Source organism: Dipodomys merriami, unplaced genomic scaffold, assembly GCF_024711535.1.
Source record: "Dipodomys merriami isolate MVZ:Mamm:240054 unplaced genomic scaffold, mDipMer1.0.p SCAF_21, whole genome shotgun sequence".
In the NCBI taxonomy this organism is placed as follows: Eukaryota; Metazoa; Chordata; class Mammalia; order Rodentia; family Heteromyidae; genus Dipodomys; species Dipodomys merriami.
In genome coordinates, this window is record NW_027203493.1 from 1,980,718 (window position 1) to 2,041,665 (window position 60,948).

General features: G+C 39.6%; 3 protein-coding genes across 4 annotated transcripts; all 3 read left to right on the forward strand.

The window, feature by feature from the left end:
- Positions 1-16,685: 16,685 nt before the first annotated feature.
- LOC138834108 (ubiquitin-conjugating enzyme E2 N-like) lies at positions 16,686-20,568 on the forward strand. Its single transcript, XM_070032876.1, is given in 4 exon segments — positions 16,686-16,822; positions 19,975-20,136; positions 20,294-20,446; positions 20,448-20,568. Coding segments are annotated over 4 exon segments (573 nt in total).
- Positions 20,569-21,926: 1,358 nt separating this feature from the next.
- Positions 21,927-37,096, forward strand: LOC138833530 (membrane-spanning 4-domains subfamily A member 4A-like). 2 transcript variants are annotated; one of them, XM_070031805.1, is made up of 7 exons: positions 21,927-22,123; positions 27,172-27,372; positions 28,811-28,939; positions 29,510-29,566; positions 31,465-31,611; positions 34,599-34,700; positions 36,736-37,096. In XM_070031805.1, exons 2-7 carry the CDS (start codon positions 27,229-27,231, stop codon positions 36,853-36,855), a joined length of 699 nt encoding a protein of 232 aa, XP_069887906.1. In that variant the 5' UTR covers positions 21,927-22,123; positions 27,172-27,228; the 3' UTR covers positions 36,856-37,096. The 2 variants fall into 2 exon arrangements, with proteins under 2 accessions (XP_069887906.1, XP_069887907.1); XM_070031806.1 differs by lacking the exon at positions 34,599-34,700.
- A 3,779-nt stretch (positions 37,097-40,875) lies between these two features.
- LOC138833532 (membrane-spanning 4-domains subfamily A member 4A-like) lies at positions 40,876-59,267 on the forward strand. Its single transcript, XM_070031807.1, has 7 exons — positions 40,876-40,955; positions 45,067-45,226; positions 46,683-46,820; positions 50,691-50,747; positions 52,180-52,326; positions 56,534-56,635; positions 58,712-59,267. Exons 1-7 carry the CDS (start codon positions 40,915-40,917, stop codon positions 58,826-58,828), a joined length of 762 nt encoding a protein of 253 aa, XP_069887908.1. The 5' UTR covers positions 40,876-40,914; the 3' UTR covers positions 58,829-59,267.
- The last annotated feature ends 1,681 nt before the right edge of the window (positions 59,268-60,948 follow it).

A 60,948-nucleotide genomic window follows, 5' to 3' on the forward strand; every position in this document is an offset into this window, starting at 1 on the left:
TTCTTCCACAGTCTCTATTCTCTGTCCAATGTGTTGTTTTTATAGCTCAGCAGTTAAGGAAAACTCTACCTCATGTAGGACTTCGGGGGAGATGGTGCAGGGCAAAGGCAGGGTCCCCACTGTACAGCACTGATCCCGACATAGACTGTGGGCTGACTTGTCCAGTCATGACTGGTACCATTCATATGTCAATCAAGCCACAAACTGAAGTGCTTACGAGAAAGTCTACTAATGGAATCCACTCTGTATATATTTACATGGTGGCAATAAGAAAAAAGCTTGTACGTAGCCTAGTTCTGGTGTTCACACCTGTAATCTTAGCTGAGACTGAGATCTGAGGTTTGCTATTCAAAGCCAGCCATGATAGAGAAGACTCTCAAACTTCCTCTGCTATTAACCCGAAGAAACGCTGAACAAGAGGTATGGGTCAAATGACAGAACACCATAATGAGTTAAAAAACCAAGGGAGTGCAAGGCTCTGCTAGCAGAGCGTCCACGTGCACACACACACACACACACACACACACACACACACACACACACACAGATTGGAGGAAATTGTCATCTTTCTCAGATGAGACAAAGTAAACCTGCAAAAAGAAAATAAACAGAAGCTCACATGCTGACAGTAAACCCCAGGAATACTGGATCCTAGTCTAGGCTGTTTTCTGCCCACATGGCCACCATCATCCACTATCAACGATGCACATTCACTTTATAGATTTGTCGAAGAAAAAGCTGGCCCTTTAAAGCTTACCCACTCCTTTCTCTCCATCTCCTTCCCCTGCCTTTTCCTCTAGTACTAGTTTGAACTCAAGGCCTTCCACTTGATTGGCTTGCTTGTTCTTCTGGTGCTCTAATGCTTGAGCAATACCTCCAGTCCTGCTTTTTGTTGGTTATTTTAGAGAGGAGCTCAGTAGACTTTTCTGCTGGGGTTGGCCTCAAACTATGATCTTTTTTCATATCTCAGCCTCTTGAGTAACTAGGATTACAGGCTTGAGCCACTTATGTCCAGCCTCAGACTATGATCTCCATGCATCCCCTGGGTGATTGTAATGCAAGAAGGGGATGTTGGTATAAAATGGAAGATATTCAAGCTTGCCATTGCTTCACAGGACTTTGGGGCCAATAAAATAGGAAGGAAGGTCTTCCTCAGTTTCTTCAGCTCACTTCCAAGAGCTATACTTTGTAATCTTCTTGTGATGTCACAATCTGGCAAAAGTTTCAGATTATCCCCTAACCCAAAAAAGAAAATGTCCCTTGTGTCTGTACAGCAATATTCTCTGCAAATTTGCTTTTATTATCATTTGAAAGTTGAAAGACAACAAGCATGCTTTCATATCTCTGGGCAATTTACTTGGCTTGGGTAATAAAAACAAGGATTTCTATGACATGAAGACAAAGGGCAGCTATGTAACTTGATAGCATTTCTTAAGAGAAGGTAGCATCAGCTTGTGGGTCTGCCTGACCTGTTCCATAAACCTCCAGAGATTTATCAAATGATCCCAGGACTCACTTGATGCAGTTCTTTAGTGTAGTTTCTTGGTTGTGAGGAAGCTTACAGTCTTACCATTGAGGCACTGAATATAGAAGATAAATCACTAGGGGAGACCAGTAGATAAAACCTGCACTTCCTAAATCAGTGCCTGAGGGGATCAAGTTAGTGAGTTCTTTGCTTCAAAGAGAATGCACTAGAGTGCACATTCAACTGGTGTAGAAAAAAAAATCATCTTTACACCACCTTTGGTTTTTATGGTGTAAGAGGAGAAATGAGATTTCTTTAACCCATCCTTACTATCACAGGTTTAACAAACCTGATGCAGTGGGAAGTTGATCTGAGAGAAGACAGGGACTATATGAGGCTGTCACTGTGTGGGAAGATTAGATACTGGGTGGGTTTTATTTGTGATTGTTGTGTAAGTGGTGGGAAACTCCTGTAAGTAGATACTGTGTGTGGACACTCCTATAAGAACTAAACTAAGTAAAAAAAAAAAAAAAACTCAACAACAAAACCCAAAGGTCCAAGAGAAGTTTAGGATAATAGACATGAACCCAAATAGCAAAGTTTCTTAGAACAATTTTAAAATGGGTAACTTTTTTTCTATTTTGCTTTAAATTTATTTTTTTTGCATTTTTAATTGTTACTATAAAGGTGATATACAGAGGGATTACAGTTACATAAGTCAGGTATTAAGTACATTTCTTTTTGGACAATGTCACCCCTTCCTTCACTCTCTCCCAGTTTTTCCCTCCCATCCCCACCCCCAAGTTGTATATTTAATTTTCAACATAGTGTCCAGTGAGTACCACTGCTGCATTCATTCACCCTAGTGAGTACCACTGCTGCATTCATTCACCCTTTGGCTCTCCATTTCTGTTTTCCCCCTTACCTTCCCAAAGACAGATAAATAAGCAAACAAGACAAAAGGAAAAGAAGACAAAAAACAGCAACAAAGGAAAAAAAACCCTCATTTACATTTCCTGGAGTTCATTTCAGTGCATATTATTTCATATGATCAGATGCACATAGGCATTGGGCCTTTAACTCTATAGTGGACTACACAAGAAGTATTTCACAGAGGGGCTAATTGCACATTGCGATATGATAACTTGGTCCAGTAGGTATGCGTGTGGAGTTCATCAGACATTATTAAGGTCTAGGAGGCTTTATTTATTTATTTTTATTGTGAAAATACCTTACAGAGGGGTTACAATTACATGGGCAAGGTAATGAGTACATTTATCATCAAGCATTGTTGCCTCCTCCTTTGTTTCTCCTCCCCTCCCCCGGAGCCAAAGTTGTAAAGTTTGTTTTTCTTTTTTTTTAGTCAAAGTGTTTATATTTATTCATAAATTAAATTAATTGCAGTCACTTCAATGAATGAGATTTTATTTAGGATAACCTTAAGAAAAGCATTCACCTGAGGCATAATATTTTTTACAACTTATGGTCAGAATGAAAGGCTTAAATTCTTTTTTTTATTGTGAAAATACTGTACAGAGGGGTTACAATTACATGGGCAAGATAATGAGTACATTTCTTATCAAGCATTGTAGCCTCCTCCTTTGTTTCCCCTTCCCATCCCTTAGGCTTAAATTCTTTATTAAAATGAACCGCACTGTCTTCTTGGATTATTGAATGTTCTGGTTTATTATGTTGTTTTATTTTGTTTTTTGTTGGTTACGGGCCTTGAACTCTGGGCCTGGGTGCTGTCCCTGAGCTCTTCAGCTCAAGGCTAGTGCTCTACCACTTGAGCCATAGGGCCACTTCTGGTTTTCTGAGTGGTTTATTGGAGATAAGAATCTCTCACACTTTCCTGCCGAAGCTGAAGCTGGCTTTGCACCACGATCCTCAGACCTCAGACCTCAGCCTCTTAAGTAGCTAGGATTACAGGTGTGAGCGTCTGGTGCCCAGCTATGTTGTTCATTTTTAAAATCAATATATACTTAAAATATTTAGTTCCAATTGTTAAATCTCAAGAATTAATATCATTCAATTAGTGAACATGACATTTTTGTGCTTTAATTCTTTTTTTTAATTGTGAAAATACTGTACAGAGGGGTTACAATTACATGGGCAAGGTTAAAGTTGGTTTTCGACACAATGTCGTGTACATCTCATTGTTGCAATGGGTCCACCTTCCCCTCCACAAATTATACCTACACCAAATACAGTGAGAACAGGGGTTATACTGTGGGGGAGGGACATATAAAGCAACAAAGAAATATCTTATAAATATGTTAGAAACAATAGCAAAAAAGAAAAACCATTTGAGTCCTTATCTTGGGGTTCATTTCTGCTTGTCTCAGACATATATTAGTTATTGCAAATAAGGGAAATAATGGGACCAATGTTTCTTTGGGCCTGGCTTACTTCACTTCATATAATTTTTTCCAAGTCTTTCATTTCCTAACAAATGGGACAATGTCATTCTTTCTGATGGAGGCATAGAATTCCATTGTGTATATATACCACATTTTCTTGATCTATTCATCTACTGAGGGGCATCTGGGTTGGTTCCATATCTTAGCCATGGTAAATAATGCTGCAATAAACATAGTTGTGCTGGTAGCTTTAGTATGGGCTTTTTGTGATCATTTGGGTAAATGCCCAGAAATGAGATTGCTGGGTCATAGGAGAGCTCTATGTGGAGTCTTTTGAGGAACCGCCATACTACTTTCCATAGAATGAGTTCGATAGTGAACTTTCTCTTTCAATTTCATTGAAGAGCTCTGCTCTTCAAAGCTCTATTTTGAAGGCCTTGTAGAATTCTGCTGTAAATCCATCTGGTCCTGGGCTTTTCTTAGATGGGAGGTCTCTTATTGCTGTTTCTATTTCAATGCTTGATATGGGCCTGTTAAGATGGTTTAACACATCTTGGTTTAGTTTCGGCATGTCGATATTTGCTAGGAAAAGGTCCATTTCCGCCAAGTTCTCAAACTTACTAGCATAAATGTTTGAGAAGTATTCCCTTATAATGTTCTGAATCTTGGTTGTTTCTGTGGTAATGTTTCTATTCTCATCTCTGAGTTTATTTATTTGGGTGTGTTCTCTTCTTTTTCTGATAAGATTTGCTAAGGGTCTGTCAATTTTGTTAATTTTTTCAAAGAACCAACTCTTCGTTTTGTTGATTCTTTCTATGTTTTTTTTTGGATTCTAATTCATTTAATTTTAATTATTTCTTTCCATCTACTGGATTGGGTCTAGGAGGCTTTAAGTAAGATGAAGACTTGTTTTGATAAAGTAGGAGAAATATAGTCATATGGTAACAAAAGTTGGTGACTTATTTGGCACAGATGGCAGGTAAGAAGGTGATGATGAAGTGCCAGATTGCCCGTGTGGACAGCAGAGGTAATTGTTGGGTTTCTCATGCAGAAATCTGGCCACTTAGAGTGTCCATTCTGCCTTTAGCACTTGCTGTTTTATCTTAGCAAAGACTTGTGAGGCTCTGAAATAGTCTCAACTATGTGTCTGCCCTTTAAACTGTATTAAATTTTGAAAGATGCATTTTGAAGAAAACTCTATCTTCAACTTGTTTTCCAATATTTGAAATGAAAAGTACGTCTTTTTTCACTAGCAAGCTACTAAATGATCAAATTATGAGTTTCATTAAATGATAAAGATCATAGTGATTGTGTACCTAAAACTATATTAGACAGTGTGGATTAGGTATAAGACCAAAACAAAGATCTCTGATTGTGTTCAATCACCTTGACATGATTCCTTCAATGGGAAAATGGCTATGATCTAGGCAATAGGCAGTAATATCACTGGAGCTCAAGTGTGAGAAGACTTGTGGTATGAATGGACAGTGTGTTTACCGTAATTCTAGCCACATTTCCTGCTTCCACATATTCATCATCTTAGTATCACATCGTAATCTTTCTCTCTCTCTCTCTCTGTCTTTCCTTCCAACCCATTAATGTGTTGTTTTCTTATACCCTTGTGTATTGTAACATCTGAAAGTCAGTCTAGATTTGTCATGTACTTGCATGACCAGTTTCACGGCCTCATCCTAAATTATGTTTCTTATTCCAGAACATTTCTGCTGCCATGATAGCCATGCAAAACCTGGGACAGACCACCTTGGAGGCTGGCTTTGGGGTACCGCAAGAGGGGCAGCCTGCAGCTCTGCACTCATACCTATGGAAAGGGCTGGCGGAGAAGTTCTTGTGGGGGAACCCAAAGTCCTAGGGGTAAGTCAGCTGTGGACCTGCGAGAAGGAGCAGTGCCGCAGTGAATGGCCCACTTCTCAGGCTGGGGCACACTTTCTCCTGTGAGGCTGACTAGGCATCAACACTCCGGGTCTCAGCAGTATTTGATTTTTCAGGTTTTGTCATTTGAAAAATGGTATAATTCTTTCGCATCATACTCTGTTCAGTTGTCTTAAAAGTGAAGTGACTGCATATTGATCTCTGTTATGGATCATCAGGATTAATTGTATTAACTTCGGTATGGACAAACAGCCAAAGGAAATGAATAAACCTGCCAGTCTCCCTGCATGGCCTGCCGAGTGATTGGTGGATCCATGTGGTCCCTATACATCCCATACCCTCTCTAAGCCTGCACCTCAGAATACAAGAAATATAGAATCCCTTGAGCATTTTACATCTGCAGTCTCAGGAGAGCTGCCTACAAGAAAGAGAAAGTTTGAAGAATGGCAGCTAAAGGCAAATTAAGAGACGTTGAATATACAGGTTTATTGTTTGCACAAACTCCAAACCACTGGTTGCTTTTTTCCACTACTCTAATGAGTGTGTGTGTGTGTGTGTGTGTTTACATATATGTTTGCATGTGTGTGCTTATATATGCATGTATGTGTGTTTATATATGACACATATTATAAGTTTTGGAAAATGTTATATATAATAATAAAGCAATATATAAAATACAATATATAGTATATAAAACAAAATAAATTACATATATAATATAATTTTTAGAAAATGAAATATAATATGTAAAACAAAATACAATGTATTATATATAAAATAAGATACAATATATAATATACATAATTTTTTTTGTCAGTCATGGGGCCTGAACTCTGGGCCTGGGCACTGTCCCTCAGCTCTTCAGCTCAAGGCTAACAAAAATCTACCACTTGAGCCACAGCACCACTTCCAGCTTTTTCTGCTTATGTGGTGCTGAGGAATTGAACCCAAGGCCTCATGCATGCGAGGCAATCACTCTACTGAGCCACCTTCCCAGCCCTATAATAATTTTTGGGAAAAATTACTTTCCATGAAGTAGGTCATATATGTTGACATGTGCTGGATATATATGTATATATACAATATATAAGTATTTTAATATTTTAATAAGTATATATTTCAATATATGAATAAGTATTTAAAATTAAATTTGCTTTTAGAGTACTTTTAAGTTCCCAGGAAAACAAAAGTGGACCATACAGACATATCACATAGACCCTCTGAATCCACACGTGAACAGCTTTTCCCTCTCTTTTCCCATCAGTGCTGCCTTTGCAACAATGGATGAACTTCTAATGACCCACTGTCTCACCTGAGGCTGTGTTTGTATTGCTGGAAAAATTGTCTTGAATGTCGGGGATTTCTAAAGGAAACAGGTGTATAGGATTTGTAATTTTGGTGGCTAGAACAACCAAGTTGTGGCATCCTGGTCTGTGGGGAAGTGGACAGGAATGGGGCCGTGTGCAGAGAAGGCCAGCCACACAGTATAGCCTGAATTGATAACAACTTGACCTTAGGAGGACTGAGCGGCTCCCTTGCAAGGATGATTCCCGGATGACTTAGCTATCATTCAGTAGGCCCAAACTCTTAGGGATTCTACCATCTCCATACTAACAGACAGGGATCATACTTTCAGCACACAAACCTTTGGGGTGGGGTGGGAGGCAAACCAGATTGAAACAATGGGCATGTTGTAAAATGCTTCCAAGTGTCTGTGTCATTGTGAACATTTCTAAACAGCAAAGTGACAGTTCCTGTTGCTCCACATACTTACCAGCATTTGTCAGTGTTCTGCACTTTGGCCATTCTAGTAGGCATTCAGGGGTATCCCAATGTTGTTTCATTGTGCACTTCCCTTACGATATGTGATGTGGAGCAATTGTCATATGCCTCTTTGTATGTTCTGGGATGAGTGTCTCTTTTTAACCAGGGGTTTGTGTGCTTATTGTTAATTTTAAGGGCTCATTGTATAGTTTTTACAACACATTGTAAATCGGTTGCAAGTCTCTTCTCCCAATTAGTGTCCTGTTTTCTCATGTCTTGACAGTATTTTTTGCCAGCGAGAAAGTTTTAATTTTAATAAATTCAGCTAGTTAATTTTCTCTTTCATGGCTCATACCTTTGATAGTGTATTTTAAAAAGTCGTATTTTTAGGAATTTTATCGGTTTGAGTTTTGTATTTAGATGCATGAATCGTTTTATATTGAATATTGTGAAAGCCAAAAAGCATGCATATAAATTTATCTTTTTACTTTTGTATGTCCTGTTTTATCCAATATTAGCCTTTCTTCACTGTATCACTTTCACTACTTTGTCAAAGGTCTAAAAACCACATTTATGTGTGCCTGTTTCTACGGTCTTTAGCCCTACATGTAAAGGCTCACAAATACATTGATTTGTGGACTCAGTGTATAGATTATGTAACTTGTAATATATCTTGAAGTTAGGTAGTATCAACCTTGTATTTCAAAGTCTGGATGTTTTTTACATTTTCTTATAAGCTTTAAAAACCAACTTTCTGACACCCACAAAACAATTTTTTGGGATTTTGATTGAAGCTATTGAGTGTATAGATGGATTTGGGAAGAACTGACAATATTTCTTCATTCCATATACTTCATGTTTCACCTGTAACAGAGCACATGAGATGTTTTATGCTGCTCAGGCCTGAAATTATAATCCTCCTTTACCTGGATGCCCATGGAGAATTTCCTACTGTAATTCTATTGAACTTGTTTTCTGTGCTGTTAGCTTAATCATTATCTTCTTCTCCTATGCCCATGATTTGTATGGTTGGTATTTTAACAGTGTTTCAGGGGTCTTGAATTTTCTGTTCATATTTTCTCTTTATTATCAGCTGAATGTTCTAGTGTGTCTACTTTGTAGTAAACTATTATACTGTTTTCAACTTGATTCACTTTTCTTTATTTGACTTATTGACTTTTTCATTTCCAAAATTTAAATTTGATTTTTTCCAGCATCACTGTCTCTTTATCGCATTTTCTCTTCCTTGTTTCTTTGCTGTCTTTGAATTCATTGAGATACTTACTTTCATTTCCTTGGATTTTGTTGATAATTTTTATAACCATTATTTTGAAATTTTATTCAGAATTTCATATATTTTAATGCCATTAGGATCTGTTATTGTGGAATTGTTATCTTGATAACAATTATGTTGCCTTTGTGTTTCATATTTCTTGTGTTTCTGCATCAGGAAATACACACTTAAGGGCTTTCTTATCAGCTTCACTAGAACTTCCAGTACAATATTGAAGGAGTGGCAAAGGAATACCGACCTGTCTTTTAAAAAAACTATTATAGTGGGAAAACTTTGAATTTCTCACTATTTGCTATGAAGGTAGACATATGGGGATTTTTGTACATTTTAATTGCATCAATAAACTTATTATTACTGGGGACTTTTTATGACTGGACATTTGAATATGTCCTGTTTTTCCTTCATCTATTGATATGATCACATGATTTCTTTCTTATCTGTTGATGTGGTAGATTGATTATTTAAAGTATCTATCTATGTATCTATGTATCTATGTATCATCTATCTGTCTGTCTGAGATAAAAACTTGTTTGTAATACCGTAGTTCTTTTCATATAAAGATTTTGGATTGAATTTACTAATATTTAGTTGAAAATTTTAGTATCTGGGTTCATGATAGATGTTTGTCAGTAGTTTTCTGTTTCTTAGCTTCAAAGAATCAGTTATGAAGCACTACCATTGTATGTTTTTTCTTCATGCATTAAAAAATATTGTTATTATAACAGTGATATACAGAGGGGTGACAGGTATATACGTCTGGTAAAGAGTACATTTCTTTTTGAACAGTGTCACCTCTTCCTTTACCCTCTCTAAGTTTTTCCCTCTCCTCCCCACCCACAAGTTGTGTAGTTCATTTTTAACATAGTGTCTAGTCAGTACCATGACTATATTTGTTAACCCTGTGTCCTCCCTCCATTTGTACCCCCCTTACCCTCCCAACGACACATAAATGGACAAACAAGACAAAAGGAAAAGAAAACAAAACAGCAACAAAGAAAATAACCTCTTATTTCCATTTCTTTGGGTTCATTTTGATAAACATTATTTTGTTTGATCAGATACAAACAGCTATTGTGCCTATAAGATCTTTTCCTAAGAATAGCCTCCTTTGGTCTTGCTGTGTGTGAATGACTACAGATGTGTATAATTTATCATCTCCCAGTATATTTTTTAAAACATCCAGTATGTCTACTTATAGATTTATCGGCACATTCTAGTTACCATAAATGAGGGCAGTCATGCAGCCTATGTTTCTCTGGGTCTGACATACTTCTCTTAATGTGATTGCCACCCCCCACCCCCCCTCAAGGCTTTCAATTTCCTTATGAATGGTACAATATGGAAAAGCTATAGGTAATTTTCACAGTGTTTTCTGCAGGCATTATTGACTTCTCAAAATTTCTGGGACGAGCCATTTTTGTTTTAGACTATTATTAGCTATTGATTTGTTTTACTTAATGTCACAAACCTGTTAAGATAGACTTTTATCTTGAAATAAAATGTTTGATTAAATAGAACTTGAGGAGATGAGTACAGGGTTGAGACAGATTAGAGAGGAGAGCGATGGAGAGGTGGCACTGCACAAGGCACATGATACTTAGAAATTGATCTGCTAAGTTGAAATACTTTTGTGCAATGTAAATGCCATAACATAATTTAGTAAAGAAAAAGTTTGGCTTTCGTGGATTTTTTTTTCTTTAGGGACTTTCCCATCTCATCTAGGTTTTCAAACTTGTAGGCACAGGTTTTCTCATAGCCCTTCATTTGACTTTTGATGTGCCTGGATTCTGTAGTGATATCCCCTGTTTAACTTTTGATATTACTCATTGGTATTTTCCCTTTTCTATTCTTAAACAGCTAGCCTTGCATTTAAAAATTTAATTTATACTAAAATTCATCTTTAGATTTTGTTGCTTATGTTTATTTTTCCCTGTTTTTACCTTTACTGATTTCTGCTCTAATTTTATCTTTTTCTTTTAAATTTAATTAATGTATCTTTTCCTACTTTATCAGATGAAAGTTGAAGTACTAGATTTTATATTTCCTCTTCCCTAATATATTTACTCAGTACTATGAATTTGCCTTTTGAACACTGCTTTCACTGCACCTCACAAATCTGAATAAGTTGCTTTCCTTTGAACCATTTTATGTCATGGGTATAATTGCACTCCAATTCTCCTACTTTTAGGGCACTGCATTCAAAAACTTCTTCCTCAGGCTCAAATCAATGTCATACTTGTCCATTTTTTCCCTTCACCTTATATCTACTTTTCTTTTAGTGAAAGAATTGCTTCCTAATTAGTAGGTAATTCTTGTCTGCTATTTATAACTATCCTGGGTATCAGAAAAGCATCTCTGGACAGGTTTTGGTATTCAGCTTCTTGCCTTGAATTGACTGTGTTTAAGACAAATATTCTGAGGGGTAATTTTGGTAAGTTAGTATATCTACTCTTCTTTGTGTGAGCAGAGCAAAAACTTCTGAAAGTTGAATTGAGTACCTCAAAAGATCTAGAATGAGATAACTTTGTGGTTAGACAGGAAATAGCTTAGACATTATTACTGTGGTCATTAACCTGTTTTTGCTTTCTTATCATTTCTAGGTTGTCCAGATAATGACTGCCCTTATGAACCTCAGCATGGGAATAATAATGATGAGTACCACATTACCATTCTACAGATTAGCTCCCATCTCAGTGTATTTGGGGTTCACAATTTGGGGGTCAGTGATGGTGAGTAGCAAACCTTCCCGTATAATTAGAGATACAATAACACTGTTAGTCTATTCTGGGTTTTGGATGGATTCCTACTCAAGTCTATTTTTGTAAATCTAATACTTTGAAAGAAGTATATTTAATCTTTATTTACTTTTCTCATATGGATTAGGGCATTAATAACAACCTTGAATTTTTCCTTCTATCACTAGTTTATTATTTCAGGATCCTTGACAGTTGCAGCAAGAATAAGAACTATAAGATCTCTGGTGAGTTGTATTTTTTAAATTTGGTATCAAAAGATTGAGTAAACAGAATGCGCTTCTTTTTTTTTAAAAAATTATTGTAAAGATGATATATAGTTATATAAGTAAGGTAATGAGTATATTGTTTTTTGAACAGTGTTACCCCTTCCCTCATTTTCTCCTACTTTCCCTCCGTTCAACTCCCTTCCCCTGTAAGTTGTAAAGTTCATTTCTAATGTATTGTCTAGTGAGTATCGCTGTTATATTGGTTCACTCTTTGTCCCACCATTTCTGTGATTTCCCTCCTCTTCCCCAAATCAGATAAACTTATATACAAGACAAAGGGTATAGAAATCAAAGACAGTGACAACAGGGTATAAACTAAAGGGGGAAAAAAGAAAGAAAAAAGAAATAATCGCAAACAGTACAATAAAAGAAAAAAAAACACTTCTTGCTTCCATTTCTTTGAGTTCATTTCAGTAAGCATCATTTTATATGGTCATATCCACATTGCTATTGAGCCTTTGTTTTTGAAAAAGCAAGAGAGACTTGGAGTTTTTTAAAAATTTTTTTAAAATAAGTTTTTTGTTGGCTCCTCCTCCTTTGTTTTTCCCCTACTACACTCCAGCCCCCCCTCCCACCCCTAAAGTCATTTTTCGACATATTGTCTTGTACATCTCATTGTTGCAATGGGTCCTTGGAGTTTAATCTAGAATTATCTGTTTTTAAAAATTTTAGCCAAACAGTTATCTAGTGATAGCATTTCTCACATAGGACTGAATGTTGCATGAAGGTTGTTGCTCAGAGAGCCTATGTATAGATGCAGAGAATTCTGGAGAAGAAACATTGAGGTGGGAACATTTAAACAAAGCTTGGGAAGTAGAAGCCCATGACAATGACACCTAGACCACCAGATTCAAATGTGTATTTAAATTATATCGAGAAAGGATTTTGAGTTTTCAGGAAATACACTCATACTCAGCTATTACTGTGGAAGAATCCTATTCCGTAATCAACCTCCTGCTTGTATATCAGTCACAAAGACAATAAAATGGAAGATAAAAGAGTAGATCAGAAGCATTTTTCTGGCAAAAGACAGTAGTTGATATTTCTCTCTCCAAAGATAGACTTGGGCCTTTTGAAACGGGCCTCCACCTGTTTCCCTGGCATATCTTCCATCTGTTACTATTAAAAATTCATATTGAACTTCCCAGATTTTCATGGTAATTTTTGTTTGGTTGGGGGGAGGGGGGCTTTGTTGTTTTTTAGGGCAAAATCTTGTTCTGTAGCCCAAACTGGCCTCAAGCTTTTGATCTTCCCTTCAGCTTCCTAAATGATGAGATTACAGGCACATGCCAGCACACATTAATATAACATTTAAAACTCATACTCTTACATAGAAGAGCATGTGCAAGAAGTGATACCCAGTGGAGCTATATTACAAAGAGCACTACATAGAAAGGGGAAGTGGAATGTAAAAGGAGAAAAAGAGTTCCAGAAAGAGGACCGAGGAATAGCAGGGTCAGGGAATCCAGCATTAAGGGTTCTAGGGAAGGGAAGTGGCTAGTGAAACTCACCAGCTGCCCAGACAAACAATAAAATGATCATGGTTGTTGAGAATGTTGAGTGCTTATTTATATTGATATTTACAACCTTTCATCTTTTACATATTTTCATTTCCCAGAAAATACTATACCCCCTCATAGGCCACAGAAGGGAGACAGACCTATCATACTCCAGGGGTTTCACATTACCCTCATACTTCACTCTAGAAGTACGAATTTCTCAGAAAGTGTAGAAAGCTGGGAATACTATTGCATTAAGCATTTTGGAGATGAGATAATTCTTTAGTGAACTTCAAAGATATCTATATCCATATCTATATTTATCTATAGCAATTATAAATATTATAGATTATATATCTATATCTATTATATAGATAGATAGATAGAAAGATAGATAGAAAGATAGATAGATAGATAGATAGATAGATAGATAGATAGATAGATAGATAGATAGATAGATAGATAGATAGATAGAGCCAGGTCTGGGACTTGAACTCAGGCCTTGACACTGTCCCTGAGCTTCTCTTGCTCAAGGCTAGCACCTGAATCACAGCTCCACTTCCAGCTTTTCTGTGATTAGAGGTAAGTGTCTCGTGGACTTTTCTGCCCAGGTTGGCTTCGAACCCAGATCCTCAGATCTTGGCTTCCTGAGTAGCTAGGATTACAGGCATAAGCTTCTGGTGCCTGGGTCCAGATTTAAATATTTAAGACTGAGCTCCATCTACTCTAGCTTATGTATAGAGCAGATAAACATTACTCCCACTGAATCTTCTGTGTGAAAGGAGAAGGGCAGTGGTCTATGTCTATGTTCCCATATCTTCTATCTTTCCTTGTCCATCACTGCCCCGAAACAGCTGTATGTCACACAAGGTTGTGGAAGAAGGCCCACAGTGGTATTTTAGTTTGGTGAAAATTTCTGCCATTATAGGACAGCATGGTTTTGCAGTAATCAGAAAATCATGCTTTGGACCTCTTTCTGTCATCAACAGTGCAAATAGGTTTGCAAGCACGGCTCTGCCTTCTATGTTACACCTTGGTTTCCCCACCTCACCGGGCTCTGCCTTGTGTGTAACACCTTGATTTCCCTACGTCACTGGACTCACATCCATGCATTAGATTGGTTCACTCCAAGTCTCAGCAACGGCCATGAGCATTGTAGGCCACAGATCCCTCACTGAATATGCGTTCTAGGTCTAGCCTGATCTAACAAATGCCCAAATGCCTCCCAAGATGATTCAGAGATTCAAAGACAAGAGAGAAGGCTGTGGAGGTTGTGACATTCTGTCTGAAGGGAAAGGGAGTTCTGAGGACCTTTGGTGAATCAGTGATATTCTGATTGATTTCACAGGTTGTGTTAGTCCTGCCATCAGATCTTCACACAGTGAAAGCAACATCTCCTGCACCATTTGAAGGAAATTTGCATGCCACCAGCAAATCAACAACAGATTTATCCTGAATTAGTTCAAGAATTATATTTGAGAGAGTAACAGAACCCAGTTCATATTCATGTATGTGTTTGCCAGGTGATCAACAGCACCTGGAATGTATTTTCTTCATCCTAAAATATTTTATGTAAGGGCATTAAGTTGTCAGAGTCAGAAAGGACAAAAGATATTACTGAAGTGAATTAATGATGTCTTTGTACAGAATTCATATTTCTGCTTTCTCGTTTAATGTTCTTGCCATGTGTCTGCCCTGCCTTTGAGGAGTTTTGTTCCTTGGTTTTTGTTTTTGGTGCTAGTCCTGAGGCTTGAACTCAGGGCCTAGACACTGTCCCAGAGATTGTTTTTCTCAAGGCTAGCACTCTACCATGTGAGCCACAGCGCCACTTCCAGCTTTTTCTTAGTAGTTTATTGGAGACAAGAGTCTCACTGACTTTCCTGCCCAGGCGGGCTTCAAACAGCAGTCCTCAGATCTCAGCCTCCTGAGTGGTTAAGATTACAGGTGTGAGCCATTAATGCCTATAAAGCTGTACTTCTTTCTTCTTCAGGAAGTGAAGACTCATGGCTCTTTCCTGTTTTCTTCCTGCTTCTTTCCATAGCTCATAAAAAGCACCATGGGCTAGCTAGTATAATTCTTATATGTGCACAAGCTATTGTGTGTGATTTGGATAAAATCTTCTCTTTCTCTTTTTTTCTGTCTCTCATTTGTTCTCTCTCCCCTTTCCTTCTCCAACTTCTGCTATTCTTTTCTGAGTAAGACTCTATTTAAATCTATATTCATTGCCATATGTGAGATTGTGCAGTCACATAAGAATATTCAATAATTTTTTGAATTACAGAACAAAAATGAATACAATTAGAAAGCACATTAATGTGCTGCCTACATCTCATTCAGATGCAGTGTCAGATAAAGGTAAGCATTGATGTCAGAATACAGCAATGTTATAAAGAATGTAGCCTTTCTGATCAATTGTATTTGCATTTTCTCACTTGGTCCCAAGTGACTAAGACTTGAGATAATTTTATGTGCTAAAGGACATTAAGTTTCTTGTTTTCTTTTTCCCTGCACCTTCTACTGTGTGGCTCATCTTTTCCTTGTCTACTACAAGGCAAGAAAGGCTGCCGTGTTATATCTGAGCACTAAGCCAAGAACTCCATGAGCTCCAGCACCACTTCTGGTTTTCATTTAGTCAATTGGAGATAAGTCTCTTAGGGACTTTTCTGCCTAGGCTGACTTTGAACTGCAGTCCTCAGATCGCAACATCCTGAGTAGCAAGAATTACAGGCATGAGCGTCCTGTGTCAGGCTTCCTCTCCCTTACTAGCATTGAGCAATAAACAGTTCCTCAATTCATCCCATACCCCCTCCTTATATCATCCCAATATTCAAGGATGGACGTGCGTGTCTTAAAATTGTCTTCATCACAATCGGTAAATATTTTCCTTTCCAGTATGCATTCAAATACAGTGTCAACAGGGCAACAACCCACAGCTGAAATAATTGAAATCTCCTTTGCTCTCCAATACCCAGGATGCTGTCTCTGAGGAGAATGGCCTGTCATCTGTCTCGGCATTGAGCCCCTGGCACCGTCTGCACTCGGTGGAGGGGTGAGGAGTGAGGGCTAGCAGAGGCCTTTCCTCCAGGACTCTGGAAGCCCTGGGATGCGTGGTGGGCCACACTTACTGTCTCACTGTCAGTCCTCATAGGAAACTCTGGTGTACCCTGAAAAAGTCTAAAATAGCTGAAGAATAGGGAAGGGAAGGTCAGAGCTCAAATGCTTTCCACAGGAAGAGAACTTGGAGAGTTCAGAGTAGCTTGGTGAGGGCGTGGCCTGTGGAACTCACAGGAACAGAGTGCAGTTACCTACGTCACAGTCCTAAAAGTTGGAGCATAGTGTAGAGGGCAGAGCTAGGGGCAAGTGAGAGCACCATGCCCATGGCTCTATCCGAATGAATGGCAGCTGTTCCTCTGTAGCACTTGAAGCACCGAGGGAGCCCCTGGAGAGACAGTCAGTGTGTCCAGTGCCAGGCGTCCTTCTGAAACTAGTAGAACACTGTAGACAAGTGATCCGTTGTGAAAGGAAGGGGTGTGTGTGGCCTGGCCACATTGTAACTGTCATTGTGACATTGGGTGAAGATTTTATTGGAAGGATTGTGAATACATCCTGGATCTGAGGTCAAGGGAAGGTGACGTGTAGCCTTGGGCCACGTTACCACTGTCATCTTGACCTCAGGAGATTATAAATAAGCGATCTGGAGTGTGTCTTGGATTTAGCATCCAGGAAGGGTGGCTAGGAACTGGACCACAGAACCACTGTCGTCCTGACATCAGGAGGGGATTGTGGAGGAAAGATTCTGAGTGTTTTCAGGATTGGAAGTCAATGGAGGATGTGGCCTGGGCCACTCTAGTCTGGATGTGCTTAGCCCCTGGCCAGCCAGACCCAATGGATGACATCTACACATGGTATTCTTAAAAGTTTGTCCCTTTCTCCTCCTGGGAAGAAGGGTGAAGCCGGCTCCATACTTGAGCATGGTGCTCTGGGGGGGAACGTCCTCTTTTGGAGCATGAAATTGGAGTTGCCCAAAGAGTTCACGGCACAAAACACATTCGTGTCATCAGGGATCCTCAGCTCTGGTGGAAGAGGGACAGAGAGCTAGTCAGCAGTACTGACGGGGACTGGGATACACACCAACCATTTGAGAAGCTCCTAAACACCAGATGTGAGCCAGGACGCTGCCACCCGAAGTCCAGCACCAGGAGTTCCAAGGGCCTGGGGCCCCTGCCTGGAAACTGAATCTATTGAAACCTATCTTGTCTTGCTCAGGAAAGAACTAGGCCTAGAGGGGGCACAAGGATTCCCCTCCTGCCCTTCCTGCTGCCTTGATGATCAGGACCTCCAGGCACAGCCTGCTTTCCAGAATGCACAGCACCTCCCCAGAACACTTCCTACTGAGAACAAGGAGGATTCCAAGGAGCACCATGGGGCAGGCCTGGACTCAGGCCCTCTGCACAGCATGCATTCCAGGGGCCTCCAACCCACTGAGCCCCAAGCACTCAGCAAAACTTGCCTTTCCTGTGGCCTCTTCTTTCTCTGCAGTTTTCTCTGGCCTCGAGGCTCCCTGCCAACTAAGTTTAGAGTGCACTCAACTCCTGCCCACACTCTGGTCTCTCATCCACATTCATTAGCCGCTATAGGCCTCTGCTTTCCTTTCCTAGAAGAAGGGAACCTATGCCACCTACGCAAGGAGAAGGGTGCAGGAAGCTACAAAGGCTTGATGGCAGGCAAGTGGCACTCAACGCTGACCATCTCAGCAAAGCACCTGATGGGGTCTTCATCTCAGTTCAAAGACAGCAGAGCAATGACACCATGCACTGTAGCCCTGTGGTCCCCAAACACAAGATCTCTCTCTGTCTCTGTCTCTCTGTCTTTGTTTCTCTGTCCTTCTGTCTATCTGTCATCCTCCTAAGGTGTTGGGTACTCTCTACTAATTATGAAGGGGACCATACTGGCAGAGAAGATTTGGAACTTCCCTGTGGTCTCTGAGATTTCTCTAGCTCTATCTGGTGCCACACTGGGACCACAACGGTGACTGTACAACTACACGTCCTGTGACTTCTCACAGAGCTCCATGTAATTATATTTTTCCACCAACTATCACTCTTTCAATTTATTGTTATTTCTCCTTTAATAAAGTTATATTTTAGAGGCATTTATCATTTTACTTATCACATAATATTTATTACTTCATACAGTTTACTTATTAATAGGTACTATTGCTTTTTTGTTTCAACTTTAAAATATCTTCTTTATGACTTCTTCCATTACACATATTTATTTTTATAGTATTGTTTAATGTTGAAATTTAATGTTTTCTGTACTATGAGGCAATTGCAGCAGTGGTGTTTATTGAGTAACCCGTGATCATTTCGTTAACCTTAAATAAAATACTTTCTATTTAATAGACCTTAAAAATGAGTGACAGTTCATGTCTGGCTTGGGGTGCTGTGGGGTGGACTGGTATCAGAGAGGATGGAGATGGCCAACATGCTTTATGTACTTGTATGAAAACGTGGTGACAGTGATTGCAATCGGTGTTAATAAAATCTGAATAAAAATCATCCTTATCTATTCCTCTACTTATCACAATATCTTAATAAAATTTGTGCTTCTCTCTCGAATGAGTATCTCTCTAATATTTAACTTTTGATATGGAATTTATTTCCATTAGTTCCACTGGTCATAGCCAGTTTCCATTAAAGACCCCTTATTTCTTTACCCCAGGTTTATGTAGAAGTGTGGAGAAAATTCTATCCCCTAAATTAGAGGTTGACCTAGTAACAATTGTGGACACTACTCGTAGGACCTCAGAGTGGCTGCAGGGAAAACACAACCTCATTCAACCCAGCTGGCCATGGGTTCTGGCTCAGCTTGATGACCAGTGGTGTGAATAACACACCATTGTCCAATTGTACCATTTAAATTCCACTGATCAGTAAAACTTCTCTTTTTGCTTTTTAGATGGAGCTCAGAACTGTGACGATATAAATCTGCCACCATGAGCTGTCCCAAGCTACTATATATAAAGTTTGTGACAGAGAAATACTAAAGATAGCAGAGCTGAGAGATGCCAGTAAAAGATCTGATTCTAGTGAGATGATTTGAAGTCTGAGTCTAGACAGACTGGGGCTTTAACAATGTAAAGACAGGGATATACAAGTAATGCAATAACTGGGATTCCTTCCCAAGGGATTCCTTCCTAATTCACAAGGAAAGACAAATGTTTTTGCATTTTCTTGTATTGAATAAAACACCTTATAGTATAACTCCTAATTATTTCGGGTCTACTTAAAATGGCCCAAACATGCTCCCTTTGTCAGTGACAATTATCACAAACAAAAACCTTTGAATGTTAAAATTGATTTTTAAAAAAACCCAGCATAACTAGTTCTGAGTTCTAGGCATCAAATTTCACAATAACACTACCACATAATTTGGCCTACATTTATTTCACATGTCACTGCCTACTTTGTTACCCTGCATCTGAATATTCTAGGGCCTATGGATTTGAGATTGGAATATAAATCTATAGGAAAATGTTCACGAGGTCATCTCTGACTACAAAGGCAATAATACAATCATTTAAATAAATGGATGAAGTAGAGCTTGGGACTTCCACTTGTGCGTGAGGTGAGCAGAGCCAGAGACAAGAGCTAAGGCCAAACTCAGGGTTTGACAAGATGGCGGCTGCCCTGCAGGGTCATTAAGGAAACCCAGTGCTTGCTGGCTGGACCAGTTTCTGGCATTAAAGCAGAACCAGATGAGACCAACATCTACTATTTTCATATGGTTATTGCTGGCCTTCAGGATTTCCTCTTTGAGGGAGGGACTTTTTTATATGATTCTCAGAATTTATTACAATACAATAGACACCAGAGTTCTCATGCAAAATGTTTTCCTAGAATTAATTTTGAAAAGGAAGTCAATCAAGAAGTTGAGAAAGGGCAGGGAAGAATTTTAAAACGTACTTCCAGCATGGGGGAGGGAACTCTAAACTTGAATATTCCTTCCAGAAGAACACAGAAAGGCAGCACCTAAAGTATGTTCCATGACCAAAATGTATCATCCTAATGTAGACAAGTTGGGAAGAATATGTTTAGATATTTTGAAAGGTAAGTGGTCCCCCGCATAGCAGATCCACACAGCTCTGCTATACTCCTAATCCAGACGATCCATTAGCAAATGATGTAGCAGAGCAGTGGAAGACCAATGAAGCCCAAGCCATAGAAACAGCTAGAGCATGGACTAGCCTATATGCCATCAATAATATTTAAGTCAATCTGATTATCAAATGTGTATCACTTCTCCTGTTCTGCCAAGACTCCTTCCAAAAGTTTGCATTTAATGGACACAGTCTTAGAAACATTACAGAATAAAAGCCAGACATCTTCAGTACTTTGGTGATTAAATGAATATGCACATTAGCAAATTTATGTCTTTTCTTGATTCACTGTTGTAAGACATGAGCAGGGGTATCTGGATTGTTGTATCATCTGGATTGTTGCAAAGCATATAAAAGCAATGATTCTCTGTTTTTATTCATTTCTCCCATCATGATTTAGGTATAAAGCACTGTGAATGAAGGTTGTTGTCAGGGTTAGCTGCAGGGGTTTGGGTGTTTTTCTTAAATTGGGGGGGGGGGAAGTAGTTTTAATTTTATGGGATCCTTAACCCCCTTTGTGGGAATCTAATTGTACTGGTTAAAAGCAGCTAACCAGTTCTTTAAGGTACACTCGCCAGCCAAGTCTAACTTTAGACACCAGAGGTGAGCACCTCTTTTCCCACTCTTTATCATGGTTTGTCCCCCAAGGGCTCATGTGTTAGAAGAGGAGTCTGCCACATGGCAGTGGGAATTCTAACGGGTGGCAGATGGGAATTTTGCCCTCAGAAAGGATTTAGGCAGTGTTCATGAAACCCTGGTTGGTCCCCATAAGAATGGGTAATTACAAGAACAGAAAGCTGGTTCTCTCTCTCTCCTTCTCTCCTCTCACACACTCTTCCGCAATTTTGTTTTCTGCCATGTTGTGATGTAGCTAGAGGACACTCACTGGAGCCAGCAGGTGCTACGGCCATGCTTTTGGAACTCCAAAACTATCATCTGAATAACCCTATTTTCTTTACAGACTATCCAATAACAAGTGTTAGGTTATGGCAATGGAAAAATGGACTAATTTACTCTTCCCTTAGAGTGAGGCTTATTTTTATTTGACAATCAAGGAATCTTAGTTTCTGGAGAACTAACAATATAAAACATCTCAATGCCAGTTGGATCCTTTGGCTTTGGGAAGGGGGCTCATTAGTTATTACTATGAAACCAAGTTGCTTCCAAATATCTCTGTGGACATTTGTGATGATGCTCCATCATCACAGGTAATACCACATCTGAATTTGAAATGAAGACAGGGATAATCCAGCAATGTACAAAAGCATAGAAATGGGCTTTCTGAAAAGATTGTGTTGATGAAAAATTTCAAACGGAGTCTGATGCCCAGTCCACTCTCCCCCTTGTATCCCAGGGCTGATCACTGTGGCTTGCCAAGTCCCTGCCACTGCTCTCTGTGAATTTCACAATAGGTATATTCACCCCTCCTAGGGATGTCCAGTCCACTCGCACTTCCGACATAAAAAAGGAACTAGCTGGGTTTTTGTGTGTGTGTGTGTTTTTTTGAGAAATGCTAAGAGCCTTTAGAATTTAGAAGAAAACTTACAGATTATAACCTAGTGACAAGAACAAGGGAAGGGAATCTTATCTGAACCAAGAAGCCAGTAGATGTTCCGAGAGCCTGGGCCTCCATCAGACACCAAGCAGACATTGCAGACTTGAAGCAGGTGAGTTCTGGGTCTGGCTTTCCAAGGTATTTGAGGCTGATTTTTTTTCAACTCTTCTAAGATTTCTAGGAATGGAATGGGAAAAATGAGTTCATCTTCCACGGCATAAACTGGAATTCTGCAGAGTGGATCGAGGGAACATTTAATGTACCCATGTGGCATTTGAAACAGACTTTGGGACAGATAAACAGGAGGCGCTGGGGGCAAGGAAAAACTAAAGATTCCCCCCTAAAGGCCAAAGTTAGGTGTCATATGAATTTGTTGGAGTTGAATTGGTTTTATGAATCTGTGGCTATAAAAAATGTCAGAACTGTTCAGACTTTTGACTGAGCCTTTCATGTATCCCTACTGTTTGTTCTTGTATAGCGTTCATTCCCTGTCTCCTACCATGTTCTTATAATTTCCACCCATGAAGGAAAGCACTACCACATGCGGAATTTGGTGGAGATGGTACAGGGTAAAGGCGATGTCCTCCGTCAGAGATCCTTTCCCTGAGCTAACTCAGTTTGTGGCCTGATCTCATTCTCTGTGACATCATTTGCTAGTCTCCCAAGCTGTAAAATGAAGCTCTCCTGGGAAAGTCTACCAATAGAAAGATTCATACATGTCACCTTGAAAACCCTTACCTGTGTGGAGATTTCAAAGAAGCTCAAGAAATTCTGCCCAGTACACCTTTTTTTTGTCGGTCATGGGGTTTGAACTCTGGCCTGGGTGCTGTCCCTCAGCTCTGCAGATCAAGGCTAGTGCTCTACCACTTGAGCCACTGTGCTACTTCCAGTTTTCTGCATGGTTTATTGGAGGTAAGAGTCTCATGGACTTTCCTTGCCTGGGCTGTCTTTGGACCATGAACCTCAGATCTCAGCCTCCTGAGTAGCTAGGATTACAGGCATGAGCCACTGGTGCCCGGCTTGTACTACACTCTCAGCTGAGAGGAGATAAATGCAGAGAAGGGGAATTGCTGCATGCTCACTTGTTGAGAAAAGGGGTAATAACCCCAAACTAGGCTTTGCCCTGCCCCGGTCACCATTTCTACTTCACCATCATCACCTACAACAAATCATCCAGCTTCAGTCCTCTTCTGAGCTCTCTATCTTAATGGGATTTTGAAAAGGGAGGATGGCCCTTGAGATTTGTTTTCTTGCTTCCTGCAAAGTGATTGGGGTCCATGGGAGATCAATTGATAAAAAGATGAGGAAAGGAAAGCTTGGTGGTGGAGCTGCCCCACAAGGAGTTAATTATAAGAGGGAAGATTGTCTATTCTTCCCCATATCTGTACCACAGGCAAAAGTAAGGGCTCTGTATTTGCCGACCCTCTCACTAGATTCCAACCATCTGGGAAACTATGTGTTTGATTCTTTCTCTATTTTCCTATCTATGTAATATTCTCTACAACTTTGGGTTATTTGATTTGGGGAGAAATTGGGACAGTGACTCCTAATTAATAAGCATTTAGTGTGCCGTGGGGAATTGTCTTACCTTGTGTCAGAAATAAGTGGGTTACTATAAGGGAGGATATTCTTAGGAGAGGAAAATAAAGGCACAATAGGTGCATCTGCTCACATAAAATAATATGCATCGAAAGGAACTCCAGGAAATAGGAACAAGATTGTTTTCTTTCTTGCTTTTTTTGTTCTCCTTTTGTCTGTTTGTTTACCTCTTTGGGAGGATAAAGGGGGCACAGAAATAGCAGGACAAAGGGTGGACAAGTACAGCAGTGGTCTTCACTAAACACTATGCTGAAAATGAACTATACAACCTGTGGTTAGGGATGGGAGGGAAAAACTGGGAGAGAGTGGAGAAAGGGGTGATCTTGTCCAAAAAGAAATATACTCATTACCTGACTTACATAACTGTAACTCCCCTGTACAACTTTATAATAACAATAAAAATGCACTAAAATTAAGTGGGGGCCAAGTGCCTGTGGCTCAAGCCTGTAATCCTAGCTATTCAGGAGGCTGAGATCTGAGGATTGCGGTTCAAAGCCAGCCCAGACAGGAAAGTCTGTAAGTCTCTTCTCTCCAACAAACCACCCAAAAAAAACCCAGAAGTGGTGCTGTGGCTCAAGTGGTAAAGCACTAGCCTTAAGCTGAAGAGCTGAGGGACAGCGCCCAGGCCCAGAGTTCATGTCTCACGACTGACAAAAAATAAAAGTGTGTTGCTGTGATGGGAAGGTAGGAAACAGCTTACATTTTTTGCCAGTAGTTCTTAGAACGACAGCATCAGATTGAGTATAGAGAATCCAGCCCATGTGAAGAGGTAGTAATTCATTGAAAACATTTTATTTTATTATCTTTAAGTAGTTGTGCAAAGGAGTTGCCATTTAACAAAGCAGTTTATGAATACAATGCATCTTGCTCAATGTCACCTCTTTCAACATTTTCACCGATCCTTCCCTCACTCTTCTTCATTTTGTAGGATATACAGTAAATCCCTTCTCTTCTTCTATATCTCCCTTTCCCCGTGACCCCACCCCTTTCCAGCTGTTTCCTGGCATTTATTTTGTTGAACTTTGCCTTTGCCTTTCTAAGGAATTATTTTATGCAATGTGTGTCCCACGGAGTTTTCCAGTCACCCTATAGAGGTACATACTTGGAAGAAGAATTACTAGCAGTGTTTTAAATTTGCTGACTTTAAGTTCATTGTTTGGTAGTCTTAAAGGCCAGTGGCGCTGGGATCATCTGTCAGGATATGGACAAGGATTCGTTTGGAGAGCTTGTAAATGAACACATGGAGGCCATTGCCAACAAAGACCAACTTGCTCAGAGGTTGCAGGTGCAGGCTTCTGTAGGGGAGTCTGTAGAAGTGTAAGAGATATAGGTGTACCAGATTTCATGGTAGTTAAAATATTGGAGCCATCTCATTCGTCTGATAAACGGGCGCCTATTATTTGTAGGTTTTCAGATATTCTGAGTTTTGCAAATGTAAAGGAAATTTACTGGTCAGAAAGTCTTGATAATTTCTTACCCTCCCCCCTCATTTTTCCAGGAATAACTAACCTTGTAGCTCAGCATTAAGATTAAAAAGTATCTTTTAAAATATAATTTTATTGTTTTTATTAAGGTGTTGTGCTGAGGGATTACAATTCCGTAAGTCAGGTAATGAGTACAATCCTTCTTGGACAATGTCCTTCACTATCCTCCAATTCCCTCCTCACCCATCCATGCCCACAAGTTGCATAGTTCATTTTTTCCCATAGTGTATATTGAACACCATGACTACCTTTATTCACCCTTCCTCCCACCACTTAAAAGGTATGTTTTCACAGAGAATGGTGAGAACAGGGATAAGATAATATCGACTATAGAACAGGTTTTAGCCTGGCTACAGTCAGAGGCATGAGGTACAGCTAAGATAGAGGGAGAGGAATAATATAGTTCTTAACTGTGTGACCGACTTGACTTCTTAAGGTTTTTACCCAGTTACAATAAGATAGGAGATAGGGCCTACCTTTCCTAAATCTTTGGTCTGAAAATAGATCTGAGAGCAAGGGTAGGGTTCCTTTGCAAAAAGAAAGTAAAGCACACATTCATTTTTTTTACCTTGACAACATTTATGCCTTGTGTGGTAGGCATTAGCACAGTTTTCTTAAACCCTTTCTGTCCCTGGTTGAGTAATTTGTGGGCAATGTGCAAATGTGTTGGAGAAAAGGCAGAGACTGCAATACGTTAGTATCTGAGAAGAAAAAAATGATGGAAATATATTTCTGTTGTTGCTGTGAACAGACAAGGAAGTGAGAAATTCCTGTAATTGGGTTTAGAATGGAGATGCCATAACACAGGATTAAAATTGCTGATTTGGAAAATATAAAGTAAGGTCAAAGTACTTAGAGCTTCAAAACTAAAAAGAGAGGTCTGGGGATGTGGCTTCATGGTAGAGTGCTTGCCTAGCATGCATGAAGCCTTGGGATCGATTCCTCAGTACCACATAAAACAGAAAAAGCCAGAAGTGGTGCTGTAGTTCAAGTGATAGAGTGCTAGCCTTGAGCAAAAGAAACTCGGAGACAGTGCCCAGGCCCTGAGTCCAAGCCCAGGACTGGCAAAAATAAATAAATAAATAGAGACAGTATCAAGGTAAGTTTAAGATTAAACATACAAGTGATTGAATACAAGTTTCTCTTATTAAGAAAGGAGACTGCAATTGCTTTTTATTTTTAACATAATCACTCTGGTCATTAAGTGGAGGATGGACATGAGGGAAGATTAAGAGACTATAACATAAGTGACTGCTTTTGACAAGATGAGAATACTGAGATTGGGATAATGGGTGTGTAGGATTACAAGATCATGACTGATTTGATAGAGGGCAGTTAAGACAGATTGATGACAAAGTACCAAGTTTCCAATATGAAGAACCAAGACAAGTATTCCACCTTCCATGAAGATGATTTGATGTGTCGTTGCCAACCATTGGCTTTCCGGATCTAAACTAAGGCCACAGATCAGGAGGTTATGTATATGGTACTCATATACCTAGGAGCCGTAAATTCTATCCCCAAAGTCCAGAGCTTAAAGGGAAAAAAAATTCAACATGACAAAAATCACACTCAGTAAAGAAGACCCTGGAAAGATTTCTAGCTTTTAGTGTATAACTTTGCTCTGATCAGAAAAACTATGAAACCGTCAGTCCAGGGAGAAGCTTCCGTGTCAATCACTACTAATAATGGAAATTGTATTCGGTGGGAGAAATAGCTGTGTGAAAGCAATGGGGGATGATAGGTACAGGGAAAATCTGAGCAGAGTCAGGATATAAACTGGGAAACATTTCCATAATCTGTGAGGTCCAACGTATTTAACTCAATGCTCTCTGTATTTCCCTCTCTGTCACATTTTCTAGGATCTCGTCTGTCTATCTCCTACTTTCTCTCCCCATCTTTCTGACTTACTCCTTCTCTCACTTCCTCCATCTTTACTTAAAAAATGCCTCTTCTTGTACTTTCTTGGTTTCAAGAAAAGAAAAATATCAGCTACAGTATAACAGAGGAGGGGAAGTTATTCCAGAATTGGTTCTCAAAAGAGGAACTGACTTCCAAATATCCTGTCTTTCTTTAGGTGTTTCCAGAACGTTGTCCTTCATTGTATTTCGTATTCCAGCACATTCCTGATTCCATGACAACCATGCAAGCCCCGGGTCAGACCACACTGGAGGCCAGTTTTGGTGTGCAGCAGCTGGGGCAGCCTGTAGGTCTGCACTCGTACCTCTGGAAAGGGCTGACGGAGAAGTTCTTGAAGGGAGAACCTAAAATCCTGGGCGTAAGTCAGCCACGAATCTGAGAGGAGCAACAGTGCTGCTGTGAATGGATCACTGATCAGGCTGATACCAACTTCTTCTTTCTTTTTGGACAATGTCACCCCTTTCCTTCTCTCTCCCAATTTTCCCTTCTCATTCCCACCCACATGTTGTGTTGTTCATTTTCAACACAGTGTCTAGAGAATACCACGGCTGCATGTGTTGTATGTGTTCACCCTTTGTCCCTCCATTTCTTCCCTTCCCAAAGACAAATAAAGGCAACAGGAAAAGAAAACTCCCATCAAAACCAGCAACAATGAGGGGGGAAAAAAACCTCTGTTTCCATTTCCTGGAATTAATTTCAATAAATATTAGTTCATGTGATCAGAGGCACACTGACACTGTGCTCTTGTAACAGGATACATTTAATGGAAAAAGAATGAGCACTGTGTTCTGAGGATCAGGAATAAGACATAAATGGCCACTTTCCTCCCTGCTATTCAATATAGTGTAGAAGGTTCTCCCTTGTGTAGTAAAGCAAGTGCCTACATAATGGAAAGGGACAAATAAGACTGTCCTTATGTGATGGTGACATGATCATCTATGCAGAAAATCCTAAGGATTCTACAAAAATTTTCCTAGAACTGAGTGCAGCAAGTCACAATAAATAGGGGGAAACATTCTTGTGTTTCAGTCCATTAACTTATGTTCTGTTTACTTTCTTTCCTGTTTTCTTTAGATTTACTTGTTGCTCTTGGTGGTTTTCTAATATGAAAGATTGGGTAACTGATGTTAGCTATCTTGTCTTTTCCAATACATTGCTCTCCATATGACACATTTCCCATGAGGCACTGCATCTCACAAGTTTTGATGAATTGTGCTCATTTTGGGGGGGGGGGGATCTGTTCTAATGCACTGGTGAGAATTGTCCTGAAATTCCTCCACAAAGAGGCCTCTGTTTTCACAGGTTTTCCTCAGGCCCTTTAACCCAAACGACAAGTCATATTTCTTCTTCCTTGTTCTTTCTCCTGTATTCTAGTTTTCTTTTTCCAAATTACTTCTCCAAGTTACTGTTGGAAGAATCTCTTCCTAGTACCTGGGTATCTCGTGGGTGAGCATGTGGCAAAGAATAGTAACAGCTAAGGCAGAGGTAGCATCATGGGTATCAGAAAAAGCATACCTGAATAGGATTTAGCATAGTCCTAATGTCGACATTTCTAAAATAACGATAGACTTTTTTTTCTCCTGAGGTAGATATGCTCCTTTGGCAGGTAATCATGTCTACAGTTCTTTAAGACCTTTCGGTTTCTTATTTGTAAACTGTGAGAAGAGAATATCTAGAAGTTCATCTGATTACATTGAAGTTGGGGGAATGCAGATAGCTTAGTGGATGAGTGAGAGGCAGCCTAGATACCATTTTTGTGGCAAATAATCTGGTTTTACTTTCTTTTTCACTTCTAGATTGTGCAAATTATTATTGCCCTTCTGAATCTCAGCTTAGGAATATTAATGATGTGCATCCTGATTCCTTTTACTTGGCGCCTTCCTATTTCAGTGTACGCAGGGTACACGGTTTGGGGATCGGTAATGGTGAGTTTCAGACCGTCTGACACTGTGGTGGAGAATGCGACACTGCTGTTAAAATCTCCTCTCTTGTAGATGAAACCTTAGCCTGATTCTATCCCACACTTCCTTGACTACTCAGTTTTCTACATTTTTAAATGGTAATGTCACTGTAAACCTCACAGGAAGTTAAGGAGAATCATCACTTAAAATGTGAAATTAGGATATATTGTAGTTGCAATCTAGTCACAAGCTCTATCCAGAATGACTTCAATAGTGACGGCTTTGCTTTCCTCACAAGAAGTCCAGTGGCTTGTCACGCCTATGGTTGGTTTACTCAGCAGAGCAAGGGCATCACTGAACAATTCCAGCAAGCATGTCAGATATGGTCACACGTCTCTTTAATACATTCTCCTAAGGGGTCTGTCTCGTAGGAGTCCTTTGTTCTTATGAGGAAAAAGAAAAAAAGTTATTAGCAAACTTCTATGTTTCTTTTAAGATAGTCTTTTGCATGTAAATTTAAGACTTCAGTTAATTGTGGTTTTGAATGACTGTTTAAAGATTCCCCCCCCCCTAATTTTGTTTCTCTTTTACTAGTTTATTATTTCAGGATCTCTGTCCACTGCAGCAGGAATAAGAATTACAAGAGGTCTAGTAAGTGATATTTATTTTATTTTGGTATCAGAAAAGGAAAGATTGAATCAAATATACATTTTGGAGCTGGGTGCCAGTGGCTTACACCTGTAATACTAGCAACTCAGGAGGCTGAGATCTGAGGATTGTGGTTTGAAGCCAGCCAGGACAGGAAAGTCCGTAAGACCTTGTCTCCAATTAACCAACAAAAAACTGGAAGTGGCACTGTGGTTCAAAGAGGTAGAGTGCTAGCCTTGAGCAAAAAAGCTCAGGGATGTGCACAGGCCATGAGTTCAAGCCCACGATTGACAAAAAATTTTAATTACATATATATGTACATATATATACACACATTTTTCCTGGCTATGTTTATGTAGGGGCATCTGTGTGTATGTGTTTAAAACATTAAGAGAGGCTGGTGCTGGTGGTTCACACCTGTAATCCTAACTATTTGGAAGGCTGAGATCTGATGATTACATTTCAAAGCCAGCTTGGGCAAGAAAGTCTAAGAGACTTTTTATCTCCAATTAACTACCAAAAAGCCAGAATTGGGACTATGGCTTAGGTTGTAGAGCATTAGCCTTGAGCAAAAGAGCTCAGGAGCATCACCTAGATAGGGTCTGAGTTCAAGCTACAGGACTGGCACCAAAAAAAATTAAGAAAGATCATGCTTTGTACCTTGAAAGGTGTACCTTTCCAAAATTGTAATCCAACAATTGGCCTGCAACAGAACTCCTCACGAGGGGTTGTACGTTGTACGTAGATCAATGCAGAGGGAACCTTTGTCAGATGTAGAGAATTCTGGGGAAGAAATGTCAAGCGTGGCCAATCAAACACACAGTGAAGTTTGACATCCAGCCCATGAGAATCACGCCACGCATTGGAGTAGCATGATGGTTTTCTTTAACTGATAGAGTTAAAATATATAGTCCAATTTCAACCAGAAAGGATTCTGAGTTTGCAATTGAAAGGTTCACAATAAGCTATTACTTAGAAAGAAACAAGTTTAATATATAACTCTCATGCCAAGATGTGTCACGGATCCTAAAACAAAGCAAAAAGCAAGATCTCTGATGAACAAATAGTAAACTATGTTCACACACATAAACAAGAAGTTCTGTAATATGCCTTAATAAATATAGTAATTCCAAATCTGGCTCCAATCTGCCTTTGAAGCATCATCTCTAAACTACTACCTTTTAAACGCACCCCAGGCTGGATTCCCACCAAACCACACACATTTTTCTAAGCAATTTTAGTTCTTTTGTTGTTGTTGTTGTTGGTCATGGGGGCTGAACTCTGAGCCTGGGTGCTGCCCCTCAGCTCTTCAGCTCAAGGCTAGCACTCTACCACTTGAGCCACAGTGCCACTCTGCTTTTTTCTGCTTATGTGGTGCTGAGGAATCAAACCCAGGGCCTCATGCATGCAAGGCAAGCACTCTACCACTGAGCCAGCTTCCCAGCCCAATTTTAGTTCTTTTAAACGCTAACCATGAGCAGACAATGTAGGTAAAGACACAGAGAGATCTAAGGGACAAAAGGAACAGAGCCGTGAGTACTAAGTAGCATTTTAGAAAACATTGTGTTCAGGCATCTGTAGCAAAGCCTAGTTAGAAGGCAGATGGGCAGCACGGTCCAGCTAAAGTATAAAGGAGTTTGCAATATTCATTATAAAACTTAGAGTTTATCTTTTGTTGTCTGAGGAGTCATCTGAAGATAAATGCGAATGACAGGTGATATTTTGGGGAAGAGATTGAGTTGAAAGTACAATAAGGAAAGAGACTAAGGAGAGGCCTATTGCTCAATCGAGCTACAGAAGGTGGAAATTGTGGGTAAAGGAAAGAGACAAACACGATGGAGATGTGTCAGAGAAGGCTATTGCATTGCCTAATTGATCTTCATTACTTGTTTTCATTTTAGGTCCAAGGTAGTGTAGGTTTGAACATCACCAGCAGTGTGCTCGCGGTTGCTGGGATCATAATTAGTGCCATAAGCCTGAGCATTTTGTCATACGGCTTCTATTACTGTGGCTATGATGAGGACTTCAACAGTTGTTTTATCATTCTGGTGAGTATTTCTTCTTTTCCGGAGATGCAATGGTGGAAGGGAGTATATTGAGAACTGGCTGTGGCAAAAGCTATAACTTCCTTGCTGTGGCTGCTGAATCACCTGTGGAAGTTGGAAATGATTGTGAAACAGGCCAATCTTTCCTTGAGGACTTAACATCTCATGTCTCTTTGTTCGGCATCTGCATCGGATAAGACCAAAGGTATGGAAGGCTTACACTTAGACATGACCCATTCCTTGTTAGTAGCATGGAAGATATTTTCTCAATTATTGTTTTCTCATTTATTTTCTAAATACTGTTTAGAAAATAACTACTAGTCCCTGTGTGTCTCGGGGCTTCTGGATGGAGCCTGATAGAATTATCTGGCTCTCAAACAATAAATTAACTTCTCTTGAACACTCTGCTAGAGTGATGAGCAACCTTGTACCTTTCTTAATCCTCTTCTGTTCTTTCAAGTCTAACCACTTTTAGCACCAGCTCCTGGCCCCTGACAAAATTTCAGTGTGTACCCTGTGTGTTACTTCGTGGTTGGACTACCTTTTGTCACCCACATGACATCCTACTTGCTTTGTTGTCCAAATGATTGCTTTCACAATTATTTGCAGGCAGTAAAATGTTCAGGTTTTGGGCTTTTGAGTACTTGCAATAAGAGTTATTGGAGTATATTATAGGTGAGTAAAATGATAGCTTGGAGATTTTCTTTTGTTGTGATACTAGGAATTGAACTCAGGCCCTTGTGTTGCTACACAGATGCTCTATTCCTTGAACCATTTTGTCAGCCTAATATTTAGTACTCATACATCTATTACTATTTAGCAGTATTGATCTATTGATCTATTTAGCAGTATTGGGGTGTGAACTCAGGACCTAGAACTTCTTTTTTTTTTTTTTTTGGTCGGTCATGGGGCTTGAACTCTGGGCCTGGGCGCTGTCCCTCAGCTCTTCAGCTCAAGGCGAGTGCTCTACCACTTGAGCTACAGCGCCACTTCCGGTTTTCTGGTGGTTTATTGGAGATAGGAGTCTCACTGTCTCTCCTGCCCGGGCTGGCTTTGAACGGTGATCCTCAGATCTCAGCCTCCTGAGTAGCTAGGATTACAGGCATGAGCCACCAGCGCCCGGCATGGTTTGTGTTTTTTGGTCAGTCAGGTGCTGGAAATCTGGGCCTGGGTGCTCTCGCTCAGCTCTCCAGCTCAAGGCAGAGCCACTGGTGCTCGGCAACCAGTTTTGGCAAGCCACATTCAGTACAGTAAGTAACTAACAAAGAGTTAAGTGTTCAGTAAACACCCTTAAATTTATAAAGAAATCCCTATTTCTAACCAGAATCCTAAGGAAAACACATGCGCGTGCATGCATGCACACGCGCACGCACACAGACAACACAACAAGGACCTTGCCAGGCGCTGATGGTTCATGCCTGTAATCCTAACTACTCCAGGACCTAGAATTTCTTAGGTAGGCACTCTATCATCTGAGCCATGCCTCTAGCTCATTATTTTGCTAATTTCTACCAAAATAATCCCATGAAAATCTTTAGTGACTTAATGTAATTCTGAGATTTCTAGTGGTTTTCAAAGTAAGCAATTTTATTGCTCGCCATTTATTCCAAATAAGGTTATTTTGAGTGAGCCTAACATTTTCCCAACCTTGCTTAGAAGCTGGAAAAAGCAAGACTAGATTCTGAAATTTCCTGCCTGCAATTCACAACTGTAAAGCTTCTTCTATGTAGCAATCCTGACTTCTTATTTCCGAAGATCAGTTTACTTAGAGACTTTCATAGAATGTGGAGAGGGTTAAAATTCTGGGGTTCACTAGCTTCAAAGGGTTGGATTTCATGGGTATGAGATCTGTGCGCTTTCAGAGTAACTGCTATAACTAGAACTTGGCCCTTGGTTTAATGCTCTGCTGCTGCTATCCTGAAATGATCAATATCATTTTTCCTTTTTAACTATTTATTTAAAATGAAATATAGTATACTTATTTTAAATGCAGCAGATATTATTAGGCAAGCCATTGATTTAGCATCACTAGAAATTATGTGTGTCTTAATATGTGAAATAGAAATTCCATCTTGAAAGTCTATGTAAGTTATTTCAATATCATTTTTTTTTGGGGTCCAGTCGTGGGGCCTGAACTCTGGGCCTGGGCGCTGTCCCTCAGTTCTTCAGCTCAAGGCTAGCACTCTACCACATGAGCTACAGCGCCACTTCTGCCTTTTTTCTTTTTGCATATGTGGTGCTGGGGAATCGAACCCAGGGCCTCAGGCATGCAAGGCAAGCGCTCTACCACTGAGCCACCTTGCCAGCCCCTCAATATCATTTTTAAAAGGAGGTTTTGGCAACTGCATAGCTGTGTCTCTATTCATCCGTCACTCTCTCCAAGTTCCTGGCGAACTCCTGGAAATGGTGTGAATTTTGTTTTGTTCTGCCTCTTCTTCTAGAAGAAGATTTCCATAAGGACCTTTTCGATTTGAAATGCTAAGTTTGTTCCTCTGTGGGTCCCTGCACGGTCAGCTCACATACCTAGGAGCCCATATTTTATGCCAGTTCTCAGGATTGGTCTCTCAGAGATGTTTGTAGGGGAAGAGAGACTCCCGAAGTTCAAGAAGCTCCAGTACTTCTTGGGAGAAAAAGATATTACAAAACTTGTAATGGTGCATAGAAGTCAGGAAGTGAGTTCTCTATAAGAAAGAACAAGGAGAGAGTATATTACTTGGAATTGTTGAGCCAAAGCACACAAATTTGCCAATTACCTCCTATGGTTGACCTTGAAAGATTGCATCAACTAACATGTTATGTGTCTTTCTAAAAGTAAGAGAGTAAGTGACATTCAGTAGGCCACAATTTGGGAAAGGTATATGCTATATTAGGAGGGAATTTTCCAGGTGTCTGGCCACTGCCTTTTCTCTGTAGGCATGATAATTAGTAGTAAGAGAGTTGAACACAGGATCTCCATCACTCCCATTCTGATGCTGTGAATTTGTTCTTAGGGCCTGGATGGTGTGGTACTCCTGCTAAGTGTGCTGGAATTCTGCATTGCCATATCCCTCTCTGTCTTTGGATGCAAAGTAACCTGTTGTAACCCTGGTGGAGTAAGTGTGGGCCTCTAATAGAAGATGTCTCTACGAGCATTTTATTGGTGCCTAATTTGCTACAGAAATGCAGCAAATATTTATTAGCTCTGTTTTTCACAGATCAAGATTCCCAGCATAGCTTGTCTGGTGGCTCTGATCAAGTTCTTAAGAGGGCTGCACTCACAGAATGGGCTTGGGCTAAGGTCTCATCTGAAGGTTTCTTTGATTGGTTAATTGTTTTGTGCCAGTTCTAGGGCTTGAATCCACAGCCTGGGTGTTGTCCCTGAGCTGTTTTCTTTCTTTCTTTTTCTTTTTTGCTCAAGGTTATCTTCCTACCACTTGAGCCACAACTCAAACTGGAAGTTTTCTTGTGCTTAATTGGAGATAAAAGCCTCACAAACTTTCTGTCCAGCCAGGCTTTGAACCACAGTCCTCAGGAGTAGCTAAGATAACACCAAGCCACCAGCTTGCTTGGATGATACCAAGTTTTTCTTCTTCTAGTCTTACAATGAGGAGTTCAATCCATGTTAGAAATAGAACTCATGACAATGTTTTTTTTTCTCTTGAGGCTAGCAGGAGAGAAAATGTCTCAAGTTGTCTCAGGGTGTTTGGAAATGTCAAAATTATTGGGTTGGGTTCACCAGAATAATGGCTTTGGGATACACTTAAAGGAAATGGATCTGTTGTCTACTCGCAGGAGTGAGATCTTGTCATTTGCAAGATCTTACGCTGACTCAAGAGAAGAGAATGTCCATGAGTGTCATCTCTGAATTATACCTTCCATCATGGCAGAAGAGCTATTTTTCCATCTTAACTTGCTCAATGGGCATCAAAATTTATGTCCAGTTCTAAATGAAGTGGTATCCTAGACTTTTCTCTATTAATATAGCACCTGTCAAGGATGGAACTTCTGTCAATAGTTACAAAGAATAAAGTATCTGGCCATTATCTTTCCCTGACACCTTCAGCAGATCCTTCTGGCTGCCATCACAGAGATATGCAGAGATGGGGGGGGAGTGAAATATGAAAGGAGAGAAGAGATCAAGAAAAAGGGCCTGGGCATAAAGAGAGTAGGGCAATCTTACAAGCACTGAGAGTTTCAATGTGGGAAAGTAGGTAATGAAATCCGAACAGTTGCCCATTACCTTTCTTATCCAAAGGGCCTGGAACAGACATAGATCACAGTCAACTAAGGTGACAGTAGTATGATCAGACCAGGTGGCCAAGGTGCATCCTTTGTACCTCTTTACTTCCTTTTGGGTTTCCCAGACAACATCACACCCTTCACCCTCAACCTCCACCCCCTAGATAAGAGTTGGACTAAATCACATTACCATTTTATTGGGGCTTGCATGGTGAAGCAGCTAGGACCATGAGTTTCTTAGAAGCTATGAAAGACTTTGTAACTTTGTTTGGATGCAGTGTTGCATTTTTATTAAGCAAAGCATTGGAACAGGAGGGTGCATCCCTTCATAGTAATCAAACTTTCACATCTGAGTACCTGCTCCTTCTCTTGTTGAGTACTTGTAGAGCTGAGAAATGTGGTTGCTGTTGACTCGTGTTAATTCCAATAAAGCAGAGGTTCGGGGCCTAAAATTAAGTCTACCTGTCTTCCCTGTTCCACTACTGCCTCCAGCCACCTCCAAATCATATGAGTTTGTAGAGTAAGGGCCAGAATTTCCTTCGCACTCTTGGTCATTCCTACCATTTTGGGACAAATGTGGTTTTTACAGTGCTTTATTTGTGGCCAGACAATCGTGACTTGAGTCTGCTGCTGGTGTCAGCAGTGCAAATTAAATTGGAAGGAGACCTAGGCATTTTCCTTGACATCGTCACAGGTCAGATTAGTGACTGACATCAAGACCTATCACCCAGTGTGTAGTCTGTGGTCTAACCTGACCCAGGGAGTGCCAGCAAAGCTCATCAGATGGATCCTGAGTGTCAATACAGAGATGACATTTTAGGCACTAGTAATGATAACAATATGAGGGTAAAAATGAGGAAGTCCTGACTGTATTTGAATGACTCAATCACATTCTGCTTGGCTTCACAGGTTGTGCTAATTGTGCCATCAAATCCTCAAAAGGAAGAAAAAGCTTCTCCTGTTCTTCTTGAAGGAGGGTTGATACCACCAAAAGGCCAAGACCAGAATGTTTGGGGAAATCTATCCTGAGTAATGCAAAGACACTTCTTGGGGATAAAAAACAGCATTGGACTCTGATGTGTGAATGAGTGAGTGTGTGTGTGTGTGTGTGTACACGTGTGTTTGTGTGCATGTGGGCATATATAAATTCAGAGACCATGTTCTCATTTCTTCCCCAGAAAGTTGACAACATATTCTACTCATTCTACTGGATTTGTGTCATAGTATCAGAATCTGAACAAATAAATCATGTGTGTAATGGGTTACAGCACTTGACTTTTTTTTTTTAATTAAGCCAAGGTTTAGTTGTTCCTTTGGATGCAAGAAGATTAGCTCAAGACTTTTCTTTTTACATATGATAACTTTTCTGCCCAAGTCAAAGGCTATAATTTCCCCTAACTCAAATCTTTGGGAAGACTCACCAAGCATACTCATGGAGGGTTTGCATTTAAGAGAGAGGGCAGAAGGGAATTGGAGATGCCCATAATATGAGCTCTTCACGTGCCCAGCCAGACAGTGGGCTGTGCAGAACTCTGACTTGGATTGCCTAGATCTGGGCAAGTAAACATAAATCTAAGTCAATTACTACCCTGAAAGTTAAGTTTCAATTTTCTGTTTCTTTGCTTGATTAAGATACTTCTTGGTTTCTTCTGTGTGTGTTGTCACTTGTGGCAAAAAGCCAGTCATCGTAGCTGTTTAACTAGACATTGCTCTCAGGTGCTGTTAATCTTCTATCAAATCTATCTATCTATCTATCTATCTATCTATCTATCTATGATTATCTATAGATAGCATTTTCTATTGATGATAAAAATACATGCACATGCTTAAGCACCCACACATACATACATACACTGAATCATTTGAAAGTATGATAAGCACGGAATGGCCACTAAGGCATTCTGGGAACTCCCATCCCCACCAAGACAATGAATAAACAAGTATTTATTGATGAAAATAACAAAAAGCTGTTACTTTGTGTCCTGGGGACCACTTTCAGGAACTAAGCATGATATCAAGTTCCTCTGCTGCCTCTTAAAGAAATGAAACCGTGGCAGCCTTTCCTCTCAGGACCTGAGCTGATGCAACATTCTTCCTCTCAGCGTCTGGAGTCTCAGAGCCCAGCAGAGCAATCTCCATTCCGAGTCTCCATGGTAGCATGGCGCCCTTCCTGCTGGGAACGTCATGTCTTGATTGAGCTTAGCAGTTATACCTTTAAGGGCCTGAGCTGACAGGGTGGATCTATGTCCTTGGTCATCATGGAAGTTTGGCTACACAGTGTGACTTTGATCTCTGATCCCCACAATCAGAGCTATTTCTGCCTGGATGGAATCTCCCCTCCGTCTCCGTCCCCAGTGGTACTCTGCCTCCCCCGCCATGGTGGAGACGTCCGTTGATCACGCCTTGCTTCTCTGGTCTTCATCACAGCTCTGCCCCATAATGACCCCAAATCGTAGATGCCACTTCACCTGGCTTCACAGAGCCCATGTGATTACAATGTCCAGCCATCCTAGGGTCATTCTCTAGGGTCCGAGTTGCTTCTGCACCCTGTTGGTTAAAGATCCCGATTGTCCATTTGGATCTATGTTTCCCTGGGGCCCAGATCGCCTCCTCGGACAGCTCTGCTGATACCAAGGGCAACCAAGGGTGTGAGCTTCTGTAAAGTCCTAGAATTACAGACCGCCAGGCCCTGTAGAATGAACTCATGCCTCGATTCCAGGTGAACATTATTGGTTGCACCTCCAAACTCAGGACCTGGCTCTCCATCTACTCCTGTGAGATGGTGCTTTGGATTTTAGAATCTTCCATGGCTGCCTGCGTATTTGTCAGGATCACCCCCAAAGAGGGAACCCTTCGGATCGCCTCTCCCGTGCAAAGGAAACCAAGAATGAAGGTAACCACAAACTCTGGCGACTGAGCCCTCAAGAGCCAACTCTCCCACCGCTGTGGTCAGCAACTCCTGCAGCTCGGACTCCTGCAGACATCCTCTGCCACGGTGGACAGAGCCTACACCACAGCGAGAAATCCGAACCTGAGCCACTGCCTTGCACCCTGCAGGTGGGCAGGTGAATGACTGTCACTATGGAGGCCATACCTTATGGCGTGGAAGAAATGATGCTTTCCTGATCTAGTCTGCACGTCTCCCTCCAGGAGAGGCTACACAAGCTTCCTGCATTGGTGTGTCTCCTGCCAGTTCCTCAGCTCTCCCATTCAATGATTCTATCTCCAGGGAGTCTCCTGTTCATTCCCAAGGTCATTGTCAGCGTGGTTCCCTTACCTTATGGGCAACTGCTTGCTCAGCATTTGAACCTAGGTTAATTTGTTGACTTGTCTGAATTTTTCTGGGAGCCTCTAAGACTTCTGGGAGGCAGAGTTTGTGGATAGTTTTGCCTCATTCTATCTAAGCCTATAATGTGTTGCTTGGTTGCTAGTCATTTTTCTCTTACCAAATACTGAACAAACAAAAAAGTAACACTGTTTTGCTTTCCTCTTTGCTATTGGATGGATACAGTTTATCCCCCGAGGGTTCCTATGTCAGGGGGTTGGCCCTCTCTGTGGTCTGTCAAGAAGTGTAAGAGATGGAGCTTAGAGGCAGATGGCTTCAAAGAGATTAAGGGTCAGGCACTGGTGGCTCATGCTTGTAGTCCTAGCTACTCAGGAGGCTGATATCTGAGGATCCTGATTGGAAGCCATCTTAGGCGGGAAAGTCTATAGAGATGCTTATCTCCAGTTAACCACCCCCAAACAGAAAGTGGAGCTGTGGCTCAAAGTGGTAGAACACTAGCCTTGAGCAAGAGCTCAAGGACAATGCCCAAGGTCCTGAGTTCAAGCCTCAAGACCAATGAGAGAGAGAGGAAGAGAGACAGAGACAGAGACAGAGACACAGAGAGAGACAGAGATGGAGAGACAGAGAATTAAGGTAGTATTCATGGTACCCTGGTTATTTCCCCGAGATGATAAGTTGTTATAAAAAGAGAAAGCTTGGCATCTCTCCACTCAGTTTTTCTACATTGCCATGTGATCTAAATCTCATATACACAAACATTGTCATGCAGTTTACTTGATTTTGATGGAGCCAGAAGACCCTCATTAAACCCAGCGAATTCTGTGGGCATGCTCTTGAATTTCCAATATCATGAACTAACCTTTTCTCTGCAAATGGCACAGTACCAAACATTTTGTGATAACAATAGAAAATGGGCCAATATGTTCTTTCATGCAAGGCTAGGACTGTGCATTTTGTCATTGAGGAATGCAGCAAGATCATGCAACAAATGGCAGCAATTGATTTTATCTTAGAAAAAGACCTGGCTCTTCCTATGAAACCAGGTGATTATCAAATTGATACATTCAGTCATGGTGTGCAATCAACTTATTGCCATTTCATAGATATTTATGACAAATCTCTAATTGTGGAATTACATGTAAATAATGTGTGTGTGTGTGTGTGTGTGTGTGTGTGTGTGTGTGTGTACTGGTCTTGAGACATGATGAAGGATCTAGGCTCCGTCTGAGCTTTTTTGCTCAAGGTTAATGCTCTACACTTGAACCACAGCTCTACTTTCAGACTTTTGGTAGTTAACTGGAGATAAGAGTCTCACAGACCTTCCTGCCCTGGAGTTGACTTTGATCTACAATCCTCAGAGCTCAGCCTCCTGACTATCTAGTATTACAGGCCTGTAAATACATATTTAAGTTCTGTATAGGCAGTTATCTAGGAAAATGTGGGCATTGTAACATAGAAATGTGTAACCTTTTGAAAATGAGATTTTTTAAGAGGCTTCAAACACCATTGGATTAGTCTGTGGATGTTCAGATCTTTGACAGAGTCTGGCACAGAGTGAACCCTCACACTGACATCAACAGTAATGCCATTAGTATCATTTTAATCAATTTGAGTGGCGACCACTGTGTGCAAGAAAATTCACAATAGGTATACACCCATGCTCAGGGGACAAAATCAACAAACTTCTGACATAAAAAAGGAAGTAGCAGTGTATCTCATAAATTCTCCACACAAGCAGTGTGTCTCACAAATTCCCCCACACCCCTCAGACCACAGAGGGAGCTGTGCGGTGAACTTGATGGATGTCCCCAGAGCTTTGCCCAACATTAACAGGCGAAAGCAGGTAGGTTCACGAACTTGCTTCATGGGCTATGGGACAAAGTTTTATACATATATACTGGATGCAGGACAAAATATATGCTGGGTATAGGAATATATATGTACATATACACTGGGTGTAGGAATATATATATACATATATATGTATGTATACTGAATACAGGAACATATGTATGCTGGGTATAGGAATATATATATCCTTATATATAAATATACTGAGTGCAGAAACATATATCTTGGGTGTAGGAATATGTATGTAAACATATATACACTGGAGGTAGGAATATGCTGAGCATAGGAATATATATTTATATATACTTATATACTGGAATACATATAGGAATATATATATATATATATATACTTATGTATACTGGATGTAGGAATATATATATATATATATATATATATATATATACTGGTTGTAGGAATATATGTATGTATATATATACTGGATGTAGTATTATACACACATATATACTGGATGTAGGAATATATTATAATACATATATAGACTGGATATAGGAATATATATGTATGTGTATACATATGCACACACACACACACACACACACACACACACACACACACACAGAGATACACTGGATGTAGGATTTCTAGGAGTGGAATGGGAAAAAAGACAAAGCCAGATCGCATGGCACACATTGGTTTTCTGCTTTGGGTGGGTTGAGGGAACCTTTAAATAGAGCTGTGGGGTATTTGAGAAGCAGATCTTGCTACAGAGGATGGAGATAAGAGAAATTTCCTAAAGGTCAAAGCTGTATGAGAGTGTTGTAGTTTCTGTCTCTAAATTTCCAGGCTATCATAATATAGGAGAACGATTTAAACTGAAGCTATCATTCCAAACAAATGCAACAATTATAACTTGCAAGCTCCTACTATATTATATATTATTATATTCTGCTTATATACTAATGATAGATACCCATCTATATCCATATTAAAAATGTAGCAGAAATAAAGCTATGTATCTTTCTATCTATTATCAATTTATCTTCATTGTTATCATCCATCTAGATAGGTTTGTTTATAAAACCATATTTTGTGATTCACAAAAGTAAGACACTTTTAAGAGGACAAGATATGATTATCTAGAGTAAAGGCAATGTCATATGATGCTAAATCTGGCTCTAAGAACTCTAAGAACAAATGTTTGACCAAAGATCCAAAATATGAAAATCTAAGGGGACAGGGTATGTGGCTCAGTGATAGAGTGCTTGCCTACCATGCATGAAGCCCTGGGTTCAATTCCTCAGTACCACATACACAGAAAAACCTGGAAGTGGTGCTGTGGCTCAAGTGGTAGAGTGCTAGTCCTGAGCAACAGAAGCTCAGGGACAGTATCCAGGCCCTGAGTTCAAGCCCCTGGACTAGCAAAAAAAAAACAGTTTAAACAATTCAGCCTATAAGAAATGACATTTTGGAGAGCAAATGTGCTGTTGAATGAATATGACACCAACCTTCTGTTCTTACGGCTTTCTGCCAACCAACTCTTTTCTCAAATCATTGTGACTCATAACAATTTCACCCCTTTCTTTCAGTAGATAGGCATTTCTGGGCTAGCATTGTTTCATTTCTTGAAAAGAGTGCATGCTTCATCTTACAGAAGCAGATTTTAAATCTGTAAACTCAAGGGTCACATTGCTTAAGCTCAGCAACTACAAAGACATTGAGATTTCAGCTTCCAAACCAGAATCTTCTTGTGCTCTTTAGATTGTAATCTCTGTGGTATTTATTATTTGTTTGAATTTCCCTTAGAAACATAAGAGAATATATTTCCAAATCATTTAACTTTAAATATTCAGGTAGAAGGCTTTATGAATACTTTCATTAAAAAAAAAACCCACAATACAAACAGAAGATTTGTTTTCCTTCCGCATTGAAATGGTAGAAATTAACTCTGGTTTTTCCTTAGAAACCAACACGCTTCATCATGTTTTAGCACTGAAACTTATAGTCATCCCAGAAAAGTTTCTCATGAAGTACATGGATGAATTACGTGGAGTCCAAATCAATTAACAATGTGTGGATCCATTTAAAAACAAAGGCCAAAGGCCAAGCACCAGTGGCTCACACATGTCATCCTAGCTACTCAGGAGGCTGGGATCTGAGGACTGAAGTTCTAAGCCAGACTGGACAGGAAAGCCTGTGAGACTCTTACCTCCAATTAACCAGCAAGAGGCCAAGTGGAGCTGTGGCTCAAATAGTAGAGCGCTAGCCTTGAGCACAAAAGCTAAGACAGGGCCCAGGCCCTGAGTTTAAGACAGATCAAGACTGTCACACACACACCAGAATATCAACTAACCAAACAAACAAGCCAAGATCCAAAACAATACCAAGAAATATTAAGAAAATCTTTTGAGTTCTTCCTCCCTCTCTCCTTCCCTCCCTCCCTCCTTCCCTCTCTCCCTCCCTCCCTCCTTCCTTCCTTCCTTCCTTCCTTCCTTCCTTTCTTTCTTTCTTTCTTTCTTTCTTTCCTTCTTTCTTCTTCTTTTCTTCCTTCCTTCCTTCCTCCCTCCCTTCCTTCCTCCCTCCCTTCCTTCCTTCCTTCCTTCCTTCTTCCTTCCTTTCTTTCTTTCTTTCTTTCTTTCTTTCTTTCTTTCTTTCTTTCTTTCTTTCTTTCTTTCTTTCTTTCTTTCTTTCTTTCTTTCTTTCTTTCTTTCTTTCTTTCTTTCTTTCTTTCTTTGTTGTGAAGCTTGAACTCAAGGCCTGGGCATTGTCCCTGAGCTCTTTTGCTAAAGTCTAGCACTCTATCACTTTGAGCCACAACCCTACTTCTGGTTTTCTGGTGGTTAATTGGAGATAAGGGTCTCATTACCTTTCCTGCCAGGCTGGCTTTGAACTATGATCCTCAGATCTCAGACTCCTGAGAAGCTAGGATTACAGGTGTGAGCCCCTAGCTTTTTAAACACGAAGAAGAAGGAGAAGGAGGAGGAGGAGGAGGAGGAGGAGGAGGAGGAGGAGGAGGAGGAGGAGGAGGAGGAGGAGGAGGAGGAGGAGGAGGAGGAAGAGGAGGAGGAGGAGGAGGAGGAGGAGGAGGAGGAGGAGGAGGAAGCAGAAGGGGAAAGAAACCCTTTGAAAGAACTAAAATCTTGAGTGGGTGTTGCTACTGCATTTGTACTTGAATCCTCTGGTGAATTGATTCCTCTTTGCCCATGTTGTAATGTACCTGGGCTCTGATTTGGCCAAAGGCAACTATAAAAAAATTATATTACCATGGATAGGATTGTAGATGGTTCTCTGTAGTTCACAACTTACCAAAGTGATCCTTCAGATGAGGACATAGCTGTTGTTGAGGGAAAGGACAATAAAAGGAACATAGCAAAAAAATCATCTAAATAGATATATAAACTTGAAGAAATTGCCCTAATTTTGAGTCCAACAGATTTGACTCGGTGCTTTCCACCTTTTACTCTCTTCAATACTTTCTCACATATTTATATCATATGGTATTTAGATCCTCTTTCTCTCGCACATGTACACACACATTCTTACAGGGCCTTAGTTAGCTATTATAACATAGGAGGGGAATCTAATACCTAATTTGCCCTTAGAGGAGTGTGACAGTTAAGCAAGATGGTCAACTTGGCTGGATTACAAAGGCCTAGGAGATTAGTAAAGCCTGTGCTGGGTGTATCTCTGAGGACATTTTAGAGACAATTCCATCATGAATGCCCTGACTGAAAAAATACCTGAACTCACTAATGGATTAAACATTTAAATATGATTTGGGAGGTGGAGGTGGTAGAACTATGGCAGGTGGGCCTTGGTTAGAGGAAGTTGGTCACTGGGGGGGGGGAGGGGGGAGTCATGGAGGATTTCATCTTATCTTTGCCTCTTTCTGTTCTGTCAGTCTCTTCCCGTCAGTCATGAGGTGAGCTGCTCTGTTCTGTCACACCTACCTTCTCACATGGACTGACGGTTCTGAAGTCCTGAGCCAAAAATAAAACCGATCATTCCCCTTGGACTTGTTCTGCCATTTTGGTCCCAGCTATGCAAGAGTAACTAAAAATACTGAAAAACTTGTACTAACCCATCTCATCCCATTCTTACCTTTCCAAGATCTCCACCCTAAGTCGCATTTCTAATTCCAGCACCGTTTCTGCTGTGATGGCAACCAGACATATTTCAGGAGAGACCACACTGGAGGCTGTTCCTGATGCAAAGAATTCTGGGAAAGTTGTTTCTGTCGAGTCAGATCTGTGGAGACAAAGAACAGCAAGGTTTTTGGAGGGAGAGCCCAAAGTGTTGGGGGTAAGTCATTTTACATGTTTGAAAGAATAATGGCATTGTCAGTGCACAGCTGATGAGGCTATGCTGCTAAACTAAGAGTACATCAGAATTCTAGTCATTCCTATTTGATTTGCAAGACTCATCATTTAAAACTTGATGTAATATTATACTGCACCCCACACTTTTTGGTTATATTTCAGTTTTACCACTTCCAGATGTCTTCTAAGTTGTGGTTAGCCCAGGATAATTATATTTAACCTCAGTATAAGAACACCGAAAGGAAATGTTATATGTTTCCTAGTGAAGTTTCCTGTATGTCTTGCATATTGTAAAAACAAATATACTCACTATGAAAAAGAAATATTATTCAAGTCACACAAGCCTTGAAGATTTTAGTATCTAGGTGCATGAGAAATGCTTATGTGTAAGTTTCTTTTTCTTTAGTAATATCTGTCTGGTTTTGTAATCATGGTGTGGCTAGGCCCTCAACATCAACTATGATGCATTGTGGAAAATTGTAACTTTTTAAAAAGTTGGTGGAATTCACCACTGAAATGTTCTGGGGCATTCTCTTATTTGAATATCATTCGTGATTGATTCGTTCTACTTAATGGCATTAGGGCTATTTAGATTGGTTAATTTTTATTTTGACGTTTGACTCATTGGGTAGTTAAGAGGTGATATGTTTTATGGAGGCTCTCTCTTTTGGAAAGAGTTTCTCCTATTCTTTTGTTGAGTTTTGATGTCCATGGGGTCAAAGGTGATGTCCCTACATAATTACTGATATTAATAATTGATAGTCTCATTCTTTTTTATCTTAGCCTAGCTAGCAGGTCATTGATTTTATTTATCTTTATAGTAAAAACAGTTTTAGATTTTCTTGTTTTCATTTGTTGTTTTCTTGTTTCCAATTTCATTGATTTATGAACTAATTTTTTCTTCTTGGATGAAATATGCTTTTGTTTCTCTAGCTTCTGTAGGTGAAATCCTTCATCTTACCAATGCATACATCTAATTCTTCACATTTCCTTCTAAGCATGTGTTCCCTGCATTTGACAACTATTCACAAGTTGTTTCCATTCTCTTTGGGACTTTTTAAATTCCATACAGCTAAGCAGTCAAATATTTTTAGGCCACTGTCTTCATACTCTTTTCTGAGACCCCCCCCCAAATCCAATAAAAGGCCATATTTGATCTTTGATTTTTTTTCTTAATTTTCCCTATATCTAATTTTCTCTCTTCAAGATACTTCTCCTTGTTGGGAATTAAATACTTGGGCAATGATAGATATTCCAAAGTGGTGTGATTTTTGGTGACGGTATCTCAGAGTCCTTAGGAGAAAACAATGGACAAGAAACTATTTCACAGTTCATCTATACTTATCAAAAGATGGAGAATGAGAGTTCACTTAGTGATTGGATAGATGGCAGCATGGATCGCATTTTTGTCATGAGTAATCTTAGCTTTACATTTCTAGGTTGTGCAAATTATGATTGCTCTGATAACACTCATCCTTGGAGCAGTAATGCAGAGGGCTACAGCTCACATGTATCTATGTGACACAGCAAGTACCATTTCAGTTTGTTCCTGCTATTCATTTTGGGGGCCACTGATGGTGAGTAGCATACCTTCTGACATAACTGTGAGATCAGAACATTGTTTCTAATATCTTTGGCTTGGATAGAATCATCTTTCCACTGTTTCATGTAATTCTATAACTTTCAGAAACGTTCTTAAAGTAAGTTTAAGAAAAACCTTTATTCAATTTTCTCCCATTTAAGTGGCACTTAATCATGAAAAACTCATAGAAAGCTATAGGTATTTAGTAATATTAATTAGGATATATTGTAGCAGCATGTAGCCATAGACTACAGGATGACCTCAACCCTGACAATATCAACTCTCTCCAGTGGCTAATGGTATCCAGAGTTGGTTAATTAATAGTACAAGGATCCCACCCAAGATTGCTAGCAGAGAGTATCTGTTACGTTAATTTATTTCTTTACTCATGAATGTTTTAGGTGCATAGTCTCAAATCAACAGTGGACAAAGTTAAAAGGCTTTCTATCAGTTATTTGGACTAATTAAAATTAACTTCTTTACCTGGGAAGAATATTTCCCATTCTAAGCTTACATGAGATTGAACAAAATGAATGGGTTTTTAGTAAGTTAGAAGAGATTAATATGCAGGTCATTTATAGTGTAGATTCTATAAATGTTGATGAACTAGAGTTTATGAACACATGAATGGTTGATTATCTTAAGTGATAGAAAAATACATAAATTTCATTTCAAAAGTTTAATAAAAAACTACAAGAATATTTTAATAATAAATAGAAAAATAATGTATTTTTTGTTGGTAAATAGAAAAATAAGTAATTGCGGGGGAGAGGGGTTTGAACTCTGGGCCTGAATGCTGTCCCTCAGCTCTTCAGCTCAAGGCTAGCAGCACCACTTCCAGTTTTCTGGTGGTTTATTGGAGATAAGAGTTTCATAAGCTGGGCGCCAGTGGCTCATGCCTGTAATTCTAGCTACTGAGGAATCTGAGATCTGAGGATCATGGTTCAAAGCCAGCCCGGGCAGGAAAGTCCGTGAAACTCTTATCTCCAATAAACCACCAGAAAACCAGAAGTGGCTCTGTGGCTCAAGCAGTAGAGCACTTGCCTTGAGCTGAAAAGCACAAGGACAGCACCCAAGCCCAGAGCTCAAGCCCCACCACCGACAAAAAAAAAAAAAGAGTTTCATGGCCTTTCTTGTCCACGATGGCTTTGAACCACAATATTCAGATTTCAGCCTCCAGAGTAGCTAGGATTACAGGTGTGAGCCACTGGCACCTGGAGTAAGTAAAACTTTAAATCATAATTTAATAGTAAAATAATAAATAAATTTAAAAATAGTATATTAAAATTAAAATTAGAATTTTAAATGTCTAAAATTTAAAACAGTTAAACCTTTAACACATTATCCCAAGACAAACAAAAATAGGAAAGAGAAAACATAGGAGAGCTTTAGTTGGCAAATTCAGAATGTAAATTAAGTATAAAATATGAAGTTTTTGACAGAGGAAAATAAAATTTATAAACTGGACTATATTCAAACCAAGAACCTATTTAAGTATTGCATAGTTTCTATTGTTCTGTAAATCTGAAAGTGAGCAAGTTTAGATATTTAGTAGCAGCCCAGAGTTTTAATTCTTCTGTCTTGTTACAGCAGAATTTTAAGAATGGGAGAAAAGGATATGATGATCAACTTCTGAAAGTTACAATGAATTTTCTATACCTAGTAATAGTAATTCTAGTGATAGCTTTTCACTAAACACATACTGCAGTTTCAATATCCTTCCAAGGGCTTTATATGTTCAATTCCCTCTCAAACAATCACCATAGCCTGTTGAACTGGATTTAATACCACCAGTATTGTGTGGGTCTTAGAAGGTTCAAGTGACTTTCTTGAGACCTATTTGATTCATGAGGTATCAATTCACCAGAAATGCATTTAATTTAGCTCTCTAGTTTTATTGTTTTGAGTTGCTTTCTTTATGCATTTTGCTATGGCAAGGTTCTCTTATTCAATGTTGCCTTTAACAACATTAAATACATTAAATACACACATTTATTACATTAAATATACACATTTATTATTTGTGCATTGCATACTCTCTGGATATAATGATTTTTCTTATGCAGTATTGAAATTTTATGTTTGTAATAGTTTTTAATGATATTGTTGAATGTTTACAGTATGAATTATATTCATATTAAAATGAAAATTACTGGAGCCATTTTGCTGAAAAATTTTTCATGCAGAAATATTTTGTTTAAAGTACTGAGTTTAATATAATGTAATTGTCTACATCCTTACATCAATATTAATGAGGAGCCTAGTGTTTAATAACTTATTAATAACTAAATTAATAAACTAAATTAATAACTAAATGCTCCTAGACTAGTGATCTACTATATAATGAAAAATACAGTTCTTCTTATTTCATCAGTCAAATTTAATTCAATAGTAACTTCAAGCTTATTAAATGTATTATCAATACTTTAGTACGATTAGCAATTATGTGATATTTTCTTCAATTTTATTCATTTCATAAGTTATACTATTTCAATATTTAAAGTATTTAGACTTTTTATTAATCAGGTTTCCATCACTGTCACAATCAAGATAATATACTTATATTAACAAAAAGGTTCTTTTGGCTGACAGTTTGGGAACTTTGCATTCCTAGTTCAATTGAGTCCACTGTTGTGGGCTATGACAAAGTATTATGCAGCGTATAACTGCGTATCTCATGGCTGTATACACTCAAAGAAAGGTAAGGGGAAAAAAGGTGCAGCCCCACTGTCTTATTCTGGAAAGTCAGACCTGTCAATGTTTTCACCATCTCCCAATTGCACTATGCTGTGGATGAAGTTTAGTACATGAGCTTTCAAGAGCTCTCATGATCCCCAAGTTAGCACATTTGAAGAACCACTCCACATGTTCACGACTTATTCCTGATCACATGACAGATGATTTCATCTGTTATCATTTTTTCCAAGGGTGGTTTAATTTACACAAATCATCTTTCTATCTTGAAATTTAGAAATGGATTGAAACAATTTCATTAGCTCAGTCACTGCGATACTCAAATCAAATTTGGAAAGCAAAATAAGAAACCTGGAGCATTCAATGGTATAAAGAAGTGGGTTGGTTCAAGTAACATGAGCCATTTTAGCTCAACAGAAAATCATGTTCAAGTTGATGGAATAAAACTTACTATATTCCAGTAATCAGTGAATAAAGACTTTAAATTTTCCTTTGGAATTATTTTCTTTACAACTTTTAAGAAGCCCATGTTAGTTTCTTTTCCCATGCAAATGCCATATTCAACTATGTACCAGATTAACAATATGTTGGCTCAAAAGTTTATCTTTCAGTGCTCTCAGACAATGTATTATATATCATTGTGGTTAGGCATACTTTGAATAACTCAACTAATTATGCCATGGGTTCATATGGCACAATTCTGTTACTCTCAGAAAAGGAAAACTATTTTAGCTAACTTTTGTTTCCTTTAATATAACAGATCTAGCCAGGCCTGGTGGTTCGTGCCTGTAATCCTAGCTACTCAAGAGGCTGAGATCTGAGGATTGTGGTCCAAAGCCAGCCCAAGCAAGAAAGTCTGTGAGACTCTTATCTCCAATTAACCACCTGAAAACCAGAAGTGGTGCTGTAGTTCAAGTGGTAAAGCATTAGCCTGAACTGAAGAGCTCAGGGACAGGGCCCAGGCTGAGTTTAAGCCTCACAACCGACACCCACCCATACACACACACACACACACACACACACACACACACACACACACACACACACACACACACACAAAGATAACAGATCTGTTTCACATATCTAGCTCTTTGAAGTGAGTTTTAGTAAGTTATGCTTTCAAATAATTATTTAAAGATTTTTTAACCTGATATTTTTCCATTATTATTAGTTTTTGATTTCCGGATCTTTGTCACTTTCAGCAGGAATAAAACCCACAAATTGTCTGGTGAGTTGTATTTCATTTTATTTTCTATTTATATCAAGAGGAATGATGTATGAATTCTGCCATGATGTAAAATAGATTTTTTTTAATTTTTAAGAGATCAAGGAGATTGTGTGCTTTACTTAGAAGGATCTCTGTTTCCAAAATTGTAGGAAAGCAATAAGTTGCTTTCCTACAGGTTCCTGTCCTGGGGCCAAATACTGTGCTCAGAGAAACTTTGTGCAGGTATGGAAAATTGTGTAGAAAAATACCAAGCAGAGTCAATGAAAAAAACCTTGATGCTTGAGACCCAGTCTGTGGCAATGACACTGAGCATTAGAATGCCATATGCTTACTGGTGAATTGATGATAAGGTGTATGAAATGAAAATAGGTGTTAATGAGTTGTAATAAATTATCTATTACTTTGGAAGGAGCAAACTTATGACACATCATGTGAGTATATCTGTCCCAAAGCTGATTAAACAAAATAAAAGCCAAGATGTCAATAAATATTGCACCAGCTAAAAATAATATTTCTGTTTTTCTTGCATAAAAAGTGAACATGAAACTTGGTTTCATAATCACAATGGCCATTCCAAATCTACCTTCCAATCCTCTTCTCTAATGTCTTCCCTAGTGACATTTATTAAAAATATACCGATTGCTTCATCTCCACTAAATATCTCATGCTTCTTGAAATTTTATTTCTTATACAAAGCTTGCAAAACTTCGCCATGAGAAGAGAATTTGCAGAAAGGCATTCAGGATAGAGACAAATTATGCAAAAAGAGTTGAAGCACGCATTCATTGCAAGTAGAATTTTTAAAAAACCACTGAGTGTTCACATATCTGCAGTAGAGTGTGGTAAGAGATGGGTACAGATGTCCAACTACAGTGTCAAGGACTTTGAAATCTCTGCTAGGAGATCATGAGTCTAACCCTTATTCCATAAAAACCATCTGAAGGATTTAATCTTGGGAATGACAAAAATCACGTTTTTGTTTGAGCAGGAGATTAGACTTGAAACTGTAAGAGACAAACCAGGGGTCTATTTAAATAAGATAGAGAGGATGAAATCTGTTAATAAAGCCAAAACCCAATAAATAAGCATCAGGAGATGATAGGGTGAGGCTGAGGGGAGAGGGGTAAATGAACGTAGAGGAGAAGCGGGGGAGGAGGAAATGCAATCAAGAATTCAATGTCTAGCCTAGAAAATTAAGAAAAGTAAGGGGAAGGGTGGCGTGGGGTGGGTAAGAAGGTTGAAAGGGGTGTCCCTGATCAAGATGCATTGTATTCAGTCACTGCCTTGTTAACTGGTAGCTTCTTTGTACAACTACTTAAAGAGTAGTTACAATTTTAAAATAATCTTTAAAAGAAGATGAATAGAACGTCTTTAAAAGATCAATATATCTGAAGATGTTGCTGGGTTCATGGATTCTTTTACTCCTTTCTAGATCCAAAGCAGTCTGGTCATGAACATCATCAGCTCTGTGTTAGCTGCAGGAGGAATCTTTATCAACTTTTTCAGCCTCTTCATACAGTCAGCTGCTTACCAGCAAAGGCATCCCCAAAATAAGTCCTTGACTGGATTCATTTTCATGGTGAGTCTTCCTTCTTTCCATGGGAGGCTATAGAGGAGGCAAGCATTAGCTGTGGGGAGTAACAACCCTGTACATTTTTCTAACTGCTGGATCACTTGGAGAAGTTGGAAGAGATGGAGAAGTAGAACCACCTTTTTTCAAGGAAGACAGCTTCTTAGCATACATTAATTGTAGAAGGCAGCATTCCTTAGAACCCTTCCACACACGCCTACTGATCAGTCTCTCGCCCGTCACCGTCCCTCACCCACCCCCTGACCTTTCCTAGAACAATCTTAATAGGTTTCATTGTTCTATTTTCACACATACATAATCAGTACATCAATTATGTTTGCCTTCATTTGTCCTTCCCATTTGCTCTTCCTCCTTATGCTGGCACATGCCCTTCCACACAAGAGTGTTTTACTTTCCCATCATCCATTGGGTTAATGTATAATAATCGTATCAGATGGTTTCATCAAGGTATTTTGCAAATTATCTATCTGTCTACCATCTATCTATCTATCTATCTGTCTGTCTGTCTGTCTGTCTATCTATCTATCTATCTACCTACCTACCTATCTATCTAATGTGTGTGTCCCTCTAAGCTCTTTTGTAAAAGGCTAGCACATTAGCACTTGAACCACAGCTACACTTCCAGCTTTTTTGATAGTTTCTTCCAGATAAGAATTTCAGACTTTCCAGCCTGTGCTGGCTTGAAACTACAATCCTCAGCTCTCACCCTCCTGAGTAGCCAGGATTATAGGGTGACTCACCAGTGTCTGGCTTTCAGTGAGATTCTTTATATTCTTTATATTTTCCCATGCAAACATAATATATTTTGATATTATGTACCATCATTTAGCCTCTCTCCTTCTCTCCCAAACAATCCACAGTGGAAATCATATAGAAAACCACCCTTTATGACTCAGGAGCACATTCCATTTCTCTTTGTTCTTCTATGATGAGAAGTTAATAACCAGAGAACACTTACTCTTTAGTAGTTACTATATCATATTTTCTGTTCTATTTTTAAACATTCATTGGCAAATTAATCATTCCCCTCAAGGTTTTAAATAATTTTTAGAGAAATTGATTTTAATTTTGCCAGTCATTTTGATAGTTAATTGGAAATGAGAGTCTCATGGATTGTCCTGCCTGGCTTGGGTTAGAATTGCAGTCCTCAGAATGCAAATAAACAATATTAGCATACTTCCAAGGTCACACGGAATTAGTGTGACCTTTCTTGCTTCTAACCCCTTTTCTACTTAGGATTTTTTCTATGCAGTTATCCTGAATAAGAGACTTGCTTTCTGTTTCTGAAAATCTGTTCACTTATGGATTTTAAGAGTGTGATGATATGGTTGAAACTTGAATTAGTCAGTGTCAAATAGCCTTCATGGACCTGGGTTCTTTGATCTTTATAGTTATAGGGGCCCTGTCCTGCTATGTCAGTTGTGAAAATATCAGCAGTAACTTTAAATATGAAAGCTTATAAATGATCTATATGGACCTCCACTCAATCACCCTCTGCCCCAAACCCTCATAGATGAAGACCTTCCTTCAAGGACATCTTAAGCCTTTTTTTTTGTTTTTGTTTTTGTTGGTCTTGGGGTCTGAACTGTGGGCCTGGGCTCTGTCCCTCAGCTCTTCAGCTGAAGGCTAGCACTCTACCACTTGAGTCACAACATTGCTTTGGGTTTTCTGGTAGTTAATTGGGCATAAGAGTCTCACGGACTTTCCTGCCTGGGCTGCCTTTGAACTGCGATTCTCAGATCTCAGCCTCCTGAGTAGCTAGGATGACATGTGAGCCGCCGGTGCCCAGCGACATCCTAAGTTTTAAAGTATCAGTCTCTTGAATCAGTACATACAGGAGCCCAATTTTATGTAAAAATCTTAGGGTTGGCATTCTAGGAGACATCAGAAAGGAGAACAACTCCCTGACCTCAAGAAGCTCCTGTCCTCTTGGGACACATATATATTACAAGAATACAATCATTAGAAGAGGTTGGAGAGGTGAGCTCTTTATAGCAAAGAGCAAGCAGCCAGTAGAGATCATAAACTTGGACTCATTGGGCTGAACCATAAGAAATTCCAATTATCAGATATAATTGATTCAGAAAGTTTTATATGGCTTAAACTAATATGTTCTGTATGCTTCTACCTGTGAGATATTCTTACACATATGTATGTTATTTTGTCAGAAGTAGAGCCTGTGCTCATTTTTATAAACACAGTTACATACTGGGTGAGGTTGTTTTCATATTATTGGGGCAGCAAAGTTGAATATTTGAATCAGAAGCTATATGACCTACAAACCTCTATAACCTACAAATACATACTATCTGGTCGCTTGCGGTAACTTTGCCAACTCCTGGTCTGTCCTTTTAAACAGTCAGCTTGTAGACTAGTGAAATTGTCTGTTCTGTTTGCTGAATTATGTCTGCACATCAAGGATACCTAAAATATAGATACTACTGAGCCTGTAGGACATATAGGTATACAAAGAAATGATGAGCATACATTTCTCAGGGTCCACTGGCTCTGTTTCACTTATGTGCTGGGCTTTTGATCTACTGACTTCTACAGAAGAGAGACTGTCTTTATCCAAGGAGAGAAAAAATATGCACACTATTTAAATCAAGGAATCTCTGGCATCAATTCAGATAAGAATTTTAGGAATAGTTGTTCTGCTCCTATTTCTCAAATATGATATACCTAAATTCAACTTTCCTTTGGGTTGAATTAAAGATCAACTAAGTTGATATTTGATGTTGCAGCACCTTTTTATGTTTGCTATTTAAAATGCCACTCATTTAGTAGAGAATTAAAATTTATTTTCTTTTTTTGGGGTCCGGTCGTGGGGCCTGAACTCTGGGCCTGGGCGCTGTCCCTCAGCTCTTCAGCTCAAGGCTAGTGCTCTACCACTTGAGTCACAGTGCCACTTCCGGATTTTTTTGTTTTTGCTTATGTGGTGCTGAGGAATCGAACCCAGGGCCTCAAGCATGCAAGGCAAGCACTCTACCACTGAGCCACCTTCCCAGCCCTTAAAATTTATTTTCTTTGAGCTTGGACAGCCAGCATTCAAAATGATTCTCACTTGGCTAAAATAAAAACAAATGTTGATATCATTTTCCTGTCTTAGTATTCCAGAAGGAATATAGAAATCAATTTCTTTTTGCTTTATCTAATTTCTAGTAGGTGCCTTAATTCCTTAATTTATCACACTCTTATCTTCAAATTGAATATTGTGGAATCATCCATTTGACTCTTCTGCATTCTGCTCTCACTTTTCTAGAAGGTCTCAATGACTTCAGAGCAACCTGATCACTCACACAACATTAATACACAACATTAACTCATCAGCAAGCTGGTCTCCCTTTACTAAGCAACTGGAGATATATGTGTTTGTATATGTGTGTATGTGTATGTATGCACACACAGACATACACGCATGCATATACACATTATGCATACATGCATACACACATATATGGTACACATCTGTGTACAATAACTAACATATAGGATTGCATTATTGGGTCAACCACTGAAATTTCTAGTGCTCAGAAGGCATACAGTAACCATTATCTAGCCAGCCCGCCATGGTTCCATTTCTACTTTTTTCATGCAAAATGCTATTTATTATGTATTACCTAAAATTAAATTAAAAATTAAAATTTATCTCTAAATTTTACCTAAAATTAAATTAATAAATTAAAATTTATGTCTCTCCTCCCCCTTATCCCACAGACAGTCTCTCAACTGGTCATATATATGTGTACATGTATGTTTATGTGTATGTATGTGCACCTATCGATACTTATTCTATTTTATACACATATGACCCTGAACCTGCCTGTGAGAGGAAGTATGCATTCTTGGTCCTCTGGTTATGACTTATTTCACCTACCATAATAATTCCTAGCTCTTTTCATTTCCCTGCAAATGCCATACTTTTAAAAGCACGTCCCAATTCTATTTCAGTAATAACAGTAAATACTAGAGGACTGAGTGCGGGAGAGCTATGATGATTTTTACCAGTGACAAATGAATCTCAAGAGGTGACATTCTGTAGGCCAAGAATTGGCCAAGATTAGGCTGTATTTGAAGCATGGTTTCCAGCCTCCTAACCAGTGCACTTGCTCTGTCAGCATGATAATTAGTAGTAAATGTTTGGAACTTGTGATTTTGGGTTTCTCACATTCCTGTGTTATAAATTTGTTTTTAGAGCATGGATGGTATTCTACTTCTTTTCAGCATGCTGGAATTCTGCATTTCTGTGTCCAATTCAGCATTTGGATGTAAAGTCTCATGTTGTAGCTCTAGTGAGGTGAGTATTGACCTTCACTTGAACAGGTTTGGGGGTTTTTTGGTGGCATGTAATCAAGTACAAGAATGTTGGAGTCTTTTTTTGTTGTTGTTGGGGGTCCGGTCGTGGGGCCTGAACTCTGGGCCTGGGCGCTGTCCCTCAGCTCTTCAGCTCAAGGCTAGCGCTCTACCACTTGAGCCACTGCGCCACTTCCGGCTTTTTTCTTTTTGCTTATGTGGTGCTGAGGAATTGAACCCAGGGCCTCAGGCATGCAAGGCAAGCGCTCTACCACTGAGCCACCTTCCCAGCCCGAATGTTGGAGTCTTAACACAAGACCTATTTATTACCTCTGAGATTCCTCAGTCAGGATTATTCTCAGTACAGCCTGTCTGTGCTCGAGACCTTACAGGGTTGTACTCTCAGAGCTGGTTGGGGTCTGTGCTCATCAGTAGCTGCTCTTTCTTCTCATTGCTCATGGTACTGAGTGGATTGACGCTCAGGTGCAGAACTCATGGCGGTGTACTTCTCTGAAAACAGAAGACCAATGGCGCTCAGTTTTTCAAAGCTCGTTGGAAGGGCTCACATAATGGGTCCCATTCACCCAGAATGACATCCCCTTTGATTTATTCAGAATCAGCGGATCAGTAACCTCACAGGAGCCCTACCCATGTGATCCTGCAGTCCCACAATACTGTGTTATCTTGGAATGGTAACTTGGAATTATCCTCCCAATGCCTAAAGAGAATGTGCCTTTCCCATTCTTCTTTCAGAAGGTATCCCCTCTGAGAGCACTCTGCAGTGGAGTGAGCTCCAGAGAATGAGATTTCTTTTCTCCACTATTCCATTATAGCAACCTACTTTGGTTTACAGAGAAATGTCATGGATTAAGCTTCTCTGTGAGTTCTTGTCCACCTGGCCCCAGCAGATCTTTCCAGTTGCTATTTATAAAAGTCACCAAAGAGGGGGAAGTGGGAAAGAATGAGAAAAGTGAGCAAATCTGAGGTTCTGTGAAGAAGATGGCAGGTGTGAAGATGGCAGATGTGTTTTCCCTGTGTTGAGGGTTCCAGAGAGAAGTGGCCAGTGAATCCCCAAACAGCTGCACTTTAGCATCATTGAAGCAAACACCCTGAAGCACGTGTACACACACACACACACACACACACACACACACACACACACCTACACACCCTAGAGTCAAACAATAAAATGGAATCCCAGGGTGAGGTTGTTGTGTGGTCATTTATGCCCTGTGGTGCCTCTTTAATGTCTTCCACTTCTTCCAGAAAAAAAAAATCACAGCCCATGTTCCACAGGCCCAGCCCATCAAGAAGCATTGAATGAATCCTATTCACAGTTAGGAGACCTTAAAGGCGGGAGTTTCTCTGAAAATATCAAACTGTTTTGACTTCATTGAAAGAAACACAAAATTAGTGAAGCATTCTGGTTTGAGAGTACATATTCCTAATCTGAAACCTCACATCTCAGTCTCTGAGCATCTGCTCGAGAGTAGTTATGGACTGAAATTTACTTCCGCTACTCTTCTATGCCACCCTAAGAGAGCAGAGGTTTGAGCTGTGGCACACAAGTCTCTTTGGTTCTACTTTTATCCTCTCGCCGACTCCATGTTACATGAGTTTGTGAAAGAAGGAGCAGAATGTTCCTTATTTTCTTGACAAATCTTGCTATTCTAGAACAGTGTGGTTTTACAGGGCTTTATGTGTATATCGTACATGATGACTTGGAATCAGCTGTTGTCATCAATGATGCAAAGGTTTGGAAGAACAAACCTATATATTCTATGCCACCTTAATTTGCCCACGGAATCACTGGGTGCCATCATCATCCACAAGGAAGATTGATTCACTCTAAGACTTGGCAACCACCAAGGGGCACCTCAGGACAAGATCTCTCACCAGATGTGTGGCCTAGGCCTAGGCTATTCTAAGGAATCAAAGCCTGATAAAACTACCTGACTGATCTTAAGATTCAACTCACAGATGGAAGTTTACACACGGATAGTGATGAAGTTCTGTGGGTAGGAGAAGGATGTGCTGAGGGTATTTGAGTAACTCAACGAGTTTCTAATTGGCTTCACAGGTTGTGCTAGTTATGCCACCAGAGTCTAAGATGGCAGAAACGGCTTCTCCTGCGCTTCTTGAACAAGGTGTGATGCCACCAACAGGTCTATATAACAATGTGCCAGAAAATTATTAGTGACGTCACTGCAGGAAATACACATCAGAAGCCCTGGAATCCAGCTCTAATTTGTACGTGTGTGTGTATGTGTGTGTGTGTGTGTGTGTGTGTGTGTGTCTGCATAAATTTGGAATCATGCTCTCCTATTTTTTTCTCCAGGAACTTGACAACTCACTGCATTAGCTCCTTATTAGAATAACAACAGTTTTAGAAATTATGAGCCGTCATCCGTATGGATTTGCACTCATAATTTCTCTGTCTTTCTCACTTCCCCCCTTCCCGTCCAGTGTTTCTTGCTGCACCATATTATACCTTAATTAAATTTATGTGCTATTTATATTATGCAAAACATGGCATTAACTCAAAATTTATCTCATATGCTTGCTTTAGAATATTAATTGGAGGCTTTCTGGGCAATTAACCTTGGATTTTCATGTTGTAAAACCCAATATCTCTCCTCTCAGACTATGAGAAATAAATTTCTGACAAATTATCCAGTCTCAGGTAATTTGTTGTAGTAGCACAAACAGACTGAGACAAGGGACAACTGATATATATATATATATTTTTTTTTTTTTTTTTTTTTGCTTATGTGGTGCTGAGGAATCGAACCCAGGGCCTCATGCATGCAAGGCAAGCGTTCTACCACTGAGCCATCTTCCCAGCGACAACTGATATTTTTTAAAAATAAGTATGCTAGGCCAGGCGCTGGTGGCTCATGCCTGTAATCCTAGCTACTCAGGAGGCTGAGATCTGAGGATCACCGTTCAAAGCCAGCCCGGGCAGGAGAGACTGTGAGACTCCTATCTCCAATAAACCACCAGAAAACCAGAAGTGGCGCTGTAGCTCAAGTGATAGAGCGCTCGCCTTGAGCTGAAGAGCTGAGGGACAGCTCCCAGGCCCACGACCGACCAAAAAAACAAAAAACAAAAAACAAAATAAGTATGCTAGTAGGCTACACTGAGATGGAAGGACAATCTCTTCAATAAATGGTACAGTGAAAAATGAATTTATGCATGCAAAGTTGAGCACTTGCCTTACATCACACACGCAAAAAATCAACTTAACATGGATAAAAGACATAAACATAGATCCTGAGATAATAAAGCTTGCAGCTGGGGGCTGGTGATGCATGCCTGTAATCCTCAATACTCAGGAGGCTGAGATCTGAGGATCAAAGTTTGGAGCCAGCCTGGGTAGAAAAAGTTCCCATGAAACTCCTATCTCCAATTAACCACTCAAAAAACTGGAAGTGGCACTGTGGTTCAAGTGGGAGAACACTATAATTGAGCACAAAGAGGCTCAGGGACCAGTGTCCAGGCCCTGAGTTCAAGCCCCACAACTGACATAAACACATTTTTAAAAATAAAAATAAATAAATAAAACTTGCAGAAGAAAACACAGGGGAAAAGGTCTTTATTTGGGTAATATTTTTCTCTTGAAAATCACATCTAAAAGGCTCAGGCTACAAAAACAAAATGAATTAGCTAACTAAACAGGATTATATCAAACTAAAAGTGTTCTGTACATCAAAGGCAAATATATTGACATAAGGAAAAGCAAATGTGTGGGATGGGGAAAATGATTTGAAAAGGTATACATATAGGATAAAGGTTAATATCCAAAATTTATAATTAAACACATATAGCTTAATCATAGAAAATATGAGCACAATTTTAAAAAATGAGCAAACAGCTTTCTGCATTCACTTAAATACCCAATTCTTAAGTCCATAGTAGTTGATCAAACAGAAAATCCAGTGCTCTGTATCTTGTATATGCATTTTTCTAATTTGGGGAGGGGAAAGGAACTGAAACAAGGACACAGGTTGACCCACTGTAACAATGAGATATACAAAACACCATGTTGAAAAGAACTTTACAACTTGGTAGGGGAAGGAGGAGTGGGGGAGTAGGAAGGGAAGGGATAGTAGGGGGAAAATGGGGGGAATAGGAAACATTTCCTATTGAGCATTGTTACCTTACTCATGTAACTGTAACCCCTCTGTACAGTATCTTTGCAATAAAAATATTTTTTAAAAAAGAAAAAAAATGAGCAAAGAACATGAATAGACATTTCTCAAAATAAGATACACAAATTTCTGACAAGTGTATGAAAAATGTCACAAGTTATCAGAG

Bases quoted from the DNA above. Each gene is read 5' to 3' on its own strand.
- LOC138833532 (XM_070031807.1), top strand. From the start codon at position 40,915: ATGTCCCCAGAGCTTTGCCCAACATTAACAGGCGAAAGCAG. The intron at 40,956-45,066 runs GTAGGTTCACGA...TTCTAATTCCAG, and splicing joins ACATTAACAGGCGAAAGCAG to CACCGTTTCTGCTGTGATGG. The intron at 52,327-56,533 runs GTGAGTCTTCCT...ATTTGTTTTTAG, and splicing joins TGACTGGATTCATTTTCATG to AGCATGGATGGTATTCTACT.
- LOC138833530 (XM_070031805.1), top strand. From the start codon at position 27,229: ATGACAACCATGCAAGCCCCGGGTCAGACCACACTGGAGGCCAGTTTT. The intron at 28,940-29,509 runs GTGAGTTTCAGA...CTCTTTTACTAG, and splicing joins CGGTTTGGGGATCGGTAATG to TTTATTATTTCAGGATCTCT. The intron at 29,567-31,464 runs GTAAGTGATATT...TTTTCATTTTAG, and splicing joins TAAGAATTACAAGAGGTCTA to GTCCAAGGTAGTGTAGGTTT.